The sequence below is a fragment of the Arachis ipaensis genome, chromosome B1 (assembly GCF_059453495.1).
Source record: "Arachis ipaensis isolate K30076 ecotype BB chromosome B1, ASM5945349v1, whole genome shotgun sequence".
NCBI lineage: Eukaryota > Viridiplantae > Streptophyta > Magnoliopsida > Fabales > Fabaceae > Arachis > Arachis ipaensis.
In genome coordinates, this window is record NC_142436.1 from 72,266,054 (window position 1) to 72,338,142 (window position 72,089).

The 72,089-nt window shown below is 36.7% G+C and overlaps 1 protein-coding gene, 1 non-coding gene and 1 pseudogene across 2 annotated transcripts; 1 reads left to right on the forward strand and 2 right to left on the reverse strand.

Annotated features, from left to right (window-relative positions):
• The first annotated feature begins 1,745 nt into the window (after nucleotides 1-1,745).
• Nucleotides 1,746-1,853, forward strand: LOC148577000 (small nucleolar RNA R71). Its single transcript, XR_015904432.1, has one exon. It is a non-coding gene; the product is annotated as a small nucleolar RNA R71 (small nucleolar RNA).
• A 23,312-nt stretch (nucleotides 1,854-25,165) lies between these two features.
• Nucleotides 25,166-31,271, reverse strand: LOC107631486 (Zn-dependent exopeptidases superfamily protein). The gene is made up of 11 exons (XM_016334948.3): nucleotides 31,026-31,271; nucleotides 30,788-30,923; nucleotides 30,617-30,695; nucleotides 30,093-30,298; nucleotides 29,891-29,963; nucleotides 29,277-29,384; nucleotides 28,980-29,135; nucleotides 26,349-26,522; nucleotides 25,994-26,068; nucleotides 25,759-25,899; nucleotides 25,166-25,587 (listed from the first exon to the last, which is right to left on the reverse strand). The coding sequence occupies exons 1-11, from the start codon at nucleotides 31,108-31,110 to the stop codon at nucleotides 25,366-25,368; spliced, it is 1,455 nt and encodes a 484-aa protein (XP_016190434.1). The 5' UTR covers nucleotides 31,111-31,271; the 3' UTR covers nucleotides 25,166-25,365.
• Nucleotides 31,272-52,533: 21,262 nt separating this feature from the next.
• LOC110266144 (uncharacterized) lies at nucleotides 52,534-56,095 on the reverse strand (annotated as a pseudogene).
• Nucleotides 56,096-72,089: the final 15,994 nt, after the last annotated feature.

Here is a 72,089-nt window from a genome sequence, read left to right on the forward strand (position 1 = left end):
CCTAATAAAACATGAAAGAACAATAAAATAAAAATAAAATTAGATAAATAAAAATTGGGTTGCCTCCCAACAAGCGCTTCTTTAATGTCAATAGCTTGACAGTGGGCTCTTATGGAGCCACACAGGTGATTAGGTCAATTTTATAGACTCCCAATACCAAACTTAGAGTTTGACTGTGGGGGCTTTAGTTGACTCTGTACTGAGAGAAGCTTACTGTGCCTCTTTTCCATGTTTACAGAAGGATGACCTTGAGTTTTAAACATAAGGGAGTCCTCATTCAATTGAAGGACTAGTTCACCTCTGTCTACATCAATCACAGCTCTTGCTGTGGCTAGGAAGGGTCTTTCAAGAATGATGGATTCATCCTCATCCTTCCCAGTATCTAGGATTATGAAATCAGCAGGGATGTAAAGGCCTGCAACCTTTACTAGCACGTCCTCTACTTGTCCATAAGCCTATTTTATTGAGTTGTCTGCCATCTCTAATGAGATTCTGGCAGCTTGCACCTCAAAGATTCCCAGTTTCTCCATTACAGAGAGTGGCATGAGGTTTATTCCTGACCCAATGTCACATAGAGCCTTCTCAAAGGTTATGGTGCCTATGCTACAAGGTATTAGGAACTTTCCAGGATCCTGTTTCTTCTGAGGCAATCTCAGTTGATCCAATGCATTTAGTTCATTGGTGAACAGGGGAGGTTCATATCCCCAAGTCTCATTACCAAATAAATTGGCATTCAGCTTCATGATTGCACCAAGGAACTTAGCAACTTGCTCTTCAGTAACATCCTCATTCTCTTCAGAAGAGGAATACTCATCAGAGCTCATGAATGGCATAAGAAGGTTCAATGGAATCTCTATGGTCTCTAAATGAGCCTCAGATTCCTTTGGTTCCTCAAAGGAAAACTCCTTGTTGATCACTGGACGTCCCAGGAGGTCTTCCTCTTTGGGATTCACGTCCTCCCCTTCCTCCTTGGGTTCGGCCATGATGGTTATATCAATGGCCTTGCACTCTCCTTTTGGATTTTCTTCTGTATTGCTTGGGAGAGTACTAGGAGGGGTTTCAGTGATCCTTTTACTCAGCTGGCCTACTTGTGCCTCCAAATTTCTAATGGATGACCTTGTTTCATTCATGAAACTCACAGTGGCCTTAGATAGATCAGAGACTAAATTTGCTAAGCTAGATGGATTCTACTCAGAATTCTCTGTCTGTTGCTGAGTGGATGATGGAAACGGTTTACTATTGTTAAATCTATTTCTTCCACCATTAGTAAAGCCTTGTTGAGGCTTTTGTTGATCCTTCCATGAGAGATTTGGGTGATTTCTCCATGAGGGATTATAGGTGTTTCCATATGGTTTACCCATGTAATTCACCTCTGCTATTGTAGGGTTTTCAGGATCATAAGCTTCTTCTTCAGAAGATGCCTCTTGAGTAATGTTGGATGCAGCTTGCATTCCATTCAAACTCTGAGAAATCATATTGACTTGCTGAGTCAATATTTTATTCTGAGCCAATATGGCATTCAGAGTATCAATTTCAAGAACTCCCTTCTTCTGAGGTGTCCCATTACTCACAGGATTCCTCTCAGAAGTGTACATGAACTGGTTGTTAGCAACCATGTCAATGAGTTCTTGAGCATCTGCAGGCGTTTTCTTTAGGTGAATGGATCCATCTGCAGAAGTATCCAATGACATCTTAGCTAATTCAGACAGACCATCATAGAATATATCCAGGATGGTCCATTCTGAAAGCATGTCAGAAGGACACTTTTTGGTCAGTTCCTTGTATCTCTCCCAAGCTTCATAGAGGGATTCACCTTCTTTCTGTCTGAAGGTTTGAACATCCACTCTAAGCTTACTCAGCTTTTGAGGAGGGAAGAACTTGGCTAAGAAAGCCTTGACCAGCTTATCCCAAGAGTTCAGGCTATCCTTAGGTTGAGAGTCCAACCATATTCTAGCTCTGTCTCTTACTGCAAACGGGAAAAGCATGAGCCTGTAGACTTCAGGATCTACTCCATTAGTCTTAAAAGTGTCACATATCTGCAAGAATTCAGTTAAGAACTGAAAGGGATCTTCAGATGGAAGTCCATGAAACTTGCAGTGTTGTTGCATCAGAGAAACTAATTGAGGTTTAAGCTCAAAATTGTTTGCTCCAATGGTAGGGATGGAGATGCTTCTTTCATGTAAATTGGAATTAGGTGCAGTAAAGTCACCGAGTATCCTCCTTGCATTATTATTATTTTCGGCTGCCATCTCCTCTTCCTGTTCAAAAATTCCTGCAAGGTTGTCTCTGGATTGTTGTATTTTAACTTCTCTTAGTTTCCTCTTCAGAGTCCTTTCAGGTTCAGGGTCTGCTTTAACAAGAATGTTCTCGTCCTTGCTCCTGCTCATATGAAAAAGAAGGGAACAGAAAATAATAATAGGGATCCTTTTTACCACAGTATAGAGGTTCCCTTGTGTGAGTAGAAGAAAAGATGAGTAGAAGAGAAAAGAAAGGAGAATCCAAACAGAAGGGTGAGGAGAGCAGAGATATGAGATGAAGAGAAGTGTTAGTAAATAATTAAATAAATAGAAGGAGATGAGAGGTGAGAGAATTTTCAAAAATTAAAAATTAAAATTTAAAGTTAAATTTCGAAAATCGTTTTTGAAAAGGTTAGTAATTTTCGAAAATTAGGAATGAAATAAAATTAAAATCAAAAATTAAAATAATTAGTTAATTAAAAAGAAATTTTGAAAAAGAGGGAAGGTATTTTCGAAAATTAGAGAGAGATAGTTAGTTAGGTAGTTTTGAAAGAGATAAGAAACAAACAAAAAGTTAATTAGTTAGTTGAAACAATTTTTGAAAATCAATTTTTTTTTAAAGATAAGAAGATAAGAAGTTAGAAAAGATATTTGAAAAAGATATGATATGAAAAGGTAGGATTAAAAAGATATGATTTTGAAAAAGATAAGATAAAAAGATATTTTAAAAAGATATGATTGAAATTAGTTTTGAAAAAGATTTGATTTTTAAAATCACAATTAATGACTTGACCCACAAGGAATCACAAGATATGATTCTAGAACTTAAAGTTTGAATCTTTCTTAACAAGTAAGTAACAAACTTGAAATTTTTGAATCAAAACATTAATTGTTGATGATATTTTCGAAAATATGATGTAAAATTAGGAAAAAGATTTTTTTTTTTAAATATTTTTAAAATTTTCGAAAATAAATAAGAAAAATGAAAAAGATATGATTTTTGAAAAAGATTTTGAAAGAGATAAGATTTTTAAATTGAAAATTTGATTTGACTCATAAGAAACAGCTAAATTTTAAAAAGTTTTGAAAAAGTCAACTCAGATTTTCGAAAATTTATGAGTGAAAAAGGGAAGATATTTTTTTTTTTAATTTTTAATGATGAAAGAGAAAAACATGAAAAAGACTCATAACATAAAAATTATGAATCAAAACACACAATGCATGCAAGAACACTATGAATGTCAGGATGAACACCAAGAATACTTTGAAGATCAAGATGAACATCAAGACTTATTTTTGAAAAATTTTCAAGAAAAGAAAACATGCAAGACACCAAACTTAGAAATTTTTCATGTATAGACACTCTGAATGCAAGAATGCATATGAAAAACAAGAAAAGACACAAAACAAGAAAATATGAAGATCAAACAAGAAGACTGGCCAAGAACAACTTGAAGATCATGAAGAACACTATGAATGCATGAATTTTCGAAAAAAAAATGCATAAATTTTTAGAAAAATGCAATTGACACTTAAAAATTTGACTCAACCGAGCACCTCACCAAAGGCAATCCCAAGCGCCTCAGAACAACCAATAGCAGGCCCCTTAAATTACTTACCCCCTTCTTCTTCTAATGATGAGATGTTTCACTCTCTCGCATAAGGACAACAAGACATTCAGAATACACTTAACTCTACCATAAACGGTCTGAATACTACTTTCTGACTACATATGTGATTTAGGCGCGAGTGTGAGTATTATGCCATTATCTGTATATGATGCTTTGAAGCTCCCTCCCTTAAAAAGGTCGGCAGCATATTTTGTTTTGGTAGATAAAAGCATAATCTCGGTGGTAAGAATTGCTGAGGACGTGCTGGTGAGCATTAAGGGGCTCATAATCCCAATTGACTTCTACATCTTGGAGATGCCCCCTAATGACTGATTCACAAAAACTTGCCTCTCAACAAATTTCCTACCGACAAGTGCACCGGATTATCGTCAAGTAAAAATTCATTGTAGAGTGAGGTCGAATCCCACAGGGATTGGTAGATTGAGCAATGTTAATTGGAGAATTATGCTAGTTGAGCGAAATCCAAATTTAATTGGGATTGCAGAAAGTAAATTGGTGAGAAACTTAAATTGCAAGAAAGTAAATGAACATAAATTAAATTGTTGGAAATTAAATGACAGAAGCTTAAATTGCAAGAAATTAGATAGGAATGGGGATTAAGCATGAAATTAAAGAGAATAATGTAAATAGAATGGGTAGATTAGAGATGCGGGAGCTCACTGGGTTTCAGGAGATATTGAATTCTCCGGATCAAATCATTTTCACCTCTTCCTTAATCAATGCATTCATTGACATTGCTTGTCAATCTTATATGATTGGATCCCAATGTCTTGGCTCACCAATCTCTCTAAGCATGAACAATTGCCCAATGTCTTGATTTAATTACTCATGGGAAGAGTTGAAGTTCGGTCACTGACTATACCACACAAATTCATAGATCAAAGTATTGGTAGGATTACATGTCACTATATCCATCCAACCCCCAATCTAATCCAATGTGAGAAAGCAATTCTAGCATGAATTCTTCATCCCTCTCTCAAGGATCCAAAGAATTCCAATTATGGATAGCTTCTCTCTCAAGACAACTATCCAATGGAAATAAGACCAAAAGATTTCTAACAAAAATCAAGAGAAAAGAAAGAAGAAGATGAAAACTACTATTGATCCATTGAATTACAATAGAGCTCCCTAATCCAATGAAAGGGGTTTAGTTGCTCATAGCTCTCAAAATGGAAATTGGAATTGAAAGATACATTCTAAAATTAAAACAGAAAATGAAAGTTGCAATAGAATGTAAAAGTGCTAAAAAAAAGATCCTTCTAACTTAAATTCTAAGCTATTTATACACTCTCTTCCATTGATCTTCAATCTCTGAATTGGGCTTTTGGCCTCAATGGAGGGCCAACGTCCCGCTACCCACGCGTACACGTGCTGCACGCGTGCGCGTGGATGCAAAAATTTCATTCTCCAGTTTCAAAAACATGTAGGGGAGCGTTGGCCTCAGCGTTAGACCTCCAACGTTCCCTCCAATGTTGGCATATCCACGCGTGCGTGTACTCCACGCTTACACGTAAATCTCCCTTTTCCTCATCCACGTGTACGCGTCACTGACGCGTACGTGTCGATTCAAGTTTTTCAAATCGAAATTCTGGGCTCTTTATCGCAGACGTTGGAGGCTAGCATTTGAGGCAACGTTGGACTCCAACGTTCGTGTAATGATGCGTACACGTGACCCACGCGTACGCGTGGATGGTCAATTTTGCCATTCCACGCGTGCGCGTGACTCACGTTTGCGCGTGGATATAAAAATTTTGCTTTTTCACGCGTACGCGTCATAGATGCGTACGCGTCACTGAAAAATTCTTCAGCTCCAGAATTGATCATTTTCTCACAACATTGGGGGTAACGTTGGATGTCCAACGCTCCCTTCAACGTGAGCATCAGTAAAATATGCAGAGACTTGTTCTGCTTCTCTTCCAACGTTGGAGGCAACGTTGGTGGTTCAACTTGGCCACCAACGTTGCTTCTTCTTCATCTTTTTCATGCTCCTTCTTCAACTTCTTTCTATGCCTTCCTTCACCTGTCATCAACCAATATATGCATCAAATTCTTGCTAAAGTCATGAGAATTCTCATCATTCTTAGCACACAAGTAATTATAGCATAATTCTCATGAAATTGCATCAAATTAATCATGGTTGAGTGAATCTAGGCATACATGAATTTCTAACCCAATTGCTTACTTATAGCTCAAGAAAGTGTATAAAACCTATTAAAAACAAAGAAAAAGGCTGGTGAAACTAGCCTAAGATGCCCTGGCATCACAACACCAAACTTAAATCTTGCTTGTCCTTAAGCAAGTACTGAATTATTAAGAATAAAGAATGAAACAGAAGGTGATGTTCATATCAGCAAGTCATTATTAATAACTCATGGGGTTTTATGCAGACAATGCAGTAGCTCACTTCTTATTGATCTTTAGGCATAAACTGTCTTCTTTAAGCATCAATTAACACACTGCTATGACCTCTTATTATTCACTCGTCCTTGGTAGTTACTTTTCTTTATTTTCTTTCTCTGTAAGCTTTAGCTCAGTGTCATGTGTTGTAGCAGTTTCTTAACTTATTTGTACTCAACACATATTCACTATAGACACTTGGCTCTCAATTCCTCTTAAGACATTAGTGCCCAACACCTCTTTGGGTTACTAAATACCCTGTAACTAGGTTTCTCTTGATAATAGACTTTTGGTTGATAATCTCGGGTTAGTTAACCCAAGTTACCAAGTGTTAAAGCACTCCATAGAACCTAATCATCCAAGCAGATCCTAGCATAAAGACACCACAGGCATATGTCCTAAGGTCCAAGCTATTGGTGTCTAGCCTTATTCTTTGCTTTCTTCTATTTTTGTTGCCACTTTTGGCTCTTCTTTTCTTTCTTTTTACATGTTTGTTTTTCCTCCAAGGACTTTTATTTGCTAAGATTCATAGACAGCAAGCTAATTTAGACTAAAGGGAAATAATCTATCCTTTTATTCATTATAGGTGAGCTACTACACAATCAAACATATATACCACTACTTACTGTTATTTCATTTCTTGCTAAAAAGGAACTCTTTCACTTCTTGTTCAAATATTCCTTTTATTTGATTTGAAAAGACTCAGGGGACAAGACAAGCATTTAGCAATTGAAAGTGAAAGCACACACACTTAGGCTAGCATACTTAGTGCAAAATTAAACCCAACAGAATGCAAAATGGCTAAAACTACAAATTGACCATTAACATGGGCACATTCAGACTTCCAATTTAGAGCATTTTAAAGTGGATGGAATTAAGTAATAATACAACCTATTGGTGGTGCCTTCTAGTTGCTTCCTCTCTGCTATCACCATCTGTGGCTTTAGTGTCCTTTGATGATAATGCATAGTTCTTCCAAGGGTTGATTGAATTCCTGCTAAAGCTACTGAAAGCTGCTTGTTCCCCAAGCACTTGAGAGATGGTTAGCATGCATGTATGCTTGTGATTTTCTGAACTTAAGTTAATGTGGGAACACCAAACTTAGTTCTTTGCCTACTTCTACATGAAGCAGAGTAAATACATGCATGAATCATCAAGTACTTTTTATTAAGAAAGTAAACTATGAACCATAAAATAACCATGAACTAGATAACAATAACAGACTAGAAACTAGAAAACAACAATTTTTGAGTAATTTCTCTGATTGTTTAGAGCTGATAACTAGTTATGCTGAGGGTGCAATGTGTTCTTTAATGAAAACCATGGTGGAACACCAAACTTAGATTTACACACTCACCCTTGAATTTCTTTGGTGTGCAACACCAAACTTAGCTCCTAGCAATGTAGAGAAATATCCTTACTCTTTTATTGACAAGCTATGAAAAGAGAATTACCTTTGGTTGGGTTGCCTCCCAACAAGCACTCTTTTAACGTCACTAGCTTGACGACTCACTCTCTCAGTCGAGTCTGTATTTTGTCTCAGCCCTTTCCTTCATATCACCCAAGTAGTGCTTGAGCCTTTGTCTATTTACAGTGAAGGTCTCCTGTGATTTTTCTTCCATGATTTCTATATGTTCATAAGGGGAAACCTTGGTGATAAGAAAAGGGCCAGACCACCTTGATCTTAATTTCCCAGAAAAAAGTTTCAATCTGGAGTTGTAAAGTAGCACTCTCTGTCCTTCCTCAAAGCTTCTTGGTGCCACTTTGAGGTCATGCCTTTCCTTTGCCTTTTCCTTGTACATTTTGGCATTTTCATAGGCTTGAAATCTAAATTCTTCTAATTCTTGCAGCTACAAGAGTCTCTTTTCACCAGCAGCTTGGCTATCAAAAGTCAACAACTTGAGAGCCCAGAAAGCTTTGTGTTCAAGCTCTAATGGCAGGTGACAAGCCTTACCATACACCAGTCGATATGGAGACATCCCAATTGGTGTTTTAAAGGCTGTCCTGTATGCCCAAAGAGCATCATCCAGCTTCTTCGACCAGTCTTTTCTTGAAGCTCCCACCGTCTTTTCCAAGATCCTTTTTAACTCTCGATTGGATACTTCTGTCTGGCCACTTGTTTGGGGGTGATAAGGTGTGGCAATCTTGTGCTTCACCCCATATCTCAGGAAGAGGGTCTCTAGTGGTCTATTGCAAAAATGGCTTCTTCCATCATTGATGAGTGCTCTGCGAACTCTAAACCTGCTAAAGATATTCTTTCTGAGAAAGTTCAGGACCACCTTGTTATCATTTGTAGGGGTTGCAATGGCCTCCACCCATTTGGACACATAATCTACTGCCACCAAAATGTAATTATTTGAGTATGAGGTTGGGAATGGTCCCATGAAATCAATCCCCCATACATCAAACAGCTCAAGTTCCAAGATGAATTGCTGTGGCATCTCATTTTTCTTGGGTAGATTTCCAGCCCGCTAACATTCATTATAGTTCTTCACTAGCTCTCGTGCATCTTTGAAGATTGTGGGCCAAAAGAACCCGTATTGCAAGACTTTTGCTGCGGTTCTTTCTCCTCCAAAATGACCCCCATAGCAAGAACCATGACAATTTCATAAGACTTCCCTTCCTTCCTCCTCTGAAATGCATCTTCTGAGCAATCCATCTGAGCATTTTTTGAATAAGTATGGCTCATCCCAAATGAAATACTTTGCATCATTGATGAGTTTCCTCTTTTGATGCTTGTTGATCATTGAAGAAAATTCCCCAATAGCCTTAAAATTAGCAATGTCTGCGAACCAGGGTGCCTTATGAACCAGCATTAATTGCTCATCATGAAAAAATTCATTGACACTTGATTTGTGGGTGCTACCTTCTTCACAGGGAATTCTGGACAAATGATCTGCTACTTTGTTCTCTACTCCCTTCTTGTCTTTAATCTCAATGTTGAATTCCTGCAATAGCAAAATTCACCTTATCAGTCTTGGTTTTGACTCTTGTTTTGCAAGTAAATATTTTAGTGCTGCATGATCAGTAAAAACAATTACTTTAGATCCAATGAGATAAGATCTAAACTTGTCAAATGCAAACACTATTGCCAGTAGTTCCTTCTCAGTAGTGGTATAATTCCTTTGAGTTTCATTCAAAACCTTGTTAGCATAAAATATAACATGCATTAAAGTGCCTTTCCTCTGTCCAAGCACTGTCCCAACAGTAAAGTCTGATGCATCACACATCAGTTCAAAAGGCAAATTCCAATCAGGTGGGGCAATGATAGGTGCTGAGGAAAGCTCTCTTTTCAGTGTTTCAAATGCTAGTCTGCATTTTTTGATCAAATACAAAAGGTGTATCAGAGACTAATAGGTTACTCAAAGGCTTTGCAATTTTGGAAAAATCTCTGATAAACCTTCTGTAGAAACCAGCATGGCCTAAAAAACTCCTAATTGCCTTGAAATTACTAGGTGGAGGTAATTTCTCAATTAATTCCACCTTAGCCTTGTCTACTTCTATACCTTTTTCTGAAATTTTATGGCCAAGGACAATTCCCTCTGTTACCATAAAATGGCATTTCTCCCAGTTTAGAACTAGGTTTGTCTCTTGGCACCTTTTTAACACTAAGGCAAGATGATGAAGGCAATTGGGAAAGGAATCTCCAAAAACTGAGAAATCGTCCATGAAGACTTCAATGAATTTTTCAATCATGTATGAGAAAATAGACAACATGCATCTTTGGAAAGTTGCAGGGGCATTGCACAATCCAAAAGGCATGCGCCTATAAGCAAAAACTCCATATGGACAGGTGAATGATGTCTTTTCTTGATCTCTTGGATCAATCACTATTTAATTAAACCCAAATATCCATCAAGAAAACAGTAATATGAATGTTCTGCCAATCCTCCAGTATCTGGTCCATAAAAGGGAGTGGAAAATGATCTTTTCTAGTTGCCTTATTGAGTTTCCTATAGTCAATGCACATCCTCCAGCCTGTTACTGTTCTTGTGGGGATGAGTTCGTTCTTCTCATTGGGTACAATTGTGATTCCTCCTTTCTTTGGAACCACATGGACAGGACTCACCCATGGGCTATTGGAAATAGGATAAATGACTCCTGCCTGCCATAGCTTCATCACTTCTTTTTGGACCACTTCTTTCATGACAGGATTCAATCTTCTTTGGGCTTGAATGGAGGGTTTGGAATCATCTTCCAGCAAGATCTTATGCATGCATATGGATGAGCTTATCCCTTTTAAGTCAGCAAGGGTCCATCTAATAGCATCTTGGTGCTTTTGCAACACCTTGATTAATTCCTCTTCCTGTTCTTGACTAAGGGCAGAATTGATGATCACTGGGTAACTTCCATCACTTCCCAAGTATGCATACTTGAGAGTAGGAGGCAGTGCTTTCAACTCCAGTTTGGGTGCTTCTTTCTCCTTTTTCCTCTCCTCCAATGTGCTTAGAATAGACATTTCAGTTGAGTTGACATCAAAAACCCCAACATTTAACATGGAATCACCCTCTGTCAATCCTTCAAGTGCTTCTTCAAAGGTTTCTTGCACCACAGTTTCCACTGCATCTAGCCTCATACACTCTCCTAATGATTCTGGTGGATAGCTCATAGCCTTAAATACATTGAATACCATTCTCTCATCATGTAGCCTAAGGGTAAGTTCACCCTTTTGGACATCAATGATAGCTCCAGCAGTGGCTAAAAATGGCCTCCCCAAAATTATTGAAGCCTTAGCTTCTTCCCCCATATCCAATACCACAAAGTCAGAAGGGAAGATGAAGTCTCCTTCACTAACAAGTCTTCTACTATTCCATGAGGGAATTTAAATAACCGATCTGCCAATTGGAGAGCCATTCTTGTTAGTTTGACTTCCTCAATCTTCATTCTTTTCATCATTATTAAGGACATCAAGTTTATACTAGCTCCCAAGTCACATAAGGCTTTTTCAACTGTTATTTCCCCTATGATGCAGGGAATTTAGAAGCTTTCTAGGTCCTTCAATTTTTGAGGCAGCTTGTGTTGGATGATAGCACTACATTCCTCAGTTAAAACCACAGTTTCATCATTCCTCCAGCTTCTCTTCTTGGTCATCAATTCCTTCAGAAACTTAGCATAAAGTGGCATTTGTTCTAGTACTTCTATAAAGGGGATGTTGATCTAAAGTTTCTTGAAAATCTCCAAAAACTTGGAGAATTGGCTGTCTTTTGCATTCTTCATTAGGCGCTGAGGGTAAAGAGCCTTTGGGACATATGGCCTTAGAACTTCTTTCTCTTCTGATGGTTTGGGAACAGGTGTTTGTGCTTCTTCCTTGGCGTTTGAATTGCCCTCTTCCTTCTCTTCTTAAGTCTCCCTTGGAGTCTCTTTCAATTCCTTTCCGCTTCTGAGGGTAATAGCTTTGCATTCCTCTTTTGAAGTTGTCCGGGTGGCATTACTTGAACTGTGCCCAGAAGCTTGCTTGGACAAGTATGCAATTTGTGCTTCAAGTTTCTGAGTAGCAGCATCTTGGTTTTGCCAATTAGATACTACTTCCTCCTGGAATTTCTTCATGTCTTTAATCTCCTTGAAAAGGTCTGCAATCATAGCTTCCATCTTGGCCATTCTGTCATCATCATGTGGTGATGGTTGGTTGGAGTTGGGGTGTTGAGAGTGGTTTGGTATGGTTTTTGATTTTTTTGGTTCTCCTACCCAAAGTTTGGGTGGTCCTCCAATCAGAGTTATAGGTTTTAGAGTATGGATCATTAGTTTGCCTAGATGAATTTCCAAGGTAATTAGCTTCCTCCCAATTAACTCCTTCTTCTGTTTCCAATTCTTTCTTTTCTCTTGCTTCCCTTCTTAATCTCAAGAAGGTTCTTTTCGGTTCACTATCAAAGGAGGTTGAAACCTCTCTTCTACCTAAATTAAAGAAGACATGGCTGTTCTCATCTAGTGCATCCTGACAGAGCAACCCCTCAACCTTCCCCGACACATCTGGCAGGCAATGGGACACGTGCAGATAGCGGGTAACCTGCCTTTTCCTGTCTTGGTTTCAGATTTAGTCTTTGCAGCAGGTGTGTCCTATCGGGCAGGAGACACAAAGGTCATGATCCCCAGGGCCGACCAGTATATCCCAAATGGGAATTACACCAGGCCACTAGTTCCCTCTGCAAGCAGGCCTACAGGCCCACCTTTGGATACTCCTTCTTCTTCTACTCTACCATCATCCACACCACAAGCACCATTCATCCATCAGATGTTCCTTCAGGTCCTTGAGAGGTTCAACCGGCAAGACCGGCGGATGGAGCAGATGGAGCGCCATAACAAGCGCCGATACAACTATCTGAAGGAACTCATCGTTGGTACTCACCCACCTCCGGAACTGAAGGACACCCCGGATTCCCCTTCATCTAGTAGCATAGGGAGCCATGGCAAACCAGACAACAGAGGCGATGCTTCCAGCCCTACCTTGCTCATTACTGATGGCACGGAGGACCATGCCAAGCCTTAAGTGTGGAAAGGTCAGTCCTTGACTTCCGGAGGTAATTTCTCTCTCTTAACACCAATATTTGACTCTTTCTTTTGTTAGATAGGATAGATTGCATGATAATAGTGCTTGCATGTTTGTTTTGCTTTGTTGAAGTAATAAATTTCTTTTCAAGACCATAGTCTATAGTATTTCACTAATTTAATTTGAAAATTTGTGTTAAACTTGTTTGAAGATTGTAATTTGGAATATGAATTATAGCTAAGAACACACTACCTGTGAGATTTTGAGCTTAATTATATGGTTACATTATTTAACCATGATTTTTATTTTGTGTGTTTCCTTTTCTATGATTGTAATCTATAGTTTGTTCCATTCTATATGTCCATTGTTTAGTGTATTTGCATGCATACATATGATTGAGGCCATCATTTGTTATTAGCTCACTTATCCCAAATAGCCTACCATTTCAATTACCTTTGTTTGCCACTTTGAGCCTTTTAATCCCCATTTGTTCTGTATTTTACCACATCACTAGCCTTAAGCAGAAAAATAATTAATTACCCAATTGAATCTTTGGTTAGCTTAAGATAGAGATTGTGTGTCAACTAAGTGTGGGGAATTGTGGGAACTTGGGCTGATGAGAAAGTATTGTGTTTTATTGATAAAAATATTGGAAATTTGGATACTTACTCATGTGAAACCAGAAAAATCATATGCATTGATATGTTATGTTTGCTTTCATGTTCAAAAAAAAATTATAAATACTACCAAATAAATAAATAAATAGGGGATAAAATTACCTCAATGCTAAGTTTAAGAAAAGATCAATGCATGTGTGGTGAAATTAAAGAAAATTTGATACATGAGTATGTGAAATATACAAAAGTGAGGTTATGGGTAGCTAGGAATAATTTTATAAAGTGTGTGTATGTTAGGTGAGAGCTTAGGTTAGTCAAAGATTCATATTATAGCTCACTTGGCCGTACATATATCCTCACCCTTACCTTAGCCCCATTATAACCTTGAAAAGACCTCATGATATTTGCATTTGTACACTAAATTTTTGTTGATTGGTTAGATGAAGAACAAAGTTTTAGAAAGCATGACTAGAGAAGAGTAGAGTGATTGACCCTAGACACTTGAGCGATTAGAGTGCATATACAATAATAGTGATGGTTTAATGCTTGATTCTATGTTCCCTACTTTCATGAGCTATCTTCTTACTTATTACAAGTTTACTTGTCTTTTATTGTGTGATTTGAATTAGTGGAATCTGATTTATGTTTCTCTTGGAGAACTTATTTACTCTTGACCAAGTAGATAGAAACATCTTAGCATATAGTTGCATTCGCATACATAGGTTGCATCTCATGAGTCTTACTTTCCCCCATTCATTCCTTTTGTCTCCTTGAGCTTAGCATAAAGACATGCTAATGTTTAAGTGTGGGGAGATTGATAACCACTATTTTACGGTTTATCTTGTGCTAATTTGAGTGGTCTTTATCAAGTCTTTGCACACTTACTCATACAATTTACATGGTTTTACAATTCCTTCCCAATTTTGTTCTATTGTTGAAAATCTGCTTCCTAAACCTTTAAATTGTGTATTTTAATTCCCCTTTATACCATTCGATGCCATGATCTGTGTGCTGAGTGTTTTCAGGCTATATAGGGCAGGAATGGCTTAGAGGATGGAGAGGAAGCTCGCAAAAATGGAAGGAGCACAAGAAATAAAGGAGATAACCAGCGAGGATTGACGCGCACGCATGGCTGATGCGTGCTCGTGATTTGGAGATTTTCATAGCAACACGTGCATGTACTTGACGCGTACGCGTGACACGCGAAGAAGACCAACGACGCGTACGCGTAACTGACGCATACGCGTGACATGCGCCACGTGCAGAAAATGCTGGGGGCAATTTCGGGCTGAGTTTGGACCCAGTTTTTGGCCCAGAAACACAGACTAGAGCCAATGGACAAGCAGAGACTCAACAGACATTCACTTTTACACAATTTTTAGTTTAGTTTTGAATCTTGGAGAGAAAACTACTACTTCCTCTAGGGTTCTTCACATTCATAGTTTTAGAATTTTATGCTTTTGATTTGGATATTGAGAAGAGTTACTACCTCCGTTAAAGTTTCTATCATTCTAGTTTGTTTCATTATTCTCTTACTTTTTAATTCCCCATTAACCCTGTTCAGATATGAATGTTTATGGCTTTAGAATTTATTAATGCAAAGAACTATTTTTACCTTTAATTAATTTTCAGTTATTATTTTATTTAGTTTACCATGTCTTCTTTTTATTCCCTTTATATGTCTATAAGAATAGTATTCATGTCAATGGAGTAGACTCCCAACTTGACTTGGGAGTTGATTAAAAGGAGACCATTGAGTTGGAATACTCAAGTGTCAATTTTAATTGGAAGTTTTTGGCTAACTCTGGAGTCACTAACGCTAATCCTTCTACAGGAGAAGATTAGGACTTGTGAATCAGAGTTAGCTCAATTACTTGACTTTTCTTTATTCGGTAAAGGTTAACTAAGTGAAAACAACAACCTCTTACTATTACACTTGGGAGAATCCAACAAGGATAGAATTTCCAATTAATCTTCTCCTGGTCAAGGCTTTTATTTTGATTATATAAATTCTCTTGTTAATTTTCATTGCTCTAATTTACAATTATTTATTATTCTGTTCTCCAACTCTTAAAATTTCTCAGAAAATTCCTGACCCATAAAATAGCACTCTTTTGTCAACTCGTTAGGAAACGACCTGGGAATTCTACTCGCAGTATTTTATTCTTAATTTGTGAGAACTCTTTCTAAATTGATAAGCGGATTTTTCATCGGTTAAGAACTGTACTTGCAACGCTATTCTTATTATAAATTTCTTAATCGGCAATTTTCCGCCCGTCAAGTGCAATCCGGGAAAATCCTTCAATAAATCCCCGATAATACCTGGCTAACCCCAGGAAACTCCTAACTTCCGTCACCGTAGTTGGTCTTTCCCATTCCATCACCGCCTCTACTTTTGAAGGATCTACGGCTATTCCTCCTTTGCTTACCACATGACCTAGGAACTTTACGTCCTCTTTTAAGAACTCACACTTGGGCAACTTAGCATACAATTTCTGCTCCTTCAGAATTTTCAACACAATTCTCACGTGTTCCTCGTGCTCCTTCACCGTCCTAGAATAAAACCACCATGAATGTGTCCAAAAACCGATGAAATACTCTGTTCATGTAATCCATGAACACAGCAGGTGCATTCGTTAACCTAAAGGACATCACCGCAAACTCGTAGTGTCCATAGCGCGTCCTAAATACAGTTTTTGGAATGTCATCCTCCTTCACCCTTATCTGATGATAACCGGATCTTAAGTCAACATTTGAAAACACTCCAGCTCCTTGCAGTTGATCCATCAAGTGATCTATCTTTGGCAGCGGGTACTTGTTCTTCACAGTCACTTTGTTCAACTGTCAGTAATCCACACAAAGTCGCATCCCTCCATCCTTCTTCTTTACCAATAAAACTGGCGCTCCCCACGGAGATACACTCGGTCGAATGAACCTCTTATTCAGAAGCTCTTCCAATTGAGTCTTTAATTTTGCCAGCTCTATTGGAGCCATTCTATACGGTGCAATCGATACTGGTCCAGCTCTCGGCAACAATTCAATCGCAAATTCGATCTCCCTTTGAGGTGGGAACTCAGGAATATCTTCTGAAAATACTTCCAGAAAGTCTCTAACTACCGAAATCTGATCTAAGTTCTGGGCGTCACCCAAAGCATTAGCAGCCAACAAGATATAACCCTGACACTCTTCCCCACTACAGTACACCATTACAAAGTTCAGGTAATAACCCTCAGCTACCACTACTCCATTTTCTCCATCCGACATAAACTGAATTGACCGCTCAAAGCAATCCAACAAAACTCGATTCTTTGACAACCAATCAAACCTCAAAATCATCTCCAACCCAACCATTGGTAAGCAAATCAAATCATGCACAAAGTCTCTACCCTCAAGCTTGAAACCTACTTGCCTACAACCTGACCTAGTCACCACCGTCTGATGTGGAGTATGTACATGCAATTCAAATGCTAATTCTGACACTTTCAAGCCTAGTTCCTCAACTTTGTCAAATAAAATAAATGAATGTGAAGCTCCAGTATCATACAATACAACAAAGGTTTTATCACCAATTAAGCATATACCTCTCATCAACGGATCCACCTTAGCAGCATCTTTGGCATTCATAGCAAATACTTGCCCTTGGTGTTCACTCTGACCCGCATTCGGGTTCTTCCCACGAGTGCAATCTCTCGCAATGTGACCAGGCAAACCACAGTTGAAGCAACCACCTATACCAATCTTGCAAGAGTCATTTGGATGAAAACGTCCACAACGATCACAAGTGTTCTTTCTGAAGCCGCCTTGACCTTGAAGTGCATGTCCTCCTTTTTTGAAATTCTTACTCTTTGGCTGAAAGTACTTGCCACGTCCCCGACTAGTGTTTCCTCCATGAGTGTCCCTTGACAAGACTACTATTTTTGCACATTCCTCAATAACTCTCACCTTGTTCACCAGATCGGAAAAGATCCGAATCTCCAAAGGAGCCACAGTAATCATGATGTTATCCTTCAATCTTCTTTAATACTTAATGCATTTCCAGCTTTGATAGGTCTCCGGGGCACCCTGACACACCCTAGAGAACCTACAGAACTCCTCAAATCGGCTAGTATATTCTGCCACAGACAAGGAACCTTGCTTCAGATGCATAAGTTCCATCTCCTTCGCTTCCCTTGCAGATTCAGGAAAGTACTTCTTATAAAAGCCGCCTGGAATACATCCCAAGGGATGTCAGCATTTTGAAGTTGGAGCAAGCGGCATTCTCCTTGCCACCAATGCTGAGCCTCTCCCAAAAGCTGATATCCAGCAAACTCTACATACTGGTTGTTTGGAACATGCTGTGCTTGTAAGGCACACTCCATGGCCTGGAACCAATTATCCGCTTCCGTAGGATTGGTTGAACCTCTGAAACTTGGTGGATGAACCTTGAGAAAAGTAGCCAAGGTCATCGGAGCACCTCTCATGTTATCACCGTTTCCTTCGGCATTATCATTCTCGTTTCCATTTCTGTTTCCGTTTCTAGCTGGTTGGCCCAACCTCTGAACAGCTTGCAGAGTTACAACAGCATTCACCTCCACGGTATTGGCAAGATTAGCCACTGCCGACATGAATTCAGCATGATTATTGGCCTGTTGCTCATTTCTACTCTCTGCTCGTGAACGCGTACAACCTCGTCCTCGAGTGGCCATTAGGGTTCCTGTCTACACCAAACAATCGATATCAAGGTGATCAGTCTCAATATCAAAAGCCTAGTGCTTCAATTAGATCAAAAAATTGGCAAATTGATTGTGTTTAGAGAAATTGGGTTGCCAAGAAATTGAGACTCAATTAATTACAATTCACCATAGATCTACTTCATATGATTGAGAATGAAGTTGAGACCCATTGATTCATGATGGATTATGATATCTCCAATCCCTGATGAATCTTTCTCTTTGTTATTCTTCACGTTGATTTGTTTGAGTTTCCTTTAATTGCCTTGAATTTATTGCTTCCATTAATTCCCAGCACCCAAAGCCCTTTACATTTCATGCAAATTTACTTTCCATTGCTATTTACATTCTTGCCTTTACTTTCTTGTCATTTAAGCTTCAGTTCATTTAAGTTTCTTGCTCTCTAAATTTTAGTTCTTTACATTTCATGCTATTTAAGTTTCTGTCCTTTGCCTTTCAGCATTTAAATTTCTAGTACTCTACATTCTGTGCCATTTAAGTTTCTGTCCTTTACCTTCCAACATTTAAATTTCTAGTACTCTACATTTTGTTGTTCCACTTTCCTTGTGGATTCATGTTTTGTTCATTAAATTTCACCAAGACCTTTCAATATTCGCTTGACTAGACAAATCACCCAATTAAAATTGCTCAATCCATCAATCCCTGTGGGATCGACCTCACTCTTGTGAGTTATTACTTGACGATTCGGTACACTTGCCGAAGGGGATTTGTGCTGTGCAAATTCCCACTCATCAGGCTCGTAGAGTTTAAGCCGGCTAGCTATATACAGACAATACAGAATTCTGAAAGTAAAAAAAAAAATCTTGTACAAGTTTCTCTCTCAAAATAAGCCTCTAGGCAAAAGTAAATACAAAAGATGAGAGAACTAAGAAAAATAAGCAAAAAGACTCCAACATATATATATCCAAGATCCTCCGCTCTGTCACCATCAGAGCAACTCACTGAGGTGGGGTTGCGACCTGCATATGAAAAACAACAACAGAATATGGTATGAGAACTGGAGGTTCTCAGTAAGGTAACAGTGCCCAGTGATGTAAGATATAAGACTCCGGGATGCCAGAGGCAATCCTAGAACTTCATATCCATCAGAAGATTCATCTTAAAGCATAACTAAAACATTAAAGAATAATTTAAACCATAACATGATAAAGGGGTAATATGACTTAGTGGATTTCTAAGCTAACAACTCTCCGCTATCCCACAGCCTTCACCAACCTATCCTCCATGCGATCCCATCGCCACCGCCTTCCGAACCTCCTCAATCCCAGTAGAAAACACAAATAATATCAATGCAAGTAAAACACAAGTATAGGCATATATGACAAGTAATTCAAGTAGGCAATTAGGCATGTTATACAATTAGGCAAGCAATTACAAGTCGGCAAAGCAAACAAACAGATAGAAGATGCACATGATGAATACCTGTCCTATTGGCTGTGATATCACATTGTCGGTTCAACTTCCAACCCGACACATCTGCATGGAGATGTCTCCCTTCAGAATCATAATGGGAACCCCCGAGATATGGTGCTTGGAACACCGTCCAGGATTTTGTGCCTGCACACTCTAGTGATCCGAAAGGATGCGAGCGGGATACTCTTGCCACGGACCTCACATCTCAATGCAAGCGGGATGAACCACTGCCCTTACGCCGCCGCCGCTACCTTGACAGGCGGGATCCAACCACCATCCCTGCCGAGCGCATAGCGTCTCAACAATCTCAATTTAAAAATATTACATCAGTGGTTTTTCAAAAATTCATTATTTCAGTATACCAACGATTCATCATTGCAACTCCGAGTCCTCGACTCATCTCAACCACTGTCAATTCATAAATTCCATTCCGAACTCATTAGTTCATCGGTTTCTCAATTCATATATTATTCTTCCTTCTCTCTCCACCAAACCCATCCTCAGTACACCAGAAACCTAAGCCTCCGTTCTCTAACCTTTCAAGGTAAAACCAAATAGTTTCACCCAAGACTTGCTCTATGTTTTAACATCCAAAACAAGCCAAAAAGTCTTAAACAGGTGTCACAGAAGTTTACAAGCTTCTTGGGAAGGTAAAATATTTAAAAACAAGAATTTAGTTAAAAAACAAGGCATGTGCGTACGCATAGGGGTGTGCATGCGCAGGCCCAGGAGGATTTTCAAAATGTGTGCGTACGTATAGAGGTGTACGTACGCACAAGTGTGAAATTCTCCAATTTTGTTCGATCGCACAAGGCGTGCGAACGCCCTCAACAGAATGCACCTTCCAACGTGTGCGTGCGCACAGGTTGCAAAACTTCGTTGGTTGTGTGTGCGCACAGATCGTGCTAGCATTCTCAACAGCAAGCCTTCCCCTATGTGTGTTAGGTTCAAAAACTCACAGGGGTGTGCGTGCGCACACAAACCAGAAATCAAAAATTCTGCAGCATGCACAGAATTCAGATTTTGACACTAAACTTTGAATGATCATAACTTCCTCTACAAAAATCTATTTTTTACAAACTTTATACCCATTTAAAGATTTTTCAATGAACTGTAATTTAAAATAAATTTCAACAAATTTTGAAAACTGAGGCTCAAGTTATGATCCGTCAAAGTTCAACAAAAGTCCGTTTTTACCAAAATTTCACAAGGTTCTCAATTTTCTAAATTCACAACCAAAACCAAACCAAAACCACACTAACTCCATCCAACATCAGATTTTACCTTTTATGCTACAATCCACTACTCATATCATCAAATTCTCAAACCCAATTATCCATGATTTCACACTAAAACTTCTTCTCATCCAACAAACTTAACAATAATCATTTTACCACTTTCAACCATTAACATCAACCTCATTCACTCTCAATATCAATAATTCAACATTGTTTAACAACATCAATAATATTTCTCATTCAAATTCATCACACATCATTATTCAACAACATCAACAACATCAATTCCTCATACATCAACAACCAAACAAATTCAACAATCATATCAATCCAAACCTATCCTATGGGTCACTAGCCTAAGTGTCCAGAAATATTTTATATTACATAGAGGAAACCGAAACCATACCTTGGTCAATTTCCAATATGCACTAAAGCCCAATTTGAGTGAAATCAAGCTTCCAACCACAACCAAGTCACCAACCAACTCCAACAAGCATCAACAATCACTCCAAAGCTCCAATCAAATGCCAACAATCACAATCTCAATCTATATACACATAATTTACAACAATTCAACCTAGGGTACAACTTAATCACAATTTTACAAGGGTTCAAGACACTCTTACCTTGTCCAACAGTTTTGGAACAAAAGCCCAATAGTAATCAAGTGCTAGAGTGTACCTAAACACCCAAAATCACAAAATTTCACTCAACACAAAATCCAAAAACTCGAAATTCTTAGGGCAGGAAACTGGACATGGGATTTTGAGAAACTTACCATAAGGCTTAGCTAGAAGTGATGGGCTCAGCAAGAGCTTCGCGTAGCCGCTGACGGCACGCGAATCGGAGAACCGTAGTTCGAGATACAAGCGAAAGAAGTTGTATGTGAATAGTGCTATCTCTTCTCCTTCTCCTCTCAATGCAGCTGTGTTTTGTGTTTGTGGGGGAGTGAATGAGCTCATTTGGGTTCATTTAAGCTTATATATATGCTAGGCTTGGGCCCAACTTGGGCCCGGTCCAACCCATTAACTTTTTTATCCCGTTTGGCCGAACTTTCGGCCGAACCTTTTAAAATTAATGCCCGATTTTCGACTTTAAATATTTTCCTAAGATTTTATACTGTTTTTCAATTATTCTCTCACAGTACCGGACAGACTTAAACCGGTTTGACCAGTTCAGCTGCCAGTTCGCGATTTTACTCGATTTTTCGCGAAAATTACATTTTCTGACTCAGAAAAATCTACTAAGTCCGAAAATCATATTTAAATCCTCCAATTCTCATTCTAAATTTTTTAATCCTATTTTGGATACTATTAATTATTTAATTAAACGGTTAATTAGTCGCAATTCTTACAAAGAACGCTAAGAAGGAGAAGAAAGAGAAGGAGGAGGGAACGCGGGATATAAACATTGGAGGAGGAACTCATGATTTCACGCGCGCATTTTGAAAGTGGGTTTTGTTGGGTTAGGGTTAACTTATATAAACTTGTATGCCAAAAGGCTTGTGTGTGTAACATGTCTCTTTCTGAATAGTATTGCTTAAAACTTATAAGGTGTGATTGGTAGGGGTGGTAATGGGTAAGGTAGGATAGGGTTTGGAGCCAACCCTAACGCTACCTGTGGGTTGAGATTTTTATATAAACTCACTACCCGCAGGTTGAGAATGTCCTAACCCTAACCCTACTCGTTCTTAACCCGCGGGTACCCGACCCTACCCGCGGGTTACAAAAAAGATGTAACATTATTATATAAGTTGATGATAATTTAAAGAGTAAACTACCATTTCTACCCATAAAAGTTGAAAATGCTGACATATCTACCCATAGAAAACAAAAATTACCATTTGTACCCATAAAAAATGGTTTTTACAAGTAAAATTATTCAAACCCTAAAATATTAAATAAAATTCTTAAACTACCCTTCTCTCCACCACTACCACTATCATCTCCTCCCCCTTCTCTTTCTCTCTCAATGTTCTGAGCGACCCAATCCCAACATCAACCACATTACCACTCAATACCACCGTCTCACCCTCCTCCTCAGCCGTCACCCTAATTCTTTCGGCCGCACACTCTCCCATCGATGTTGATCGCGACTCAACAGCACCACCACCACCATCACCATCAGCCATCACTGCCGTTAACTTCACCACTTGAATGGATTGGGTTTTCTCTGCACACACATTCAAAGGCTACGACTTTTTTAAGGGTTAATTGAAAACACTCATCAGTAAGGTTAAGATCTATGACTCTAACCCTGAATCCTCCAAGATTTCGCCATTGATTTCATTGTCTCCCTCGAGAACTCCCGCGTCGCCAACATCAGCTCCGACATCTCCACTGCATACTCCTGGCTCTCCATCCGCATCCTCCCCTTCCTACCCGCCATCTCCGTCGTCGCCATCACCGTCGGCAACGAGTACCTCACCACCACCGTTGACACGAGTATGGCGGCGCCGGCGCTAACGGAACATTTGAGTGGCTGTGCGAAGTGAGGATCGTCGATGGGGTCCATGGAGGCGCACTTACGTTTGAGGGTGGAGTTCTAGTGGTTCTTAATGGCATTATCGGTTCTACCGAAAAGGAGTCGGGCTATGGTGGCCCACTTGTTGCCGAACCGAGCGTGAGCTCTGATTATGGTGTCATCCTCTTCGGGGGTAAAAGCCCGATGCTCCACCTGTGGGGAGAGCTGGTTGCACCATTGGAACCTGCAAGATTTGCCCTAGCGGAACATTAAGAGAGAGAGAGAGAAAGAGAGAGAGAGAGAGGAGGGGGAGGAGATGATAATGGTAGTGGTGGAGAGAAGGGTAGTTTAGGGATTTTATTTAATATTTTAGGGTTTGGATCATTTTGCTTATAAAAATCATTTTTTATGGGTACAAATGGTAATTTTTGTTTTCTATGGGTAGATATGTCAGCGTTTTCAACTTTATGTGTAAAAATGGTAGTTTACTCTGATTTAAAATAGAACTGACTTTTATGTTAGAAAAAGTATTAAATTATCAATTAATGATATTTTTTTAGTGGCTAAGGATCTTTTACATTTAGTGAGAGGTCTTTGGTTTAACATCCACTTGAAACATATTTTTATATAAGTATATAACATATACATATATAGTGTGCGAGTTGGTCGGGTAGGGTTGAGACTCAACCCGCACCATACCCATCCTGCACTCTACCCTACCCGCTGCGGATCGATTGGGTACCCACGGATAGGATGCATGTTGCCACCCCTAGTGATTGGTGGCACGAAGAAATGCAGAATTAGGCTGATTGAATTATAAATCAAGTATTATAATTATTAATTAAAATCAAGCATATAAAATAAGAATTTATTTAATTTAATTATTATTTCGTCTCCTCTCCTTTGTCTCTCTCTAACTATCTACAATATATCAATATAGGTTAGTGAGAATAGAGTTGTACAGAAGTATGATAAAGAAAGTGTGTCTTTTACTAATTCATTTATGTAGGTGTTGCAGACAGAAATATTTTCGAAGGAGGTAACAAGTTATAGTTTTACTAAAACTATTTGGAAAGACTTAGTTCCACCAAAAGTGGAGTTGTTTGCTTGGTTTGTATTGATAGGCAGAGTGAATATAAAAAAAAAAGATTGAGTGGGTTAGGCAGCGTTAATCACCAGGATAATGTTTGTGTTTTATGTAAAAAAGAGGTAAAATATATTCACCACTTGTTTCTTGGTTGCGAGTTTACTTGGTAGGTTTGATGCACATAGTTATCTGATTTTCGCAGACTATGGTCCTTCTTAAGTACATTGAAGAAACACTTTGAGAGTTGGACAGGTGTACACAATAGGAAGGAGATGCACAAGAAATGATCGGTATATTTTTTTGCAATTATCTGGAATGTTTAGATGAAAAGAAACAGAAGAATCTTTCAAAACAAGGAAGCAGGTGTTGAGAAAAACTGTTAGAAACTCATTTCAGAGCTACAAGGAGTGAAATGGAGTGAATCCCTTTTGTTATTGATGGCAATGCCGGAAATGATGATAGAATTTTCGTGTTCTCTTTATTTTTTATTTTTGTTCAATTTATCTTTGTCGCTCCATTTTATTGTATTGAGCTGTCTTGTTCAAAAATAAAAGTTAGCGAGGGAGAGATACAAACGTGTATACATTTAGGTTTGCAAGAGAACACAAAAAAGTCCTTTTCAACTTAAAATTTTCAAATAAAAAATTTCCATCTAAACCCTTTAAAATAGCAAAATTTCAAAGAACACAATTGAATTCCATGAGATTTTGAAATCAAAGCATTTCTCTTATATTTAAATTTTAAACAAAGGATTTGTCTCATTTTATTGTATTCCAAACACACTTATAGGGAGTTCAAACTCAACTTAGCTTCATCTATCATTTGCATCGCCATTGTTACTTGACTAAAAAAGAATGTGGCCATTCAGTTAAGGTACAAAAGATGCATGCACGTTTGAGGCAACTTTTTATATTGAATTCACTGAATCTATTACTCTGGTGTTATTTAGGATTTTTCATCTATAGAACAGTATGAGTCTTATATTAATATCCAAATTGCAAGTGATCAGTCCATTAACAACATCACCTAAAGCACAAGATTGATGATCAATTCTTCAATGAAAGATACCTATATGTCCACGACAATCTTTGCATCGAGTTGAGAGAATTCTTCAAAAAAGGCCTTGAAATGCTCATAGGAATGCTTGACATCATCTATAGCACACATTTCTCGTATGCTATGCATTGACAACTGCGGTGCACCTACATCAACAGTACGAATGCCCACGCCGCTTGCAAGAATGGGGCCAATGGTTGAACCGCAAGCCGTGTCATTGCGAACCACAAAGTCCTGCATCAACATATGTTATAATTTATTTCCACTGATAAACAACTACCATCCTTCAGTTTTATTTATGATGATTCAGCTCTCAATAGGGTAACAATGCCTGTTCCAATCTGAGAGAAGAGAAGGAAAAGAAAAAAGAAATGAAAAGATACTAAAACATTTCACTTAACAGACCTGTACAGGAAGCTTATGCACTGATGCTATCTCCCTGAATATGAAGGATGTGACTGCATTAGTGGCATATCTTTGATTTGCATTGTGTTTAATGACAAGCCCTCCATGCAATTTAGGCTGATGGTTCTCTTCATGTTTGTCCTAACAAGAGCAACGGAATTAATCTGAATATATATTATAGATCATAATCATAAAAGCTTACCCCAACTTTTCACATGCACAAGAAAAGACATACCATGTAATTGGGGTGTAGTGCATGCGCCATATCAGCAGAAACAAGGAAGCTTCTCTGAATAGCTTTCTCAAGCATCTGAGAAAATCAGCATAATGACACAAGTCAATACAAAAAGCCCGATCAGGTGTCATTCCATAATAAAATATCATGAACAGTCCTCTTATACATGATGCAAAGAACAACTTATAGATTGATACAATAATCCATTAGGAAAGTTGAAATAGTCACAGCTCCATTTCCTTTTAAACATCTACATAAGATATAGAATGATAGGATGTTCACAGAAAAGGTAATAAGAATCATCCCTGTCGTCCTTTAAGTATGAAAATGAACAAATAAGATAGTTGCATATTACCTGGGTATCTGACCTAAAGGAATTTGTAACCCGGGATACAGCATCTAGCATGACTGGAGAGCCAGCTCCTTGGGCAGAATTAGACCCACATTCTTCATGATCAAACAAAGCTACCATTCTAACACCAGTCTCTTCTTCGAGACTGGTTTCAGAGGATGTAGCATCTATCAATGCCTGTCAGTTAACATAAGATAATCAACCATTTATTTTGAAAAGAAAAAGAAAATCAATCTAGCAAATAAACAAAACCTTTGCACACTTTGTATGATTACATTCGAATTACAAAGCAGACAGCTACATAATCTTAAGATCCAAAAGCTAAAGTCAACATTTCCTTCTTTCACAAGTATCCTTTGTTAGTCATACATATGAATTTGGTGTCGTTAAAAATATCTGATATCTCCACCCACCTCCTTTTCCAAAAAAAGGAATATATGTCAATGGATGTTCAGTTGAATACAAAATTTTCCATCAGACGGGAGGAACGCCCAAGATGTACTAAACCTGAGGTTGGCAGACTAAAGTACAAAAAATTGAGGAGATAAGGAGGGGGAAAAGAGACAAATCCAAATACCTAGGATTTATGTAGAAGTCTGTCACTAGATGTGAAGTTGAAAGCATAGCATATAAAACAATGGTCAATGAACCATAAAAATAAGGTTTAATTATTCTGCCGGTTCCTATAGTTTCATCGAATTTTCAATTAAGTCCCTATACTTCTTTTCTTTTTAATCGGGCCCCTATACTATATTAGATTTTGTAATTAAGTCCTGATTAACAGCAAACGTTAAAAAAACGTTTATAAAAAGTAAATTTACTGATTTACCCCCACCATCTACCCTCTTCCACCCTCACTGCCCTCCACCATCTGCTCCCCCCCCCCCCTCTTCTCTTTCATCCACCATCTCCTCATCCTTCTCTTCCGTCACCACCCTCCCTATACCAACAAGTTCCCTTTTTCCATAGCAGATTTTTTGCCATAATCAACACATTCAAAACCAAAATTTTTGTCATAATCAATTTTTAACATGATCAGAAGCAAAATTTTTATCATAACATAATCAGTTAATTACAAGCAAAATACATAATCAAAACTCATATTCAGAATTTTTTAACACAATCAAAAATTTTTTTAACATAATCAGTGAGCAGAAGTAAAACCAAGTAGAAGCAGAATGAAACAAAAGCAAAATGAAACAGAAGCAGAAGAAAGATGAAGTGTCGAATTGGTTCTCCTGGAATCTGAATCGAGACCTGTAGGTCCAACAGCATCAGTCCAAGCCTCAAGGATGTTGATACCAGGAGCAATCAAATCTGGTTTGAGAATCTCAGGGTTCAAGTCGTTAGGTCCTCTTGCAGAGAATGATGCCAGAACCAGTGCCAATTTGATTCCGAAGATCGTTCCTTTGAATTCGAGAGTTGCACTAGGGTTTGCGGTAGATGAGAAGTAGGATTTGAGATGAGGTGAGCATCGCCGACGAGGCCCTTACCGTTGGAGATTCCGTTTGCGAGGATCATTTCAACTCCACCAGCTTTCTTCACCACCAAAATTGGCAACCCTAGGGCTACATCCCCGATCGTAAACCATGATTTTGCCTCTCACTAGTCTCGGATCCAGTGAATTCTTCATGCAGAGTGAATTAGATAGAACACCAGATTTCCTAGGGTACACTAATTGGTACATTTTCCCCCTCAACGGAGCTCGAAGTAGTGGATTTGATGGAAGAGGTGGATGGCGTGGAAGAGGGAGAGGGAGGAGAGAGAGAGTACAGGTTTTTTTATTTTATGTTGAGGGCACTTTTGTAATTTAAAAAATAAAAGATGTTATCTTTTAGGTTTTTTATTTTTATGTGTGATATATTCGTTTTATTTAACGGAATATTCCGTTAACTTTAACTTTTTATAGGGACTTAATTACAAAATTTGATATGGTATAGGGATTCAATTGAAAAGAAAAAAAGTATAAGGACCTAATTGAAAATTTGACGAAATTATAGGGACCAGCAGAATAATTAAACCTAACAATAACAATAACCAAGACTTGTTCAGTTAAAGTGGGTCTAACTACATGGATTCCGATGATACATACACCAAGTCTCTTAATTTGGCAGCGAAGATGCAGAGAATCATGATCTAACTAAATTGACTTGTCAAACCATGGATGCATTAACTACAAACAGAATAATACAATGTATCAGGAAACAAACCATCTTCTGCCCTCATGGAAGAACATTAAACGGAATTCTTAAAAATTTCATTATCTATGGTATATGCCTCATCCCTATATCCTCTATCAATACAAAATTGAGTAAGTAGAGAGGAAAAAAAATTACTGTACTTGAACTATTGATCGCTTAGTTAACACTTATTTATAAAGGGCACCAAATTCAAGTTTAAGCAGTTCATTGGCTGTAGTGCAGCAGCTCTTCACTCAAACATAGATTACAATGATGTTGTGAAATGGTTGGGTAGTGATGGTTTTTTCTGCTTTGTCTTCTTCAAGTAAGGTAAATATTTTTGGGATGGTAAGCATCAAACGGAAAGGCACAGTTCAAAAAGAATATTATAATTCAAAATTCATATCACACGTGAACCTGAAACTTGAGAAAACAATTTATGTAAAACTTAAACCTTCAAGGAGCAAAATGACATGCAGAGGTTATCAAGCCGTCCTGAAAATATGAATTCCTGTGCAGCTCCAGCAATTACACTTGGTTGGGTATCACAAGCTTGCAATTCAAAATCACAAATGTCTTCTGGTTCACACCCAAGCTTGCTTGCAAGCAACTGGGGAAAAGAAAAACAAGATAATTACCAAGAGTTAGATCCACATTGAAATCTGCAAGTAGTGTGAAATAGATGTCAAAAGGAAATGTAACTGAAGCACCTATCAAAAAGAAGGCACTATGAATTTCAAAACCTGCTAACCTGCAGTAGAAGAGAATGGTGTTTAGTATTGGTAGTGTCAGTTTTATCATTTGCTTTCTTTCCACTTTCAGTTGAATCATTTTCAGGGACAGCTTTATTCAGCTCTGCCTGCAAGACAGAACTCAACCCCATTAAATGTATAAAAGCTAAATCAAATAACTAATAAGAAAGTAAGAAACACTTTGCATCTTAATAAGCAATGCTGGTGGAAACTTATTCTTTAGTTAACTAGATACAAGTATTAGTGCTAAAAAACACAATGCACCATAACACAAAGATGGCTTTCAGTAAGGTGCAATTAAAAGCTAATAATTCTATATAAATCATTTTGCCACCTCATCAAGAATGATTCTTATCAAACAAGATATGCATCTTTAACCATTAATTGAACTCTCTAGGACTCTGGCTACATGCAGTCAAATAGATTGCAACTCGGGTAAAGTAATTGTTTCAAAATATAATTCAATCTTTAACTTGATGCATTATACCTGGGCATCTCAATCTAATCATTTTCTTTTGTCCTTAACAAAATCATAAACATAGCAAAGGTATGAGTATTAGTGTATTACATATCCTGTGGCAGAAGCATGAACTTCGTTTAAATCCAGTATTACCTTCACTGAAGTAGCCAAGACAGGAAGAAGATGAGACTGAGCATTAGGTTTGAATCCATCACTATTAACATTCCTGATCAAACAAGCAGCGTGTTCTAAATAGTCAACAAACAACGGAAGAATGTGATCATCAAAGCAAACAAAAAAAAAAAAAAAAAAAGCAAAAATACAAACAAGAATGATGCGTATTTTCGAAGAAGACCTGTCCAAGTGAATAGCCAAAGTAGGGATCCTCATTATTGGTTCCTCAATTCTAACAAGCCGATGCGCATAAGAAGAGGCAGAACCCTCTTTTCTTTCTCGAATGATTACCCTCCCAGCAATGGTCAAGTCCCTATCAAACCATGTATGCCACAAGCCACCACCATACGTCTGAACCCCAACCTCCAAATATCCACCTTTAGTCACCTACCCCAAAAGAAAACCCATGTCATGTTTATGTCCAAAAGTTAATTAAGCCCCCAAATTCATGTTTGATCTATATATTAAATTTTGCGCATAAATGAGATTCATACTATGATGCACAAATACTTCATTTTTACTCAAGTATGTGTATATGCATCAAATACGGCTAACTTATTAAATCTGTGATTAATCTTTTTATGAAATTGCCTAGCATCATATTCATTCAATATTCGAATTAGTATTTGTGCTTCACATGACTAATATGACTGATATTTACTTCTAAATAAATTAAATCAAATCAAATCAATAAAAACTAGATACCTTGGTGACGGGCTTGAGTTTGAGACAAGGGCTATCAGTATGAGCACCCACAATGTGGAAACCATTTCCAGCAACATATCTAACCACAAAATTCGAGAACACAGAACTAAGCACAAAATTTGAAACAAATGCTGAAAATAGAAGCGCCGAGGGATAAGAAAGTAGAAGCACCTCTGACCAATGGCAAAAGCGACGATGGTAGAGTGATTCCTGGTGAAGAAGTACTTTTTTCCAGCTTTCAAATTCCAAACTTCCTTTTCCGAAAGCTGGTCAAAACCTGCGCTTCGCAAACGGTTCATCGCCTCCTCTGAAACAAAGTTAGATTACATTAAAGTAATATCAGAATGAATCGAGTGAATACAACTGAATCAAGAAAACAGTTTTCTTTTATCTGGTTAATTGTTATTACCGACGGCGTGAAAAGCAGTTGGAGAAGCATTGAGGAAGGCAACAAGATCGGAAGCGACATCTTTCTTGTGTTGTTGCCTCGCCATCGTGGCAGGGGTTTTTGCTTCGAAAGGTTTTGCGAGTGCGAGAGTGAGAGTGCACGCGACTTTGTGTAGTCAGCTACTTAGCTCCGAGAGTCGTATAACGGTGCTGCTAGCATTTCGACAGAAACAAGTTTAATAAACGTACCATCCGATAAAACTAGATCGATTTTGTTATGGTTAAACATTTCGTAAAAAAATATATTGTAATCAATAATATTAAAATATTTTTTTTTCATGGTATGTTCGACTTATACTTTATGGCACAGGAAGCAAAATCCAAATTAGAATTTACAAATTACACTAAATAGTCATTTTATTTTGATTTTGACAAAATAAACCTTAATTTTTATTTTTTGTTAAAATAAATTTTTAAATATTTATTTAATAAAATAATCTAAATATTTAGAATGATGAATTAATGAGTAACACATTTTATCAAATTGAACAGATATTTGGAGTTTATTTTATCAAAAACGATAATTGAGTTTCATTTTATCAAAATCATGATTTTTTAATGCCAAAATTACTCTTTTCTCTATAAATCATAATTGGTTAAATTAAGTCTAATATATTAATAATATAAATTATAAGTTTTTAAATACAAAAGAAAATATAAAATACTTGTATAATTATCTTACTAAAAAAAACGAAACATAGTACTAGTTTAAACATAATTATGAAATTGAAAGTGATATTAGCCAAATATATATACATAAGATCATTATTTATTCTCTTATTTTAAAATAATTGTCGTTTTTTTACTTTTTTTAGTTTAATGAACTTAATATTAATTTTTTAATAAATTCAAAAGGTGAAAACAAACAGTTATTTTAAAATGAATAGGTAAAGTTTAGTAAATGACTATTATTGCATCATTTTTTTCATTATTGTTATGATCTTACTTGTCAATTTTTAAGTTGGTTATCTATTTTATTATATAAAAATTAAATTTTTGTATTTAATGATGAAGTTGATATGGTATTTTTTTAAAAGTGTTTTTTTGTTTATTTTGTTTAATTCATTAAATATAATTTATTATAATAAACTAATTATATCAATTAATTGATTTAGTTAAATATTTAAATATCACATTAATTGATTTAATTAATTTATAAATACCAAACTAAATTTCAATTATTTAATTATGAACCTATATGGCTTCTTGAAGATATTTTTTAATTTTATTTTGTTTGATTGATTAAACTAAATCAATTATAATCAATTGTAAATAATCTATTATTATACCAATTATTTGATTTGGAATGGAATTAATAACATATTATACGTAACAATTTTTTTCCAATTCATTTAGTTTAACATAGTAAACCTAATTATACTAATATGCAGCAAAGGTCGAGGGTTCGAATCCCGCCTTGTGCATGTTATTGGCCAGCGGCAGACTCTTAAATAGAGTTTAGATTCGCGACGGATTAATCCTTAACCTGTTGGATTGGGGATAGGCAACAACAAAAAATTATATTAATATGTTAACGTTAATCTAAGTCTTTAATAATTTTCTTTTTATGAAAATAATAATATTTCACGTTAGCTATAAGTTTTTGCTATTATTATATTAAATTTAACTTGTCAATGTAATTTAATTTTTCAATTATGCGATATAATTAATATTCAAATGATGAATAATGTAAATTTTTTCTTGTAAATAATATTAAATACATGATTTTAATTTACTTACATATAATTTTAAGTTCTTATTTACTATTTAACACTTTTCATATCTTTCATTTTGTAGACAATTCTTTTGTTTTTTTTTCACTCTTTAAAATGTTTAAATAATATTTTGTATTTTATTTTTCATCTATTTTTCTATATTTTATAATTTAAAAAGTTAGGAAAATTAATATGATTAGTATAGAAATTAAAAAAATTATTAAATTATGGAGTTAAAATTTTTCAATTTATATTTCTAATTCAATGAACAAAAAGTATATTTTTCCTTTTAATAAAAAATTTATGACATTTAGCTTTTTTTCTGCACTATATCTTACAATTTTACTATAGCTAAAAGATTTTCAAATACGAGAAACTATCACATTATTAAATATATTATTAGGGGATAAATTATTAAATATAAATTAATACAAAATACATAATAGTCAGTTAATTATCATAATCACATTTAAAGGTATGAAAGTTATTTTTATATAATAAAAATAATATACTTTAAAAAATATTTTTATATAATTTACTAACAACTATATGTGATATTTATTATATTTTTATTTTTAATAAAATACTATTGTATTAAAGTGATACGTTTTAAAGGTGTATAAATGTGATTTTTATTTAAAAAATATTATAAGATAGTTGTAACACCGTAACTATCAAAATGTCACGCTTCCAGCTGCGCCATTCTGATAGTTTAGGTATTACGACGATTCTTAAAATATTTAATACTAAAATAGGAATCTGTTTTAAACTTTAAACCATATTTCTCAAAGACTATTTTCTTGAAAATATAAATCCATACTTACAATACAAATTACAATACTTACAAAAAATACATATATATATATATATATACATATTATTAGTTTACAAGCATTTCATATAAAAATTTCCATCCCTCTTACAAAAATTGTAAAGTTAAAAGCGAGAAAAACATAAATAGTAAAACAATACAAAATATCGTATAAACAGAAAAGTATTAAACTCTTCTGAACTTCGTCGTCCATATCCTGAAAAAGAAAAGACTTGTAGGGGAGTGAGAACATCGTCCTCGCTGGTTCTCACTAAAGGGTTAGATATGTAAAAATAAAACTTTTTAAAGTACAGTGATTAATAGCCGCCTTATGTATCCTTTCAAAACCGGAGATCTATAATAAAAAATTCGAAATCCATTTTAAAGGAGAAAACTGTTAATTCTTCAAAAAATCTAAAACCTTTTTAAAAGTTTTTTCTAGACAACATGAATGACTAAGCTGTTCCAAGCATAGGTTCATTAAGTCTATGTTGAACCAGTTTAGTTTTACATACTTTACTAAACCAAAAACACAAACCATTCATAGCCCTCGGTCCATCACATAATCAATCACGACCATAGGCCCAAACAATTCAATCAACAGTCAATCCGTCACAATCCAACAAATTTTTAGTCATAAACACAAGTAAGAAGGTTCAAACACAATCTAACAGTTACATCAAGTAGAGAAATTAGCAATTAAACATAATTATTCACATAGCCAAACCAATTACAATATGCACACCCAAACAATGTCACATAGACGCAAATGATGAATGCCTGCCCTATGGCTGATGAGTCTCATCTGTCGGTTATAAAGCCAAACCCGACATGTCCGGTAGCTAACCTTGGACAGAACACCAAACACAGAACAAGTGGGACAACGCCGCAACCCTTACATCTTACCCGTGAATCCGGAGCAGGGGACAACTTCACCCTGCCTCTTACCCAGGTGGTGTTACAGTTCTCAACCCAGAGCAAGCGGTTTCATAACTCAACCCTTGCATCTTATCCGGAGTCTCGAACTCTTATCTATAGCAAGTGGATAACACCACTGCATCTTAGCCGACTTTCTTGCCTCTTACCCGAAACAAGTGGATGACACCACCGCATCTTACCCGGAGGCATAACACAATCAATTTCAATCTCATTATCATTATAATTAATTCATAATCCTTTAATTTCACAATCAAATTCAGTTTTCATCATTCTACCATATATCACTTTTCTTCAAAATCACTTTACTTTGAAACCAAAATCAAACTCATCTTTGTCTCAATTTCAAAATCCTCATACCTCAAGCTATTTCTAAGCTCATAATCCACTTTTTCCTCAAAAATCAAATCTCTTTCAAAACAGAACCACGTTATGTAACTTTTCCAAAACTTCCAAAAGACTTTCAAATATCATATCAAATAGGAATTCTCTTTGAAAAGACTCAAATCATTCACTTTTAAATCATTCGTTCAACTATTTTAAATCAGAGTTATTAATTAACAACCTTGGTAAAGACTCAAGACTCTAGGGAAGAATAACCTACCTCATTTCTTAAATTCTTTAGAAATTCTCAGAATCCTAGTTACTTAAATTGAAATCAATTAAAAAAAATAGAGATTTAAAACCAAAACCAAGGCATGTAAGCCGAAAGTTCCGAACAAATTTTAAAACTAAAATTATTTTAGCCCAAAAACCAATTTCCATTTCATTCTTAAATCAGAAACATTTTCAAAGGCTCAGAATTGTTTAGTCTGGCTAAATTAGAATTTAAAGAATACTTTAAAAGCAAAACAAATTTAATTAATCAAAGTTTAATTTTTTTAAAATCCACTAAAACACCTCCAAAGGTACTTCTTTAATCGAACTACAAACGTAGGTCCTTTCATATTTAAATCAATCTTAAAACATAAACTTTTCTTAAACAAATTAAACTCGAAACACCTATTTTTAATAAATCAAGAATCAAATAATAGAACCTCTCAAATTCAATCCTTTTCTAAATCACATTTGAAAACATAATCTTAAAGCCCATAAAAATTCGATAGCATCTTCCTTAAAATTTGAACTTTGCCACTCTTTTCGGTTTCCAACCAAACCATACTGCAACCCCTTCCACGGGTTCAAAACCAAATCAGTTTAAAATCAGACTATTTTCGAAAATTCATATCATTCTCATATTTTAAGAAAATAAATTCAAACTCAATTCATTTTCAATGAACCAAACTCATTTCTAATGCAGCAACCATCCATTTAACAAAACCAAACCACAATCTAATCAAACAACAATCTTATTCATCTTAAAACAGCCCGACAATACATAAGACTTATATAATCACTAAAAGCACATTTATCACATTAATATCCATTTATAACAATTCTAAACTGTAAAATTGAGTTCTTTGAAAAATCCCATACCCCGTTAAGCAAAACCATAACCCAAATACTTCAAGGAATTCCTTTTCTCTCGACCAGAAATCAACGGCAACCGAAACCTCAGCTCCGCTTGCTTTCTCAATAGCAGAAACAGCCTCAATCACAACATACAAACTCGGTTTCTAATAAATTAATATCGTAGAAATCTTAAAACACATATCGGAAAACCAATGGCAAGGTTTCTGAGATAGAGATACTTACTAGAATAAGAGGAATGGCGCAGCAGCCACATCAATATTTAAGTGACATGCAACAATTAGAACTCAAACCTATGTTACCAAACCTCAAAGTTTATAACCAAACATAACAGAATACTAACACGAGGGTTTTTGAAACATAAATACTCAAGGTACCAACAATACGAGACAGCAGAGGTCTCTGAACCGGCTTGGTGTCAGCCTCGGCAGCCATCTCAAGCGGCAGCGGTAACCAGACTCCGGTGACAGTGACTGAAACCAACATGCAGTGATTATAGAAATGAAACCCAAGACTCAAAACCTTACCGGCAGTGGTTTTTGGTGATGGCAACGGTGGCTCTCGGCGGCGAAGGCTCGGCCACCCATCATCAATGGCGACAACGGAGCATGCGACGGCGGCTGGGCAGATCGGCGGTGGTAGGAACCAACTCAGCCTCGGACCCCTCTCAATCTCCTCCGTGCGCTGCTCTTCTTATGCCAGGCTCTCCTCCCCAGCGACTCCAACGGCGGCAGCGGCGGCTTGGCAGCGCTGCACCCTCTTCCCCCTTGTAAACTCGTCTCCTTCCCTCTCTTTTGTTCCTTGTGTGATAATGACGGCGGAAAAACTGGCGGCACAAGACGCAACGGCGAGGCAAGCTTGGCAGCGGAGCATGACACAGTGGCGACGCAAGCTGGACGCGGTCTGGGCGACGACACTGGGTGGTGTCGCGGACAGCTCCCCCTTCCCCGGCGTTCTCCCTCTCTCTCGAATGCCCTCTCTTCTCTCTTTCCCCTTTCTTTCTTCTTTTCTTTCTTTCTTCCCTTTCAAAACCATGTCTCTGTGTATGTGTTGGTGAGGAAGAGGGTGAGTGAGGTGTGTGAGTAAGTGTAAGTGTGTTACGGTTTGGGTGGTATGGGTTAGTTTAGGTATTTTTGTTAAAAAATAAGGCTAGTAGTGTAATTTTATAAAATAATTAAAGTAGAATAATAATTAAAAAATAAATTAAATATAGAGTATTCATCTTAGAAATACCTTTCAATTATAATTTGTAAATTATTTTCATTCAAACACTAATTTAATAAAAATTTGAGATAAAGTAAATTAATTCTCTTTTATTTATAAAATAAGGTTAAAAATATTAAAATTAAGGCATAGAATAATCATTATTTTTAAATTATAAAAATTCTAAATTATGAATAAGAGTTTGCTCGGCATATATACAAAATCTCAAAAATATAATCTCAAGTAATTATAATAAATTATAAATAATTTATTAATAACTTTTCAAAATCCGGAGTTTTACATTCTACCCCACTTATAAAAATTTTTGTCCTTGAAAATTCAAGACTTTACCAAGATAGGCGTTCGCAAGGTAAAGCGGTAATTAAAGAAGCAAAAGGCTACAAAGTAGGCCGGTATTAAGGCAACGAATATAATGTTCGCTCACAGATATCGTACCCACTTCATAATTTCAACTTTCCAACTCCATCCATCGCTTTGCAACTCCATAACCGGTCACAAGCCTAACCCCCACAAACTTTCACAAGGAACGAAACTACCACAACTCCTCATAACGTTGCACACTTACCGATCCACCTTTTCACATTCACGAACATCATTCTAAAGAGACTAACATTTCGTTTGCTACGCCTAAAGGTCATACATGACTCTAAAGCAATCCTCAAGTTTGTTCAGAAGGTTACAAGACCTGAGAAAAAGGGACAAGTGACAAGGACGACATCCACAAGAGTTTGAGAAAATTGTTAAAATTACAAGCAGATGAGGAGGTAAAAACATTGAAGGGTGCTAGAAGGAAATATCGATTGACAACTTTGGGTGTTAGAAAATAATACAGCGATTTGAAATGAATCCAAGCTGAGTTAAGGAGTATGAGGGTTATGGAAAAGGAAAATCCAAGGCCAAAGACAAAACTCACAAAATTCGAGTATGAATGAAACTTTTTCGAATGCATTGCCCATAAAGAACAGGAACTTAAGAAAAAAAATTATTTTACATTCCAAAAAAGAAAGTATGCAACAACATATTGTAAAAGAATGACTATAAATACAATCAAGTAAGAGAAGGATTGATTTGAAATTTCTTTAAAAGAGTTCAAAACTTCTTTCAAAATGTTTGAAAAAAACTCCAAGTGTATTATGAAAATAGCACCCTCATAAGGACATCTAGAATGCGCTAAAAAGGGAAATTAATTTGCCTTCAAGAAAGGAACTCATTTCGAAGGAAATCAAGCAGGATTCACAAAGCATGAAATAATGAACAAGTTTTCAACTGATCCGATGAATTACAAAACTTACAAAGAAGGACAACTCATTTGATAATGATTCCATTAGGATTTTCAAGGGTCTTTTTTATGCATCAAACAATTTCCAAAGTTACATCAAAGAGTATAGGAGTTAAAGAGAAAAGTTTAGTCAAGTAAAGGTAGATACTTCAAGGAATTGTAAACAGACATATGCAGTCAAGACCAAACGAGATTGCATATAAAGGAAATGATAGGATTGGAAGACAATCAAATTACTTCCCAAGAAAAAAATTGCAAACAAAAATCTCAAAGCACACCAAGAAAGAACAAGTCACATGATATTCGCAGAGTTCAAGACACCTAACCGAGTAACCTCGAGAGTTAAATCCTAACATTCCCAAAACCCGCGATTTGCATTACCTATAACTCATATATCATCTGTGATAACCCATTAGTGCTTCCATATACACAATTCACTAATGTTAAGCCGGCCAAACTTAACACCAGAAATTATGCAATGCAAGACTGATGGCATTAATCAATAGACCGTAATGTGCATAAAGCTCTAATTCTCATTATCCGAACAAGACCTACTATATGACAGACGCTCAAAGTATGCAATGAAAGCATAGTCAATCCATTCCTCAGGCTCTACAGGAAAGACCGCTCTGATACCATAATGTAACACCCTAACTATCAAAATGTCACGCTTCCGGCTGCGCCACTCTGATAGCTCGGGTATTACGACGACTCTTAAAATATTTGATACTAAAATATGAGCCTGTTTAAAACTTTAAACCGTATTTCTTAAAGACCATTTTCTTGAAAACACAAATCCATACTTACAATACAAATTACAATACTTACAAAGAATACATATATATATTATTAGTTTACAAGCATTTCATATCAAAATTTCTATCCCTCTTACAAAAATTATAAAGTTAAAAGCGAGAGAAACATAAATACTAAAAAAAATACAAAATATCATGTAAACAGAAAAGTATTAAGCTCTTCCGAACTTTGTCGTCCATATCCTGAAAAAGAAAAGGCCTGTAGGGGAGTGAGAACATTGTCCTCACTGGTTCTCACTATAGGGTTAGAGAATTGCTAATAATAAGATACGTAAAAATAAAACTTTTTAAAGTACAGTGATTAATAGCCGCCTTATGTATCCTTTCAAAAGCAGAGATCTATAATAAAAAATCTGAAATCCTTTTTAAAGGAGAAAACTGTTAATTCTTCAAAAATCCAAAACCTTTTAAAAAGTTTTTCCTAGACAGTATGAATGACCAAGCTGTTCCAAGTATAGGTTCAGTAAGTCTATGTTGAACCAGTTTAGTTTTTCATACTTTACTAAACCAAAAACACAAACCATTCACATCCCTCGGCCCATCACATAATCAATAACGACCATAGGCCCAAACAATTCAATCAACAGTCAATCCATCACAATCCAACCAATTTTCAGTCACAAACACAAGTAAGAAAGTTCAAACACAATTAAACAGTTACATCAAGTAGAGAAATTAGCAATTAAACATAATTATTCACATAGGCAAACCAATTATAATATGCACACCCAAACAATGTCACATAGATGCATATGATGAATGCCTGCCCTATGGCTGATGAGTCTCATCTGTCGGTTATAAAGCCAAACCCGACATGTCAAGTAGCTAACCTTGGACAGAACACCAAACATGGAGCATGTGGGACAGCACCCTAACCCCTACATCTACCCGCGTACCCGGAGCAGGGGACAGCTTCACCCTGCCTCTTACCTAGGCGGTGTTACATTTCTCAACCTGGAGCAAGTGGTTTCATAACTCAACCCTTGCATCTTATCCGGACACTCAAACTCTTATCCAGAGCAAGTGGATAACACCACTGCATCTTACCCAGCTTTTTGCCTCTTACTCGGAACAAGTGGATGACACCACTGCATCTTTCTCGGAGGCATAACACAATCAATTTCAATCTCATTATCATTATAATTCATTCATAATCCTTCAATTTCACAATCAAATTCAGTTTTCATCATTCTGCTATATATCACTTTTCTTCACAATCACTTTACTTTGAAACCAAAATCAAACTCATATTTGTCTCAATTTTAAAATCCTCATACCTCAAGCAATTTCAAGCCCATAATCCACTTTTTCCTCAAAAATCAATTCTCTTTCAAAATGGAGCCATGTTATGTAACATTTCGCAAAACTTCCAAAAGGCTTTCGAATATCATATCAAATGGGAATTCTCTTTTAAAAGACTCAAATCCTTCACTTTTAAATCTTTTGTTCAACTAATTTAAATCAGAGTTATTAATTAATAAGCTTGGTAAAGACTTAAGACTCTAGGAAAGAATAACCTACCTCATTTCTTAAATTCTTTAGAAATCCTCGGAATCCTAGTTACTTAATTGAAATCAATTAAAAAAATGGAAATTTAAAACCAAAACTAAGGCATGTAAGCCAAAAGTTCTGAACCAATTTCAAAACCAAAATTATTTGAGCCCAATATCCAATTTCCATTTCATTCTTAAATCAGAAACATTCCCAAAGGCTCGGAATTGTTTAGTCTTGCTAAATTAGAATTTAAAGAATACCTTAAAAGCAAAACGAATTTAATTAATCAAAGTTCAATTTCTTTTAAAATCTACTAAACATCTCCAATGGTATTTCTTTAATCGAACTACAAACGTAGGTCCTTTCATATTTAAATAAATCTTAAAACATAAACTTTTCTTAAACAGATTAAACTCAAAACACGTATTTCTTAATAAATTAAGAACCAAATAATAAAACTTCTCAAATTCAATCATTTTCTGAATCACATTTAAAAACAGAATCTTAAAGCCCATAAAAATTCAGCAGCATCTCCCCTAAAACTTGAATTTTGCTACCCTTTTCGAGTCCTAACCAAACCATACCGCAACCCCTTCCATGGGTTCAAAACCAAATTAGTTTAAAATTAGACTAATTCTGAAAATTCATATCATTCTCATATTTCAAGAAAACAGATTCAAACTCAATTCATTTTTAATGAACCAAACTCGTTTCCAAAACTTTAAAGAAATAATGCAGCAACCATCCATTTAACAAAACCAAACCACAATCCAATAAAACAACAATCATATTCATCTTAAAATAGCCTGACAATACATAAGACTTTTATAATCACTAAAAGTACAATGATCACATTAATATCCATTTATAACAATTTCAAACTGTAAAATTGAGTTCTTTGAAAAAGTCCCTACATCGATAAGCGAAACCATAACCCAAACACGTCAAGGAATTCCTTTCCTCTCGACCCGAAATCAACGGCAACCGAAACCTCAGCTTCGCTTGCTTTCTCAATAGCAGAAATAGCCTCAATCGCAACATGCAAACTCGGTTTCTAATTCCTAAAAACAATAATATCACGAAAATCTTAAAACACATAACGGAAAACCAATGGCGAGAATTCCGAGATAGAGAAACTTATTGGAATAAGAGGAACGGTGCAGCAGCCACATCAACATTTAAGCGACATGCAACAATCAGAACTTGAGCCTATGTTACCATACCTTAGAGTTTATAACCAAACATAATGGAACACTAACACAAGGGTTTTCGAAAGATAAATACTCAATGTCATAACAAAACGAGACAGCAGCAGTCTCTGAACTGGCTTGGCGGTAGCCCTGGCAGCCATCTCAAGCGGCAGCGGCGACCAGACTCTGGCGACAGCGATTGAAACCAACATGCAGTGATTGTAACATTTTCAGAAACTTAAAAGAAACAAATCCCAATACTCAAAACCCAACCAGTAGTGGTCGTTGTTTACTACAGCAGCAGCTCTCGACGGCAAAGGCTTGGCCACCCATCATCAGTGGCGGCGACAGAGCGTGCGATGGCGGTTGGGCAGATCGGTGGTGGTAGAAACTAGCTCGGCCTTGGACCCCTCTCAATCTCCTCCGCGCGCTGCTCTTCTTACGCCGAGCTCTCCTCCCCGGCGACTCCAACGATGGCAGCGGCGGCTAGGCAGCGCTGCTCCTTCTTTCCCCTTGCGAACTCATCTCCCTCCCTCTCTTCTGTTCCTTGTGCGACAATGACCGCGGTGAAACTGGCGGCACAAGACGTGACAGCGAGGCAAGCTTGGCGGTGGAGCATGGCGCAGTGGCGGCACAAGCTGGACGCGGTCTGGGTGGCGACACTGGGTGGTGGCGCAGACAACTCCCCCCTTTCCCGGCGCTCTCCCTCTCTCTCGGATCCCCCCTCTTTTCTCTTCCCCCTTTCATTGTTCTTTTCTTTCTTTCTTCCCTTTCAAAACCGTGTCTGTGTGTGTGTGTTGGGGAGGAAGAGGGTAAGTGAGGTGTGTGAGTGAGTGTAAGTGTGTTAGGGTTTGGGTGATGTGGGTTAGTTTTGGTGTTTTTGTTAAAAAAAATAAGGGTAGTAGTGTAATTTTATAAAATAATTAAAAGTAGAATAATAATTAAAAACCAAATTAAATATAGGGTATCCATCTTAGTAATACCTTTCAATTACAATTTGTAAATTATTTTCATTCAAATGCTAATTTAATAAAAATTTGAGATAAAGTAAATTAATTCTCCTTTATTTATAAAATAAGATTAAAAATATTAAAATTAAGACATATAGAATAATCATTATTTTTAAATTATAAAAATTCTAAATTGTAAATAAGAGTTTGCCAGCATATATACAAAATTTAAAAAATATAATCTCAAGTAATTATAATAAATTATAAATAATTTATTAGTAAACTTTTAAAATCCGGAGTTTTATAATAGGAAAGGCAATTTTTTTCAATTTTATCTTTAATATTTAGTTTTAACTTTATCCTTGATGTTTCAATTTGTTTTGGTTATATGCTATCGTCGTATGCTTTTGAGAGTATTTTTTGATTTATTTCGTTTAACTCATTAAATCCAATTTATTACAATGAACTGTTTATATTAACTAATTGATTTGATTAAATATTTAAGTGTCATACTTAACTGATTTAATTAATTCATAATACCAAATTAAATTTTAATCATTTAATGATAAAACTAACATAGCTTCTTTTTGAAGATATTTTTTAATTTAATTTAATTTTATTGATTAAACAAAATCAATTATAATAATCAATTATAATCAATTGTAAATAATTTATTATTATATCAATTGTTTAATTTTAGATGGAATTAATAACATGATACAATAAGGAGGGACAATAGAGTCAAAAGAAGCACACTGCTAGAAGAAGGGAGATATGGTTCTATCTAACTCGAAGCGAAAAATAATACAGAGGAGGGGAATTCAATAGCTGGAGGAAACAAAGAGAGGTGTGGTGCATTGTGAGTCTTTGACTAATCTTTCTTTTTTCTTTTTCTATCATCTTCTTGTTCTTATTCTGGACTGCTGCTATTATGCAGATAACTAGTGGAGTTCCTCATACTGTTTATTCTCATCTTCCTTCAATTCATTTGTACAATTTATTTGTAAAAAACCACAAAAATCCCAAGTTATAGCCACGTACTCATACATACATACAAACTCCCATTTCACTTGTTTCTGTGGGATCGTATCATTTGGTGCTTTCATTGATGACATGGCTGAGAACACCCGTTTACAGTCTATGCAAGCCGCCATCAATAAACTCGTTGAGGAATCCGATGGTCACCATGAACAACTCACCGCGATTACACAATCCTTGGTGTCAATTCAGGTACAGCTCGCCCAAAAGTTTGATGACTCGCTGTGTCAACCTTCCCCTCACTCCATTTTCACTGCTCCATGACAAACATTTTCACTGCTCCATGACAAATGAAGGTTGATTTTTCGCAATTCTCGGGCAGGGATGATGTACTCCAATGGATCTTTTGGGTTGAGAGATTTTTCAGGATCGATGATATACTTGAGAATAAGAGGCTCGATTTGATTGCTGTTAGCCTCGAGGGCATGGCCCTGGCATGGTTCCAAATATGAAAAAAGTTGGATCAGGTACATGATTGAATTTCTTTGTCAACGACACTTCAGATTCATTTTGGCCCATCTCAATTTGAAAATCCCAGGGAAAAATTCTTGAAACTGAAAAAATATTCTTCTGTGAAAGTTTATTTTGAGGCCTTTAACGATTTAGCTGCTAGGGTGTTTGGAATGAATGATACTTTGCTGATGGATTGTTTTATTGGGTGATTATTGCCTGAGTTGCGACGTGAGGTAAAATCGTGCTACCCGGCTTTATTAATGTAGGCAGTAGCTCTGGCCAAGCATTTTGAGAAGAAGTTTGCTCCCAATATCCAGAGGTGGAGATCTCCAACCTTACCACACTCAGCTACACTGCCTAAAATTACTTCTGCCCCTACACCTAAACCATTGGCCATTACCCCAACATCCCAACCATCAAACTCATCTTCAACCTCACCTTTACTACCAACACCACCTAAACCAGCCACCATGCGTAAATTGTCTCCCATGGACATTCAGTTTCGGCGAGAGAAGGGCCTTTGTTTTACTTGTGATGAATGTTACTCTCCTTCACATCGTTGTGCTACCAAACACTTTCTTAATCCAATATGTGGAGGAATTACCCCGGGAAGAGATTGTTGTGGAAGAAAATCTCGAAATCAAGCAGCCACCACCGGTTGAACCTGATCCGTCTAAACCATTATACCTCTCTTATAACATTTTGACAGGAATTCCAGGAAGGAGATCAATTCGATTCTCTGGTTCTGTGAATGGGAAAGATGTCTGTGTTTTGAGGGATGGCGGCAGTTCAAATAATTTTATCCATCTAGCCCTCACCAAGCACTTGTTACTGGCTGTTCACCAGGCGCCATAATTCAAGGTTCAAGTGGGCAGTGGTGATCTCCTCCAATGCGAGGGAGAAGTAAAGGATGTTCCAATTTAGATCCATGACCATACTCTCTTCATCAATGCTTTGAATGCAGTCACGGTTAAAGATTCATTCCCGATGCTAATGGTGGAGGAGCTTTTAGATGAATTGTTTGGTGCCCATTACTTCTCTAAATTGGACTTGCGATCTGGGTAGCACCAAATCAGAGTTCGCCTTAAGGATTGCTTTAAGACTGCTTTTTGCACACACTAAGGTCTCTACGAGTGATTGGTAATGCCATTCGGTTTGACGAATGCTCCGGCTACGTTCCAAAGCTTGATGAACTCCATCTTTGTTGAGATATTGTGCAAATTTATTCTCATTATTTTTATGACATATTAGTTTATAATCCGAGGCAATTGTAACAACCTCCCTTCACCCTTCTAGAAACAAAATTAAATTCGAAATTTGAAAATCAGTTAGGAGATGGGCTTAGAATTTTAAAATATGGATAGGAATCTAGTAACCGCCCTCCATTTGAATTTAAAATTATCCCAAACTACCCTATCACCAAATGTATATAAATAGGGGTGCACCTATAGGTAGAAAATCACCTCTCTCAAATACTAATCCTCTCCCTTCTCTCTCTACAAAAATATATTATGTATGAAAATACAAGAGGCAGGCTCATAGGCAATAAAGAAGTGTTAGAAAAAGAGTAGGGAACTAGGCTTTTCTTACTTTTATGTTGGCATGTAGTATGCTCTATTTTAATTCCTTCCATCCATGCATGGCTACCATCTTTCATGTGTCTTATGGCATTAACTATCCTTTACTCATCTTTTATCCATATTGATTATCTATTATGTCATTCATGCCCTCTTGATCCATTAATATATATCCCATATTTTTCTATGTGTATTTACATGACCGTTATACCATCATATTATTATTCCTTTAATGTTGAGAGTACATACCCTTTTATAATGTTTTATTTAATCATTTAACATACCCTAATTTTACTATGTGCATTTACATGACCTTTTATACCATTATATTATTATTATCCCTTTAATGTTGAGAGTACATGCATTTTTTTATGTCTTGTTCAATGTACCCTATTCCATTATATGCAACTAAATGACCTCTTATATCATTATGTTATCATTACTCCTTTAATTTAAGGTCAAGGGTACATGCTTTCTTTCAATATTCAAGTATTTAATATACCTCATTCTTACTATGTGCACTTAGATGATATTTTATACATTATATTATTAATATCTTCTTAGGGTCAAGAGTACATGTTTACTTAGGTGATCGCCAAGACATTCGAGATAAGAACCTTCGATAAGGGAAGGGGACTCTCGTTTTATACCGGTTTGAGCTCAATACCTTCCATGAAAGTTATAAGTTAAGAAAGGAGAAAGTATAAATGAAAGTTTGATTTTTATTATGTTTTTTTAAGATTTATTTATGATTATGTTGATGTTATTTAAGATGTTATCCTTCTATTTTCTTTCTATGTTCTTTCCTTTTTACCTATATGTTCTACGCTTTACAAGAGGTTCATATTACAAGCCATATCGTACGACCTTTTTTAAAATACCGCACGTGGGCTGGAGATAGATATGGAGGTGTTGCATAGCACTCCTACTGAGACTTTAAGTTCTCATCCCTTTTCTTTTCCCATACTGTCTCCAGAGGAACAAGGCACAGTGGATAGAGATGACGCAGTGCCCCCAAAGTTAACTTCTGAGTATGACCCCTCGAAGCACGCGTGGGTAGTTACGACCACTACTACTGTGCTCCAAACTATCTACTTAGGTCAAGAGTTCGTGGAAAGAGAACCCCAGCTGTCCGTCGAGTCTTAGTTCATCCCACACAACGGAACCAGATCTTCACTGCGTGAAAAGATGTTGGAGAAAAACCACTGGTACCTCGATTCGTGAATAACTGAAGGGTCCTGATCAAGGATAGGATAGGACACAAGTATGGGAGACTCTTCGACGAAATTAGTTAGGACGTATTAGTTTCTTTTCTTTTGTTATAATTATCTCTAAGCATTTTATTTTGAACCGTACTCATGGATAAGTTACTATTTTATATTTATTATATTTAATTCCATCATTTTAGTGCTACTCGTTTTCCTCTTCACGTGCACTTCTTCCTTCCTTGCATAACGATTAAGTTCATTCTCTTTCTCTATCGAGTGTGGCACCTTATTTAAAGACCTTCAAAGATAGGATTTAACTTAGGGTGTTACATTATTGGTATCAGAGCAAAGTCGATCCTAGGGATCCTATCTTAGGAGGTATGACTAATAAAACTTCTTCCTATAGTTATCCTTGAGCAGGAAACCTATGGCAAGCCGTGGACGCCCACGTGGCTCGGGCTCGAGCTCCTCAAACCTAGCAAAGCACATGAAGGAGATGGCCAAGGTAATGAAGGAACAGGCCCAAGCCACCACTCTGATGGCCCAACAACTGTCCACTGGGGACAGGGATTCCAATCTTCCCAGGCTGGAGGTGGGGCAGACCCGTACAACTTTTGCTGACTCAAGAAGATTGGTCTGCCTGAGTTCTGTGGAGCCCTCGACCCTGATACAGCAGAGGAATGGCTGGCAGAAATGGAAAAGGTATTCACAATTTTTGCATGCACTAAGGAGCAGCAAGTGAGCTACGCTACCTTCATGCTCAAAGCTGATGCTGAGTTCTGGTGGGATGGAGCAAGACGATTGTTGGAGGATGATGGAATAGATATTAGTTGGGCCACCTTCAAAGAAGCTTTCTAAATGAAGTACTTTCCCCTTTCGGTTCGAAAGTCCAAGGAGATGGAGTTTCTTCAGCTGAGGCAAGATAGGATGAGTATTACAGAGTACACAGAGAAGTTCGAGAGACTCTGAAAATTTTCCGCCATGTATAAGGCTAATCCAGATGAAAAGTGGAAGTGTATGAAGTATCAAGGAGGGCTCAGAGCAGAAGTCCTAACCGCAATAGCCCCACTGGAAATCTGAGAGGTCTCCTCCCTCATTAGCAAGTGCCAGGTGATCGAAGAATGCACCAAAAAACTAGCGTCGAAAAGAAGCGAGGCTTTTAAGAAAAGGCAACTGAATCAAGAATCATCTCAGCAGCCACTGCAGAAGAAGGCCTTTCTTGAAAAACGTACAGGAAGGCAACCTCAACAGGGCACGAATCGCCAGGAACCTCCCACTGATGCCTCACCAAAGACCACCAAACTCAAAGAGTGTGCTTCATGTGGGAAGCAACATAGGGGTAGGTGCCTTGCCAGACAAAATGTCTGCTTCCGGTATTTTCAGCCGGGGCATATCGCCAGGGAATACCCAGCAGTTTCCCCACCCCCTGTCAATCCACCACAGCGTCAGGGGCGAGTCTTTGCCCTCAGCAGCGAGAAAGTCCACGAGTCAGAAGATCGAATCAAGGGTAAATGCATAATTAATGGAGTTTCTCTAACTATTCTAGATGATACTGGTGCTTCTCATTCATTCATATCTCTCTCCGCTACTAGTAAGACTAGCTTACCCATGTCCAAATCACCATGTATCTTACTAATGACCTTTATTGACCAATTTAGGATGTAGAATTTGGGGACAAATTCTTTTTTTATGGGGGTGGTAATGTAACAACCTCCCTTCACCCTTCTAGAAACAAAATTAAATTCAAAATTTGAAAATTAGTTAGGAGATGGGCTTAGAATTTTGAAATATGGATAGGAATCTAGTAACCGCCCTCCGTTTGAATTAAAAATTATCCCAAACTACCCTATCACCAAATGTATATAAATAGGGGTGCACCTATAGGTAGAAAATCACTTCTCTCAAATACTAATCATCTCCCTTCTCTCTCTACAAAAATATATTCTGTATGCAAACACAAGAGGCAGGCTCATAGGCAAAAAAGAAGCGTTAGGAAAAGAGTAGGGAATTATACTTTACTTACTTTTATGTTGGCATGTAGTATGCTCTATTTTAATTCCTTCCATCCATGCATGGCTACCATCTTTCATGTGTCTTATGGCATTAACTATCCTTTACTCATCTTTTATCCATATTGATTATCTATTATGTCATTCATGCCCTCTTGATCCATTAATATATATCCCATATTTTTCTATGTGCATTTACATGACCATTATACCATCATATTATTATTCCTTTAATGTTGAGAGTACATACTCCTTTATAATATTTTATTTAATTATTTAACATACCCTAATTTTACTATGTGAATTTACATGACCTTTTATACCATTATATTATTATTATCCCTTTAATGTTGAGAGTACATGCATTTTTTTTATGTCTTGTTTAATGTACCCTATTCTATTATATGCAACTAAATGACCTCTTATATCATTATGTTATCATTACTCCTTTAATTTAAGGTCAAGGATACATGCTTTCTTACAATATTCAAGTATTTAATATACCCCATTCTTACTATGTGCACTAAGATTATATTTTATACATTAAATTATTAATATCTTCTTAGGGTCAAGAGTACATATTTCCTTATAATTGTTTTATTCAACTAATTAATATCCCCTATTTTATTACGTGGAATTATATTAAATTTTATACCATTAATAATATTTCTTTGAGTTGAGAGTACATGCCCTCTTATAACTATTTTATTCAACTATTTAAAATATCCTATATTTTTATATAATGTATATTTATATGATATTTTATACGTTATATTATTAATATCCCTCTAGGGTCGAGAGTACCTACTTTCTTATAACATCTTATTCAACATGCTCATTTTATGATGGTATATGCCCCCTCTTGCATGATCTATTCTTGCATGATCTATTCTTACATGAATCTCTTCTTGTGTATGCCTAAACAACCCTAATTGTAAATTAAACTGAGGGAATGATCCTTCGGTAAGGGAAGGTGACCCCAAAGACAAGATAATCGAGATGATTCTTCGGTAAGGGAAGGTGGTCGATAAACTTTTGGGAACCTTCGGTTAGGGAAGGGGACTTCCATCAATTTTATAATAATATATCTTGGTTGCCATAACTTCTTTGTTGTGTATGTCTAAATAACCTTGATTGTAAATTGAATCGAGGGAATGATCCTTCGGTAAGGGAAGGTGACCCCCAAAGACAAGATATCGAGATGATCCCTCGGTAAGGGAGGGTGATCGATCGAGATGATCCTTCGATAAGGGAAGGTGATCGCCAAGACATTCGAGATAAGAATCTTCGGTAAGGGAAGGGGACTCTCATTATATATCGGTTTGAACTTAATACCTTCCATGAAAGTTATAAGTTAAGAAAGGAGAAAGTATAAATGAAAGTTTGATTTTTACTATGTTTCGAGACCTTCAAAGATAGGATTTAACTTAGGGTGTTACAGCAATCACACATAAACCATTTAATGCACGTGTTGAATATTCTAGAGTGCAATGCATTATATGCTAAACTATCAAAGTGTTCCTTTGGCAAAATGGAAGTGGATTATTTGGGACATGTTGTTTCCCATCAAGGGGTTCGAGTTGATGAGTATAAGGTTCAGGTGATAAGGGAATGGCCGGTTCCTACCTCTCTTAAGCAACTGTGGACTTTTCTTAGTTTGGCCAGTTATTATAAAAAATTCATTTAGCAATTTGTTGTGCTTGCTGCCCCTTTGATTGATCTTTTAAGGAAGGATAATTTTGGTTGGTCTTTGCTAGCAATGGAGGCTTTTACCACCCTAAGGGGTGCCTTGTCCAATGCTCCAGTTTTTGCACTGCCTGATTTTGATAAGCCCTTTGTTTTGGAGATGAATGCTTCAGGGACAGGGATTGGTGCGGTTTTAAGCCAAAGCGGTCATCCGATTGCTTATTTCTCTAAGAAGCCATCGGTTACTGTGCAGAGACAGTCAGTATACGCACGTGAGATACAGGCAATTCTAGCTGCAGTGTCTAAATTTCGGCACTACTTGTTGGGTCATTACTGTAATGCGAACAGACATAAGAGCCTCAAAAAGTTACAAGCGCAGACTATCCAAACCTCGAAATAGTAGGCATGGTTGGCTAAATTACTTGGGTACAATTTTACAATTGAATACAAGAAAGGATGCAAAAATAAATGCACAGATGGTCTGTCTTGTGCTTTCTTGTAGCTTACCACGATTACCGACAGTCTGTTGCCATTGTTACAATAAGAACACCGGTCTTTTAGGCCAGATGTGGCCTTTTCGGAGATGGAACAATACTCTGGCCGGCTACAGCAAGGCCACGGGTTATGGTACTGGGATGATTGCATTATAATCCCAGATGCCTCCCCTTTAATTCAACAGCTGCTGCATCTAAGTTGTGTGATAAGAAATTATTAGGGGTTTATGGGGTTTAATAAATTCGAAGCATTAAAATCCCAACGGGAGTGTTGGAAGGGGGATATCATAAATAGAATGACACAAAAAGAAATAATTATTGGCATAAAGAGACACACACCTAAGACATAGTGGAACAAAAAAGATAGATAAAGCTTTTCCTACTTGACCTCTAAGATACCTGTTCTTAGCAACCTAAGTCATCGGAAGGAATTTCCTACTAGACCTTCAAAGAACTTGTCCTTGATAACCTAGATCAGAGGGACGAAGTTGAACAAACCACTACGCAGAATCACCTTAGGTTGGATCCTTCAATCTTCTTCATGCAACAAGCAAAGCAAATCACTCACCTCACTTAATCACACAATAAAATGTGCTTAAAGCAACTGAAAATTTATTCCTTAAAAGTTGTGTAAATGGTCTCACCTTTAAATAGGCTCCAAACAAACTAACTAAAAGATAAGATAAGATTTTAAAATTTAAATTAGATTTGATCTTAATGGATTAGATCATATTTGATTTAAATTTAAAATTCCTAAAAACACTACTAAATAAATTATAACTAAAACAAATCTTCTAACAAACTCTAACCTCAAAACAAACTAAAACAAAGGCCTAAAAATTCGAAAATTAATGATAAATTATGCTTCCCACTGAATTTGGAAAGCATTATTGGGCTTCTTGTTGTCTTGACTTAGCCCAATGGGCCTTGTCCATTCTTCCTCGGTTAGAACTTGATGTAACTCCTCATGCATAAGTGCTACCAAGTTACCAAAGCTCTCCTTGAGCTTCTTTGTATGTGCTCTAGTGATGGGGCCCTCTAGAAGTGTGAAATTTTCATTCTGTCCTTTTTCTTTAGAATGTCTCAGTTATCTTTCCGAGAATGTATCATTCCCTCCTTTCTCAAAAAGATTCATCCTCAAATCTATGCCCATATAAAAAATGAGAGAGATCAGAAACATTGAAAGTAGCAGAGACATTATACTCACCTGGTAGGTCAATCTTGTAGGCGTTATCATTGATCTTCTTAAGCACTTAGAACGACCCATCCCCTCTAGCATCAAGTTTAGAATTTCTTTCAATAGGAAATCTCTCCTTCCTCAAATGTACCCAAACCCAATCTCCTGGTTCGAAGACTACATGCTTTTGGCTCTTGTTAATTCTTTCAGCTGTGGCTTTGTTCTTCCTCTCAATTAGGTCACGAGCCTTTGCATGTATTGCTTTAACCTTCTTAGCCTTGCTTGCTCCATCTAAGCTAATAAGATCACTCAAAGGTAAAGGCATTAAATCTAAGATAGTTAGAGGATTAAAACCATAGACAAGTTCAAAGGGCGAAAAATCAGTAGAAGAATGGATTGTCCTATTATAAGCAAACTCAATAAAAAGGTAAACAATCTTTCTAGGTTTTCAAATTCTTACCAACCACAGCACGCAATAAGGTGCCTAATGTTCTATTTACTACTTCAGTTTGATCATCAGTCTGAGGGTGACAAGTAGTTGAGTATAACAATTTTGTTCCCAACTTACTCCACAAAACTTTCCAAAAGTGATTTAAGAATTTGACATTATGATCAGAAACAATAGTTTGGAAAACACCATGTAAGCGCACAACTTCTCTAAAGAATAGGTCATCAGTATTTGTGGCATCATTAGTTTTATGGCAAGTAATAAAATGAGCCATTTTACTAAATCTATCTACCACAACAAAAATGCTATCTAGATCTCTCCTAGTTCTAGGCAAACCAAGAACAAAGTCCATAGAAATATCAACCCATGGATATATAGGAACAGGTAAATAAGTATACAAGCCATATGGTAATGACTTAGATTTAGCTTGTTTACATGCAATGCATTTAGCACAAAATTTTCAACATCTTTACTAATGTGAGGCCAATAAAAATTCTCAGATAAAACATCCAAAGTCTTAAGCACACCAAAATGACCCATCAAACCCCCACTATGTGATTCTAGAACAAGTAGCTCCCTAATAGAACAAGTAAGCACATAAATCCTATTACCCCTAAAAAGAAAACCATCATGCTTATAGAATTTGTTATGTACACCATGTTCACATGTAGCATAGATAAAGGCAAAATCAGAATCAGTTGCACACAATTCTTTCATACACTCAAAACCTAACAATTTAGAAGTAATGGTAGTGATTAAGGAATATCTCTTAGATAATGCATCAGCAACCACATTCTCTTTACCTTGCTTATAAGCGATTACGTATGGAAAGGATTCAAGAAATTCTATACAATTTGCATGTCTCTTGTTCAGCTTTCTTTGGCCCTTCAAGTGTTTGAGGAATTCATGGTCAGTGTACACCACAAATTCCTTAGGTAGCAAGTAATGCTACCACACTTCAAAAGCTCTCACCAAGACATAAAGCTCCTTATCATAAGTTGAGTAGTTGAGACAAACTCCATTCAACTTCTCACTGAAATAGGCAATTTCTCGCTTTTCCTGCATCAAAATAGCAACTATACCAATTCTGGAAGCATCACATTCTATTTCAAAAGTTTTAAAAAAATCTGGTAAAATAAGAATGGGGGCAGAATATAATAAATCTTTCAAGATGTTAAAAGCAAGTTCTTGTTCTAGATTCTATTTAAAGCCAACATATTTCTTAATGATTTCAGTTAAAGGTGCAGTAATAGTAGAAAAATCTTTAACAAACCTCCTATAAATACCAGCAAGAACATGAAAACTTCTAATATCAGAGACATTCTAAGGTGTGGGCCATTCTTTAATAGCCCTCACCTTCTCGTCATCTTCCTCAATCCCCTCAGAACTTATCACAAAACCTAGGAACACTACTTTACTCAGACAGAACGAGCACTTTTGGAGATTAGCATACAATTTTTTCTTTCTAAGTACCTCTAAAATAGACTGAACATGCAAAATATGATCATCAAGAAATTTATTGTAGATAAGGATATCATCAAAATAAACAACTACAAATTTGCCTAAAAATTCTCTCAAAACATGATTCATTAATCTCATGAATGTACTAGGTGCATTAGTTAATCCAAATGGCATAACTAACCACTCATACAAACCATATTTAGTTTTGAAAGCTATTTTCCATTCATCACCAAGTTGCATTCGTATTTGATGATAACCACTCCTTAAATCTATTTTAGTAAAAATAACAGAACCATGAAATTCATTAAGTATATCATCAAGTCTAGGAATAGGATGACAATACACACATCCTCCATGAGCTATCCTTTTTGGGCACCAACAGTACTGGAACAGCACAAGGACTTATGCTTTCTCTCACAAAACCCTTAGCCAAAAGGTCATCGACTTGCCGTTGCAGTTCCTTTGTTTCCTCAGAATTCATTTGATAAGCTGGCTGGTTTGGAATGGTTGAACCAGGGACAAAGTCAATCTGAATTGCCGCATAATGGAGGCATCTCCTCTGGGAAGACATCCCCAAATTCCTGCAAAAGTGAAACAAAAGCACTAGGCAGTTCATGGTTAGTGTCAATGATAGATAGTAAAGTCTCTCTAAATCTCACTAACACTAATGTTTTTTTCTAAACTAGCACACTTCAGATCTCTCTCTTTTGCATAATAAATATTTTGTGAGCATTCTCACTCTTTATGAAACCGATAGATTTTTCACTCTTACAACTCTTTTTTTCACTCAGACCCTGACTCTTTTTCTCATTATTTTCTTCTATCAGAGCCCTCTCTTTACCCTCTTATTTTTCAATTTTCTCACATCCTAAAGACTCTTTTATGGATTTGCGCATACTCAGTTGCTCCAAGTACACTTATTTATGGGATAAAGGTGTAAGGATAATCTTCTTCCCAAGGTAAATAAAGGTGTATCAGTTTTTGAAACCATCATGGACCACCCTTCTATCATACTGCCATGGATGCCCTAGGAGTAGATGACAACCTGTATGGGAATCACGTCACAAAGTACTTCATCACTATATCTTCCAATAGAGAACTGTACGCGGACTTGCTTTACAACCTTCAGTTCACCAACATCACTTAACCACTCCAGTTTGTAAGGGTTAGGGTGTTTGGTGTATTTCAACCCTAATTTTGTGACCATGGTAGAGCTAGCGATGTTTGTATGACTTCCAGCATCAATGATCATGAGTCCAGCCTTGCCTTCCAACAAAACTTTTGTATAAAAGATGTTCTCACGTTGTTCTAGACGATCGTCCTTGGCTTGGACATTTAAGATCTGCCTAGTAACAAGGGCCTCGCCACTAACAGCATACTCAACTATATCATTATCATCTGTAGCATCATCTGCATGAGGCATGTCCTCATTCTCATCTGAGTTATCAGATTCCAAGAAAACATCATTCGCTTTAATGACCATGGTCCTTTTATTTGGACACTCGCAAGCATAATGGCCTAATCCGCGGCACTTAAAGCAAGTAATATCACGATGCCGCAAAGGAGGTTTAGAAGTGGAATTAGGCGTGTGCTTCATCTTGTGCTGGTCTGTAGGCTTCTCCTTTGATTCGATAGGTTTGGATCCTATCTTCTCCCCAAAATTAACACCTCTAGAGTCCCACCTTGAAGTAGGGTTGGAAGAATTATGCAGCCCCTTCACCTTTTGCTATTTTTCTACCTTGATAGCTAGATTCACCAAGTCTTCCATATCCAGAAATGGGTGACGTTCAACAATATTTGTAATGTCTCGGTTTAGCCCACTCAAGAAATGTGCCATAGTAGCCTTAAACTCTTCCTCAATATTTGCCTGGATTAGCTGCATCTTCATCTCCTTATGATACTCATCTACAAACTTAGAACCTTGGTATAGCCGTTGGAGCCGTTAATGTAGCTCGCTATAGTAGTAAGAAGGGACAAACCGCTGTCACATGACCTTCTTCATTTTTTCCAAGATTGAATTGGTGGTTTTCCATTCCATTTTTTCTTTTTGTCCAGCTCAGCCCACCAGACAAGGGTATAATCCGAGAATTCTACAGCCGCTAGTCTTATCTTTTTCACATTAGAGTAGTTGTGACACTAAAATAGGAGCTCCACCTTCCGTTCCCATTCCAAGTAACCCTCAGGGTCACTTTTGCCTTTAAATTTTGGGATGCACATCTTGATAGCATTGAGATTACTATTAGCATCTTTCGGTTGTCTATGACACCGGGTCTGGGTGAAGGTTCCTCCTCAGACTCCTCAGAATGATTATGAATAGATTCTCGAAACCGTGCTCTTTGACTAAGGGAAAAAAAGTTAATTCAGGAATCCATGTCATAAAGACGTTGTTCAATCGTTTCAAGGACGCCAGCGAGTGTGTCGATGCAGAACATTAGTTGTGGACTGGGGATCCCATCATTGTTAGCCATCAATGAATCTGTGAAAAAAAACAAAGACCTCATAGAACACTTCTCATGTGTATTACTCGGAGTAGGACACTCGTGTTTACACTCAATACGTGACTTTTACCCTCTGTTGATTTCACCATTCTTGCCTTTTTCCACTCTTGGATTGCTTTAACAAGTTGCACCTCAAAAAATGAGGAATTGAGACACCAAACTAAGATCATCTAAATGATAGAGGCGTTAAACTTGATAAGAAGACAACCAATATATGTGACAAAGGAAGGAAAATAACAAGTGATACTAAGATGATAGAAACTAGAAAATTTGAATCCTAATTGAAACCCAAAGGAAATTTAAAAGCTAAAACAAAGCTGAAACAAATTGAAATTTCGTTTTTTTACGTTTTTTTTTTACTTTTTTTGTTTTTTGTTTCCAGACGCTGATGTTAAAATATAGAAATTGTAGTAACAAATTTAAAGAAGAAATTTCATTTTTTTTATCTTTGAAGTAAATTTGCCGAAATCGAAGAGAAGAATTAAAGAGACTAAACAAGAATCCTGGAACATGCAGGTAAATAAGAATTTACCTACGACCTGTAACTGATACCAGATGATTAAGAAATTATTGGGGGTTTAATATATTCGAAGCATTAAAGAAAGAGGATATCGTAAAAAGAATGACACAAAATGAAAGGATTATTGGTATAAAGAGACACACTCCTAAGACATAGAGGAACATAAAAAATAGATAAAGGTTTTTCTACTAGACCTCTAAGATAGCTGTTCTTAGCAACCTAGGCCACCGAAAGAGATTTCCTACTAGACCTTCAAAGAACTTGTCCTTGACACCCTATATCAGAGGGATGAAGTTGAAGAAATCACTACGCAGAATCACCTTAGGTTGGATCCTTTAATCTTCTTCATACAACCAGCGAAGCAAATCACTCACCTCACTTAATCACACAATAAAACGTGCTTAAAGCAACTGAAAATTTATTCATAAAAAATTGTATAAATTTTCTCACCAAAGGTGTTTAAATAGGCCCCTAACAAACTAACTAAAAGATAAGATAAGATTTTATTTAAATATAAAATTTCTAAAAATACTACTAAGTAAATCAGAACTAAAACAAGTCTTTTAACAAACTCTAACCGCAAAACAAACAAAAACAAAGGCCTAAAAATTCAAAAATTAATGATAAATTATGCCTTTCACTGAATTTGGAAAGCATTATTGGGCTTCTTGCTATCCTGACTTAGCCCAATAGGCCTTGTTCATTCTTCCTAGGTTAGAACTTGATGTTACTCCTCATGCATAAGTGCTGCCAAGTTCCGAAAGCTCTCCTTGAGCTTCTTTTCACGTGCTCTAGTGATGGGGCCTTTGATAAACCCCAATTTCAGGGTTTATCTTGTGTAGAATTTGGGGGGTTTTATCAACATTTTTCACACTTATTCATATAAATTGTATGGTTTTGTGTTTCCTTCCTAATTTCACTTCGTGGTTTAAAACATGCTTCTTGATGAGCGGATATTTTATATGCTTTTTGACATCATTTTCATATAGTTTTTAGTAAATTTTATTTAGTTTTTATTAAGTTTTTATAGATTTTAGTGCTAAATTCACATTTTTAGATTCCACTATGAGTTTTTGTGTTTTTGTGCAATTTTAGGTAATTTCTGGCTGAAATTGAGGAGCTGGAGCAGAAGTCTGATTCAGAGACACAGAAAGCACTGTAGATGCTATTCAGATCTGACCTCCTTGCATTCGGAAGAGCCTTTCTGGAGCTACAGAAGTCTAAATAGAACGCTCTCAATAGCTTTGAAAAGCTGACTTCCAGAGTTTTTCATCAATATATAATAGTCCATACATTACTTCGGATTAGAAGGCCCAACACTAGCGTCCAACGCCAGCTACCTGCCCCCAAAGAGGAGAGACCAATGTCCAAACGCCCATAGAGGACTCCCTAGCTGGCGTTCCATGCCCAAGAGACCTCATAGCACGTGGATCTCATCAAAGCTCTGCCCAAATACTCACCAAGTGGGCCCCAGAAGTGGATTTTAGTACTAAAAGACTGTTTTACCCTTACTAGTCATCTGTTTAGTATTTAAAGTGTATTTTACATAATTATTAGGGAGGATGCATACTTGACAGCCCTATTTTCGTTTTACATTTTATTTTTCCTTTCAGTATGAGTTTCTAAAGCTCCTAGGTTAAGGGGAGGAGCCCTGCTGAGTCCTATGAATTAATAAAAGTATTACTATTTTCTCTTCGATCCGTGTTTGATTAATTCTAAGATGTATATCCGATCTTCATCGTGGTGAATAGGATGATCTGACAAATTAGCTCTGTTCATCACATTAAAATGAACGTACCTGACAAACACCCGCGTCTACTTGGGTTCAGAATGCGTCTTTCATCGGACAATGATGAACCAACAGCTATGTTTATAGATCTCTAGGACGGCTAATCCACGACTTCGTTGGGGACTTCTCGAGACATCAGTTCAGCTGATTTCTGGGGAGATTAGGGTCTCTGTGGTAGAGGCTAGAACCCAAGGTGCATCATTCTCTGATCCGGAAGATCTGACCTTGTCTGTGGCATTTTGAGTAAGATCATTAAGGAGAATGAACTGTACGAGATTACCCTCAATCAGAATAGATCCGCACTAAACCTGGGGTTCAGATCTGGAGGAGTATTTGCAGCTGCTTAAACTAGTGTCAATCACATACAGCCTGCCATTGAAAAACTTATTCACAAGCAAAGAGAGCAGTAGTACCGGAGTTAATTCAGAAAGACAAAGCAACTCCAATCCTTTACCTTATCCCTATTACTGATTTTAATATATACAATATATTCCTTTCATATATTACTCTTACATCTCCATATATGACATAAAATCATTCTCCTTCTTCTGCCTGACTAAGACCTACAAGATAACCATTGCTTGCTTCAAACCACAATCTTCTTGGGATCGACCCTGACTCGCTTAGGTATTTTTTGGACGACCCAGTGCACTTGCTGGTACTGCTGTATGAAAGTGTGGGGATTCGTGCGCACCAAGTTTTTGGCACCGTTACCGGGAATTGTTGAGTTTGGACAAACTGAAGGATTGTCTTGCTCCCTAGATCAGGTAATTTTTATTTTCTTTTCTTTATCATTCCTATTTGAGTCTTTTAATTTTTGTTTTCCTTCTTCCTTATTTTTTTTTCAAAAATAAAAAAAACCTTTTTCAAAAATATTTTTCTTTTCCTTGTTCCATTTTTGTTCTTGGTATTGAGTCTTGCATGTTCTTGTTTTCTGTTTTTCAATTACAAAAATTTTAAAACCTTTTTCATGCAGTTTATTTTCAAGTATCTTTAGCTTTCTGATTGAGAGTCTTTATGTTCTTGATTAAGTCTTTTATTTTCTTCTTCAATTTTCGAAAAAATAAAAAGCTTTTCAGAAATATTTTTATTTTCTTTGTTTAATCTTTGTTCTTAGTTTGAGTCTTTTGTGTTTGTTCTTGTTGAGTCTTGTCCTTTGAGTCCTATTTTCTAAAATTTTTTTCAAATATTTTCTCTGTTTAAATCTTGTGTCAAGTCTTTAAGTTTGGTGTTTTCTTATTATTTTTCTTTCAATTTTCGAAAATATATGTTTAGTTTTCTAAACATTTTAAGTTTAGTGTTCCTTTTATGTTCTTATATTCTTCGAGTCTTTGAATTTTGTTCTTTGTGTTCTTGTTAGCCTTCAAAGTGTTCTTGAGTCATTTTTGTGTTTTGATCTTAAAATTTTTAAGTTTGGTGTTCCTTTGTGTTTCCCTCCAAATTTTTGAAAATAAGGAGCATTAGATCTAAAAATTTTAAGTCTTGTGTCTTTTGTGTATTTTTCTCTTTCATCATTAAATTTAAAAATAAAAAATATCTTTTCTAACTTAATTTTAACATAATTTTCAAAATTAGCATTAAAAATTCAGATTTCTTTTTCAAATTTTTATCTTTTCATATCTTAGCTTTCAAAATTTCAAAAATCAAAACTTTTCAAAATTAAAAATCTCATCTGTTTTTCAAAAATCTTATCTTTTTCTTATCTTTTTCAAAATTTAAAAATCTTATCTTATCTTTTTCTAATTTTCAAATTTAAGAATTCAAATTTTAATTTTCAAAATCATATCTTTTTCAAAATCAAATTTTAAAATCTTATCTTTTTAAAATCTTTTTCAAATCTTTTTAATTTCATATCTTATTTTCTAATTTCAAATTTCAATTTCAAATCTTCTCTTATCTTATCTTTTATCTTATTTTAAAATCAAATCTTTTCTTATCTTCTATCTTATTTTAAATTCAAATATTTTCTGAATTAATCTCTCTTCTTCTTTCTCTTCTTTTTCAAAACTACCTAACTAACTCTCATCTGTTCTTAATTTTCGAAAATTCCCTCCTTTTTCTCTCTCTTCTTTTTCAAAAATATACTAACCAATTTTAAAATCCATTTTAAATTAATTAACCTTAATTTTCTAAAATTAATTAATAAATAAAATAAAAATAAAAATATTTTAATTCTTATTTATCTTTTCTATTTCAAATTCTTCTCTTCTTTACTTCTAATTATTCGAATTACTTCTCCTTTTTCATCTCCCATCTTCACTTTTCTATCTTCTTCTTCTTTCTTCACATCTCACAGGGAGTCCTTTGTTCTTGAACATAGAACTCCCATTTGGCTTCTATGTTGTCGTCTTTCTTCGTTTCTTGTTTATGACCAGGAACAGGGATAAAGAACCCGTCTTGACTCCTAATCCTGAACCTGAGAGGACTTTAAGGAGGAGCTTCTTGCGTTAAATTAAAGCACAACACTCCGAAGGAAACTTTTCAAAAAATTTTGAACAAGAAACTGCGACATGGCCAAACCTGAAGGAAGGGCAAGAAAGGTTCTTGGTGACTACTCTCCTGATTTCTATGGAGAAAGTATCAATGTGCCTCCTATCAGAGCAAGAAGCTTTGAGATCAACCCACAACTGATCGCCCTAGTGTTGCAGAATTTTCAATTTCATGGACACTCACAGGAAGACCCCAGTAAATTCATCTCTGACTTCCTACTTTTCTGTGACACTGCAGACACCAATGGAGTGGACCCTGAATTCCACAAGCTAAAACTGTTCCCATTTTCTCTGAAAGATCGAGCAAAAGATTGGTGGTACATTATACCCAAAGGAAGTATGAACACCTAGGATAAGGTTGTTAACAAATTTTTGAACAGGTTTTCTCCTTTACAGAGATTAGCTAAGTTAGCAACAGATGTTCAGACTCCACTTAGGATAGAAGTTATAAATATGGAGCCTATAGTTGCACCCCCTACTGAGGTTTATAATGCTTCTAGTAACATGAGTGGTAACTACCCTCAAGGAGACATTCTCACTCATGACCGGTGGACACTTGAGCAGGTTAATATTCCTCTTACTGAGTTGTTTGAGGAGGTGCATCCCTAAAGGGCCCTCACAGAAAGCATGATGCTCTCTGGGAAGGAGACCTTGAAAGAAGGTGAGACAGTTGTCTTAACCAAGAAGGCCGAACCTCAAGAGCATGCTATTGAGGGACTTAAGGCAATCACGGATCAGAAGGATCCTGAGACTGCCATTTAGCATGCCCCTACAGAAGAGAAGGAACCTCAAGTTGATTCTTCTCTGGGTGTGTAAGAGGAGCCTGTGACTCCCACAGAGCACACCCTTGTAGAGGTGAAAGAGCCTCAAGAGATACCTTTCCTTGGCGTGTAGAAAAAACTGCCAGATGAGCAGTTGGCTCATTTCCCAGCAGCACTTGAGGAGCTGCAAGTCAATATCTCTGTTGTAGAGGTACTGGGAAAAAGGACCCCTTATATGGTCTGTCTAAAAGATGTTCTTTTTGAAAAGAAAGACCTAAGGGGAGATAAAATAGAGATACTTACTAAGAAGTACACTATCCTAACTCAACATGAGCTGCCAAGGAAGATACCAAATCCATGGAGCTTTCAGATCCCATGGACTACTGGAAAGATCATTTTTGACAAAGCCCTATATGATCTTGGCTTAAGTTTAAATCCGATACCTTCCACTGAGGCAGAGGCCGAGTTTGGAGAGACTGGGAAGGCATTGAACGCCAGTGAGGAAGCCCTCACTGGGCATTCAACGCCCATCCTAGCAGTAGAGCTGGCGTTGAACGCCAGCCAGGGAACATTGGCTGGGCGTTCAACACCCAAACATCTAGGCTTTCTAGCACTGAACGCCAGTGAGGAACCCCCTCACTGGGAGTTCAACGCCCAACCAGGCAGGCTTTCTGGCGTTGAACGCCAGCAAGGACATCCCTGCTAGGCGTTCAACACCCAGAATGCTAGAGGGATTGGCGTTTAACGCCAGTAAGGGTGGACAGCAATGGCATTCAACACCCAAAGAACTATCAAAGCTGGCGTTGAATGCCAGTCAAAGCACACCCTTTGAGTGCTTAAATCCCACTCAAGAACCCTCTATCTCAGAACCAAAGGAAACCATAAAGACCATTGAGGTTTCTTTGCATGCACTTTTGCAGTGCATGAGTTCTGATGACTACTCATTCTCGGATGAGGATGAGGACACTAAGGAAGAGCAAGTTGCTTGGTACTTAGGAGCTCTTATGAAGCTGAATACCAATCTATTTGGTACAAAACCTATAAAGGAAGAACCTCCATTGCTTTCCAAAGAACTCAGTACTTTGGTTCAGCATGAGCCACCTCAGAAGCTTCCAGATCGAGGACGCTTTTTGATCCCTTGCACCATAGGCATCATAACCTTTGAGAAGGCTCTGTGTGACTTAGGGTCAAGTATAAACCTCATGCCACTCTCTGTAATGGAGAAGCTGGAAATCCAAGAGGCATAAGAATCAAGGATTACCTTGCATAAAGACTGGATGGTGTTCAAGATTCTGGACCCTCCATTACCCCCTGACAAGGGAGGCACTTGCCTAAAGGATTCATCATCCAAGCCTCCTCCCATAGATGAAACCAATTCAATCCCTCCTAAGACCAAACGTAAGTTTGGTGTTGGACGTACACTATCCACCAAGGAGGAAGGCCCTAAGAGAAAGATACGTAGGGGTTGGAAAAATAAAAATATCCCTACTGAAGGATTTTCACCATAGAAGGTGGTGAGATTCACTTATCTCATGGTATTTACCATGAAAGAGGGAAGTGACAAAAAGGGACACCAGCATATTGCTGCAAGCCCAACCCTGCCTCAAGCAGTGAACAAGATCTTGTCTCTTGAGCATATTATGCTATTCCATGAGAGCACTGAAGGAAGCTCCCAGTAAGGAATAAGGATTTATTCCTCTATGACTATCTCACTCATTGAAAGGAGTTGTCCATCAAGCTAATAACATTAAAGAAGCGCTTGTTGGGAGGCAACCTAACCTTAATTAATTATTTATTTCCTTTTTGTTTTGTTTTTTTTAGGGTCATGATCATATGCAGCAGTCAGAACAGAGATAGAAATTTCATAGCAGTGAATACAGAACACTCTGGATGGAGTGTTAAAGTTGAACGCCAGCCAGGGTATCCCTGCTGGGCATCCAACGCCCCTAATGGGCAGCATTGCTGGCGTTGAACGCTAGTGCAGAGAAGCAGGGAATTTGAAATTCCCTAGCCTCTCAAGACCAGTAGGTCCCACAGAAGCTCCACCTACCCCACCTTCTTCTACCTTGTTCTTCCCCTTCGTTCATATTTGCTCGAGGACAAGCAAAATTCTTAAGTTTGGTATTGCAAAAGCTTCACTTTTTGACTTCTACCACTCCTAAGTATAGAAGAAGAGGATGGAGCAAACTAGAGAGCATGCACATGAGACTGTGCAACCGCCTCAACAAAAGCAAAGGAGTGACATTGAAGAGATCAAACACTACATTGGATTCTCAAGGAGGAGCACTAGCCCCCATCATTCAGGTGGATTCGTTATTTTTTACTCCCTTTCCTTTTATTATTTTTCTATTTTCTATGTTATCTTGTCTGTTCTCTTATTTTACTGCATGATCATTTGCATTTGATGTCTTAAAGTTGTAAAATGTTCCATATATCTCTCACCTTGCTTAAAAAAAAATTTATTTGAAAAGAATTGAGAGATACATAAATTTAAAGTTTATAATAATAATAGTTTAAATTTGTTGATGTGGTGGCATTACTTTTGTTTTCTGAATGTATGATTAAACAGTGCATATTTGAAGTTGGATTTTTAGAATGTTGGCTCTTGAAAGAATAAGGAAAAAGGAAAAATAGTATCGATAATCTAAAAAACCAAAAAATGGATTCTTGAAGCAAGAAAAAGTAGAAGAAAGAAAAAGAAAAAAAAAACATGTTGCAAAAGAAAAAAAAAATTATACGCATGCAAAAAAGAAAGAAAAAATAGCGAAAAAAGAAAAAAAAAAAAGAAAAAGCAAAAAAATCCATTACTGCCCAAAAATGCAGGAAAAGGAGGGCAGATTGAAAAAGCCAATAACCTTTTAAACCAAAAGGCAAGGGTAAAAGGACCCAAGGCTTTGAGCATTAATGGATAGGAGCGCCTAAAGGAATAAAATCCTGGCCTAAGCGGCTCAACCAAGCTGTCCCTAACCATATGCTTGTGGCGTGAAGGTGCCAAGTGAAAAGCTTGAGACTGAGCGGTCAAAGTCATGGTCCAAAGCAAAAAGAGTGTGCTTAAGAACTCTAGACACCTCTATCTGGGGACTCTAGCAAAGTTGAGTCACAATCTGAAAAGGTTCACCCAGTTAAAGTGTCTGTGGCATTATTGTATCGGGTGGTAATACTGGAAAATAAGGTGCTTAGGGACACAGCCAAGACTCTAAAAGTTGTGTTCAAGAATCAAAATAAGCTTAACTAGGAAAGTCAATAATATCATCTGGATTCTAAGTTCCTAAAGATGCCAACCATTCTAAATTTCAATGGATAGTGAGATGCCAAGACTATTCAGAAGCAAAAAACTACTAAGTCCCGCTCTTCTAATTATAACTAAGCCTCACTGGAAACTTAGAAATTTATTGTATCTTAATTTTATTTTTATCCTACTGTGTTTTTAGTTTCTTGGGGATAAGCAACAGTTTAAGTTTGGTGTTGTGATGAGCGGATATTTTATACGTTTTTTGGCATCATTTTCATATAGTTTTTGTAAGTTTTTATTAAGTTTTTATAGGTTTTAGTGTTAAATTCACATTTTTGGATTCTACTATGAGTTTTTGTGTTTTTGTATAATTTCACGTAATTTCTGGCTGAAATTGAGGAACTGGAGCAGAAGTCTGATTCAGAGACAGAGAAAGAACTACAGATGCTCTCTGGATTTGACCTCCTTGCATTCGGAAGAGCTTTTCTGGAGCTATAGATATTCAAATGGCGTGATCTCAAAAGGTATTGAAAGCTGACTTCCAGAGCTTTTCAACAATATATAATAGTCTATACTTTGCTTCGGCTTAGAAGGCTCAAAACTGGCGTCCAACGCCAGCTACCTGCCCCCTTCCAGGCGTCCAGCGCCCAAAGAGCAGAGACCAATGTCCAAATGCCCAGAAAGGATTCCTTAGCTGGCATTCCATGCCTAAGAGACCTCATAGCACTTGTATCTCATCAAAACTCAGCCCAAATACTCACTAAGTGGGCCCCAAAAGTGGATTTTAGTACTAAAAAGATTGTTTTACCCTTACTAGTCATTTGTTTAGTATTTAAAGTGTATTTTACATAATCATTAGGGAGGATGCATACTTGACAGCCCTATTTTCATTTTACATTGTATTTTTTCTTTTAGTACGAGTTTCTAAACCTCCTAGGTTGAGGGGAGGAGCTCTGCTGAATCCTATGAATTAATAAAAGTATTACTGTTTTCTGTTCGATCCGTGTTTGATTAATTCTAAGATGTATATCCGATCTTCATTGTGGTGAATAGGATGATCTGACAAATTAGCTCTGTTCATCACATTAAGACGAACGTGCCTGACAAACACCCGCGTCTACTTGGGTTCAGAATGCGTCTTTCATCGGACAATGATGAACCAACAACTATGTTTATACATCTCTCAGACGGCTAATCCATGACTTTATTAGGGACTTCTTGAGACATCAGTTCAGCCAATTTTCGGGGAGATTAGGGTCTCTGTGGTAGAGGCTGGAACCCAAGGTGCAGTATTCTCTGAACTGGAAGATCTGACCTTATCTATGGCATTTTGAGTAGGATCATTAAGAAGAATGAACTGTACGAGCTTCACCCTCAATCAGAATGGATCTGCCCTAAACCTGGGGTTTAGATCTGGAGGAGTATTTACAGCTGCTCAAACTAGTGTCAATCACATACAGCTTGCCATTGAAGAAATCACTCACAAGCAAAGAGAGCAGTAATACCAGAGTTAATTCAGAAAGACAAAGCAACTCCAGTCCTTTACCTTATCCTTATTACTGATTTTAATATATACAATATATTCCTTTCATACATTACTCTTACAACTCTATATATGACATAAAATCATTCTCCTTCTAATCTGCCTGAGTAAGACCTACAAGATTACCATAGTTTGCTTCAAACCACAATCCTCGTGGGATCGACCCTGACTCGCTCAGGTATTACTTGGATGACTGATGAAGGAAAAATTGTTTGTCGGTATAGAATTTCACAAATGATGTCTCGTTGCAAGTATAGTTCTAAACCAACAAATAATTTCTCAATCAAAAATTTGTTTGTCACAAGTACAAACCCCAATAAAAATAATAACCGAAGTATTTAAACCCTGGTTCGTCTCTCAAAGGAATTGCAGGGAAGTGTTCTTGTTATTGGTTATGGGAGAAGTATATTTTTGGGGTTTTGAATAAAGGACATGGGAGATAAATTGCAAGATAGTAAAAGAGACTCAAATGATAAAAGGTCTTGGCAATGGTTGATGGTTAAGGATCTATATCCTTGTTACTAACCACAACATGATAATTGTAAGGATCAATCTCATTAAGTCATCCTCTAAGAAGTGAAGGAAAGTCAAATGAGCTACACCAATCCTAATCCATAAGTCCTAGCCACCTCACTAATTAACTTAGTGGAAGCTAGAGTCCATGGACACCAATTAGCAAGACTTAGACATTAGCAACTCAATTTTACCTAAGTTACCATCCCAAGCCAAGAACACAAAAATCTACTCTAACATCCTTCCAAGCATTTAATCAAACACTTGGAAGGCATAAAAAGAAGGTAAATAAAATTGCAAGAAATATAAATCTACAACTACTTAAAGCAAGGAATTAACAACAAATCAAATCAACAATAAAAGAAATCAAACATAAATTGCATTAAAGGAAAATAAAAGGAACAAGAGTGCATCAACAACAAAGTAAACAAGAACAAGAAGTGAAATGCTAAACTAGAGAAGCAAAGGTAAAGGAACAAGAAATTAAAAAGGAAAAGTAAATCAAAGCATGAATTAAACCTAGATCTAAGAAATCCTAATCTACATCTAACCTAATTCTAGAGAGAGGAGAGAGCTTCTCTCTCTAGAAACTAGCTAAAGCATGATAAAACTCAATTGTGTGCTTCCCCCCTTTGACTCCTCTTGATTTCGGCATGTAATAGGTTCAAAAAATGAGTTAGATTTGGGCATGGGAAGCTCAAAAATTGCCCCCAGCATTTTCACTTTAATGAGGTCACGTGCGAGCTGCGACGCGTTCGCATGGGTCACGCGTAGGCGTCGATTGGCGTTTTTACTTCCCACGCATACGCGTCATGTCACGCGTATACGCCATGTCACGTGTACGCGTCACCATGCGACTTCACATTCACGCGTGAGCGTCGTTCCACGCATGCGTGTCGATGAATGCTCCCCAAATCCTTGATTTTCCATGAGTTCTCCACTTTGCATGCTTTTCTCTTCACTCCTTTGATCGATTCCTAGCCTTTTCAATCTGAATTCACTAACAAACATATCAAGGCATCTAGTGGAATCAAAGATGAATTAAAATTAGCAAATTAAGGTCTAAAAAGCATGTTCTCACTCTTAAGCACAAATTAGGGATAATATACAAAACCATGCTATTTCATTGAATAAATGTGGGAAAAGGTGATAAAATTCCCTTAATTCAGCATAAAATGCTCCACGAAATAGTGGTGCATCCAATCTCCCCACACTTAAACTAAGCATGTCCTCATGCTAAACCAAGAAAGAGACAAAGTGTATCATCATTTATTCAATACAAACTAACTAGATTCAATCTACCTACATGCAATCTATCTAAATGAATACAATTGCTTGGTCAAAATAAATCCACTCCCAAGAAAGCATGTATGCACATAAGGGCTAAAGGTATAGCAATCAAATCAAACCCACAATTGAATTGAGTTATTGAAAGATTTTATAAACTTGCAAGAAAAGTGATGATTCTAGGTGAAAACATGTAATTGAGCAATCGAACCCTCACCGGATGTGTATCCGCTCTTATCACTCAAGTGTATAGGGCGGTTGATTCACTCGATTCTCCTTTAATCATGCTTTCCAAGATTTGTTTTTCATCTAACAATCAATAATTATTTTATGCTTGCATATAAATATCATGAGGTCTTTTTCATAGGTTGTAATGGAGCTAGGTCAAGGTAAGGATGCATATGGTCAAGTGGACTAGAATTTGAATCTTTGATTAACTTAAGCTTCCCACCTAACCTATATAACAACCTATACAATTTCAAACAAACCTAACTACCCATTCTTTAATTTCTCACATACTCATGCATTCTTTTCTTGATCACAAATCACATGCATTGACTGTTATTGGACTTCACTTTGGGGCATTTTTGTCCCCTTTTTTATTATTTTTCTTTTTCTTTCTTCCTTTTTCTATTTTTTTCTTTTTTTGATATATTTTTTTCTTTTTATTTTTCCTTTGTATATTTTTTTCTTTCTTTTTGCAATAAAGTATATACAAGAGTATTAATGCATATGGTTCTACATTTAATTAACACATGAGTATGTACCCAATTCCCAATGTTTTCAATAGAAATACAAAACTACCTTTTTTCCTCAACTAATGTCCCAAGTTTCCACACACTTGAATGATACACACTCACTAGCCTAAGCTAATCAAAGATCCAAATAAAGGACATTTATTATTTTTCGCTTTAAGGCTTGTAATGTGCTAAAATTAAGAACAAGTGGGTTGATTGTAGGCTCAAAGTTGGCGAACAATGGAAGATAAAAGGTAAGGCTATTTGGGTAAGTAAGCTAAATGAAATAATGGCCTCAATCATATAAATGCATGTATATATAAAATAATGGACATAAAGAATCAAACAAATCAAAGATTACAATCATAGAAAGAGAACAATGCACACAAGAAGGAAAATAAGTGGTTATAAGATGTAACCACATAATTAGGCTCAAAACTCACATGCTTGTGTTCTTAGCTCAAAACATGATCCACAATATATAGTTCAAGCAAGTTTAATAAAAAAATTTTTACTCAAATCAATTGGGATGCCCTATAGATAAATTCTTGAAAAATTTCATTATTTGACTAAGCTTATTATTATATGCAAAATAAGCAAGTGCAACAAAAAATCCTAAAAGACCTAAAAATAAAATGCAAAAGTGTTGAGATTAGAGATTTATCACCCAAAAATGCCGACTGGTCGGATGACCCCCCTACACTTAAAAGTTTGCACCGTCCACGGTGCATTCAAAGATGAGCAAGGGGGTATAACGACTACACGGGTTGCCACCTTCAGCTAGTAGGTCAACCGGTTGCTACATTTTCTTTGTCCCGCTTCCATGTTTAGCTTATAATGACTCATCCTGAGAATAGAAAACAGGATAGTAAGAAAAGTAAATTCAAAAGCAAGGAAGCACACATTGTTGGAATGAGGTAAATCACTAGAATTGAGTGAGTGACCCAAAGTGTGACATGGATAAACGTAAGTGTGCATTCTAAGTTGCCTGTGGCTTAGAACACACACGCTAACATAAAAAACTATGTCACAATTACACAAAAATGAACATGTACTTCACTTATTCTAATGTGCTTGAAATGCTCTAAACTCGTAGGTTAAAACAACCAAACAAGCAATAAAGATGCATGAAAGCATTCAAGCCAAAAACATATGGATGCATATGATCAAGAAACACAATACATTGAGATAAAGGCACAACATCCATAAAAAATTGCCTAATCAAAGAAAAGAGTTCAAATCACATGGTGGCCAAATCATGCAATTCAAAAGAGAATCACATGTACTTGGTATTCACAAAAGTGAAGCATGAGAAATTCAAAACCAAGTAATGAATTGTAACCTCAACAAGAGAATCCAACAATGAATATCCAAAAACAATAATGCTAAAATAACATTCAATTAGTAATAAGCAGTAATATACAGTAAACAAAATTAATAATCTAACACTTATTATGAAACAAAAATTAAACAAAAAAAATGAGACTAACTAAATAACTATCTAAAATAAATGGTGTTAGATGGTGATTGGTAGTGTTGGATGGTAGTTGAAGAAGGGAAAGAAAAGAGAAGAAGGGAAGAGAAGGAAAGAAATGGAAAGAGAAGAAGAAGAGAAAAGTGGTGAAGAAGGGCGATCCACGCGAGCGCGTGATGTGACGCGTGCGCCTGGGGTGGTGAAATGGAAGCGACGTGTACGCGTGGGTCACGCGTACGCGTGGGTCATGCATACGCGTGATGGGTTATTTATAGAGGCGACGCGTACGCATGAGGTGATGTGTGCGCGTTGGTGGACTTGTGCCTAAGGCACAAAATTGGCACAAAGTAGGCACAACTCTCTGGTTTTTGTATGGAGATGAAAATTTGGGATCCACGCGTACGCGTGGGTGACGCGTGCGCGCGGATGGTCGAAAAACTTGGTTCACGCGTACACGTGAGGCACGCGTACGCGTGGGTTGGTGCTCTGTTTTTCAAAATTTTTCCATGTTTTTGCACCAAACCAAGCATTCCAAACCTCCAAACAGCTACCAACGCACCATAAAACCTTATTTAACATATTAGACTACCAACTAAACTCAACAAACCAATCAAAATATAAAATTAAACTAATTTTACCAATATTTACAAAAGAGAAAAAATGAAAAGATGTTACCATGGTGGGGTGTCTCCCACCTAGCACTTTTATTTATTGTCCTTAAGTTGGACTTATGGGGAGCTCCTCATCA

Coding starts and splice junctions, on each gene's coding strand:
- LOC107631486 (XM_016334948.3), bottom strand. CDS start 31,110: ATGGCGAGGCAACAACACAAGAAAGATGTCGCTTCCGATCTTGTTGCC. Junction 26,523..28,979: donor TGTCATTTTGCTCCTTGAAG/GTTTAAGTTTTA, acceptor GTTAACTGACAG/GCATTGATAGATGCTACATC. Junction 26,069..26,348: donor CCTTTAGGTCAGATACCCAG/GTAATATGCAAC, acceptor TGATTTTCTCAG/ATGCTTGAGAAAGCTATTCA.